Here is a 72,089-nt window from a genome sequence, read left to right as displayed (position 1 = left end):
ATTAATCCTTGTAGGGGATTGGGGAAACCATCTTGAGGATAAGGATTGGGGGCAAGCGAAGGGGTAACACTTTGTGAGGTGTGAGAGTGATGTAAGGTTTCCTAGAAATAGTGGAACTTCTTTTCTCTCTAGTGTATGTAAGCAGAATTTTTTCGAACCACATTAAATTTCTTGTGTGTGTTTTACTTGTGCTTCTTCTTCGTTCGTGTTTGTGTATTAGTATCCCCAACAAGTGGTATCAGATCATGGTTTAGTGGATTGTCACCAAAAGTGTGCGAAGATCCAGGAAGGAGATGAACAGTACTTGGAGAATAAAGAGGGCTTCGTTGGATTCATCAAAGGTACAATTATCTAATAGAAGGATCGTGTAGTTAATTTTTTATATTATTTTATTATTATTATTTCTTATTTATTTATCTTGTGTCCTTGTGATTTTCGATCAGGTACAGATCATGGATTGGAAAAAAAGGGGATGGTTGGTTTTGATCATCGGAACAGTGGCTATAGGCCTTGACATTCTACAGTATTTTGTTTGAAGTTCTTTTATGATTTATTTATTTATTTATTTTAACTTTAAACAAAGGTGATGTTAATCATTATAGTTAATTAGAAAGATAACAAAAAGCGTTTGTAAATTTGAGTGAAACGTGCAGAAAGAGAAAGAAAAAAAATTGATTCGATTGGAGAAGAGACAAAAAGGAAGAAAAAAATAATATTGTTTGTTCTTTTTATTATTAGATCGATATTTACAAGTTGTTTCCATAGGATTTTGTGTAAAAGTGTTTTGTATGGAGTTAGGTGTTCATTAGGTTTTTGGGTGTTCCGGACTCAATGGAAGTGATTAATCAAGAACGCTCCATTGGTATTGATATTGTTGGTTCTTACAAAGATCAACGATCAAGTTCTTTAGGTTGATGACGAAGGGCACAAATCATGTTGGTATTGATCTTGTGGGTTCATACGGGTATCAAGGGTCAGTTTCTTTAGGTTGAATGATCGATACGAAAGGTACAAATCAAATGAATTGTACAAGCTTACAGAGAGTGTGGAAACATGTGGAGCTCTAGTGGGCACTCGGGCAAGGGTATAGGCTGATAGAATTTGCAAGTTGTTCAAGCGTCGGACAAAGGCAAATCTGGGAAGGAAGTGGGTGACTTTCACTTCAAAGTTGGTGATGGGCAAGTATCTCTCAAAGCCGATTGTAGCAATAGGAGAGGTGGAGCCATAACATGTTGTATTGTGGTGATGAGCTATACGGGACACCCTGGATGTGGGGGTGTGCACCATGCTAGTTTTAGTGATGGTGGTTAGGAATTGCATCCCTAAAGGGGATGTGGACTATGACGTAATGTGTGCAAATACACAGAGACAGGTGAATGCAGAGAGACATAATCAATGGTTTTCTTCAAGGTGGTTTGCAGAATTCAACCCAAGGTGGAGATTGTTGGGTTTGGGAGTCTTGTATTATGTGGGTCCATATAATTATAATTGGGTTGTATTTGTAATTGAAACACAATTAATAGTACTAAATTAAAATTGTAATCATATTGAGATTAGGGTTTTATTATTCCCTCTAAATAATCTTTATGGATAGTTTAGACAAATTAATCCCTATAGAGGAGAGTAACTTATCTCGAACAAAATGAAAATTACTTCCACATGTTTAGTATGTGCATGGAAAACAAGATTGGCTGTAAGATATGTGGCTCCCACATTATCAAATCAAACCATTAACTCTGTTAACAAATATTGTAACCAAGTGAGTTCAGTAGCCGCATTAGCTAGGGCTCTATATTCTGCCTCAGTACTAAAGCGAGCTATAGTTTGTTATTTCTTAGAACTCCAAGAGATAAGATTGCAGCCCAAAAATATAGCGTAGCCACCAGGTGATTTTTATCATCAAGGCAACTAACCCAATTAGCATCATAGAAATCCAATAAAGAATTTGGTGATTGACGATGGACAAAAATGCCATTAGAGGAAGTTCCTTTTGAGTAGCATAAGATGCGCTTAACGGTAGTCCATGATCAACGATGGGAGAGTGCATGAATTGACAAACTTTATTGACTGCAAATTGAATATCAAGCCGAATCATATTTGCATATTGAAGAGCACCAACGATGCTCCGATATAGAGTAGGATCCGCCATTAATTTAGCTGTAAACTTACTCATTTGTCAATGGTGGAGGTTGAAGTACAGATAGGCTTGCAATCAGACATATCTTCCCTCTTAAGAAGATCTTGAATATACTAAGTTGAGAGAGACGAAGGCCATCATGAGATCGAATGACAGACATGCCCAAAAATAAGGAAGAGAGCCCAAGTCTTTAGGGCAAAAACAGAGCCAAGATCACTGAGGAATTGGGCCAATAAAGTGTCAAAACTACCAATTAGAATCAAGGTTCAAAATTTTGCCTAGTGTCACCGTATCGATGGCCGGTCACACCACAAAAAAAGTGACACCATGCGAAATATCAGGTGACGTTTTGCAGGGGTTCGACAAAAAATTGACCCTCCAGTTTCGTGGGGGTGTTTGGGGTCATTTTGGCTTGAATTTTGGCGTGTAGCTGACTTGAGGCAAAAGAAACACATTTGGAGTGTTATTTTGACCTAAAACATCACTTAAATTAATGTTCCTAATTGACAAATGTCCGACTGTATGTAGACAAACGCTGCGAAACTAGAAGTCTAAAAATTCATATAAACCAGATCATCTAAAGTCTACAATTCATTATACAAGTATAGAGAGTCATTCAATCATCTTAAATCTCCAACTCTCAATTCCAAGTATTGTGCCTAGGTGGATCCAACTCCTATTGATTGTGCTCTTTCCAGCCCATCCTTGCTCCCAACAAATTTACATATTTATCACATCTCATTTGATATTGATAGTTCTCCAGGTAGTCATCAATTGCAACTTTACAATGGTCATCTTCCGCTTCCAAGAGAACTCCTATGTGAAGGAAGTGAGAATAGGGCTAAGGAAGGTGATGCATGCTTGATGATGCTACTACTGGTGCCCATGACTATGAAGTTATGGACTTCTCAATAGACAATGACCTCGAGAGACCAAGCTCATAGTAATTATCGTTCTGTAATAGGAAGTACTAGAGGGGATACCATACCCATTCCATATTGTCCATGAGAAGGAGGGACACTATAAATATCATTAGGCCCATAAGTAGATGTGGAGCCTACAGACTCATCCAAGCTCATGGACCCCATTGCCCCTATTAAGTTGTTCACCGGATCCGAAGGATTTACATAAGAACCATAGGATAAGTAAGAACCGTAGGATCTGTGCAAGAAGGTGACATCATCATAACCATCTATGTGTTGTTGCTGTTTCTCATGGCCCTTCCCCTTTGGATGGTGGCTCGAATCAAGATATTCACGACCACGATGTTGCTCACCGCCATGATCATAATCCTAGGTGGCATGTGTGAAATGACTCTCCCTAGTGTATCTGAGTGGGGGCTGCTGTGTCTCTGGTAGTGGAACATGCAAACGCTCTTCAAGGCCTCTACCACCACCATCATCATCCCTCGCAGTCTGACTATTAGGAGCGAGTGTGTCATCTGGATCATTATCTTGCCACTCTTGCGTGCCTAGTGCCACCATATAATCCTCATCAATAGTACCAGCTGCCTCTGCATGTGCTTGCCCATCTCGAAAGGCCAAAAACTCATCCATATTAACCCTTGTAGCTTGAGCTAGCAAGGTTTGGCTGTGCAGATACTGCATGGAAACTTTTTGATCAAATTACAGACCCAGATTTGGTTTCATAAAATGTTCTAACCGAGTTTGTTAGGGGTGGGAAATTGATTTAGCACAGTGTTTTTTCGATAGAATGCCTGAAAGAGACTTGGTATGTTGGAATACAATGATTCATGGGTATGCAGTGCATGGCAATGTGGAAGCGGCAAGGCAATTGTTCGAGCAAATTCATGAGAAAGATTTGCTTACTTGGAGCTTGATTATTGTAGCCTATGCCCAGAACAGTCAATCAGTTGAAGCATTGAGGCTGTTTCATAAGATGCAATTGGCACGCATGAAGCCTGATAAGATGACCATGGTTAGCGTCAGTGGCGGACCCAGGATGCAATAGTGGGGGGGGGGCGAAGAATGAAAGCCAGATAACCTTCCCATTTGGGGTCCCACCTCTAAACTATTTCATTAAATTAAATAATAGACCCACATATATTTTGTGGGGCCCACACATATTTGAAAAAAAATTATAAATTATTGATAATGATTTTTTTTTTTGGACAAAATATAGGTAAAATTAAAGCAACAATATAAAAAATATATACATTACTTCAACCCTAAAAAGTTAGATGTAAACCAAAATTTTCTTTGGTAGGAGATGTAAACAAAAGAAAAATTTAAGTAAAAAATGCAAATCAATGGTGGTTAGTTACCTACTAACTATAGACATTTTATTCACAATACAAAATCAAATAACAAAAATTGCAAAAGAAATAAAGAAACATAGAATATAAAATCAAATTAAAAAGAATAACAAAAAAAAAAAAAAAAAAAAGAAAAAGAGAAAAAGAGAAACAGTAAATAAATTGAGAAAGAGAAAGAGACCTAATTGTGGAGTAGATTTTCTTCCAAATTTTCTTAGCCACGCTTATAGAAAGGGAAGAGAATAAATAGGAAAAAAAACAGAAAATAGAAGAGAGAGGAGATAGCAGAATAAATAGGGATTGAAGAGTTAGTTTTTAATTATAAATAACATTTTGATTTTTGAATATCTAATAGGATAAGATTTTTTTTCAAACATTTCCTTTAACCCCACGTTTATAGAAACAGAAAAGAATAAATAGAAAGAAAAGATGAGAGAGAAGAGGGGAGAATAAATAGGAATTGATGAATTAGTTTTTTTTTTATTAGGAATGTCATTTATATCCATCATTTTACTTTTAAAAATTGTTCACAATATTGGGGGGACCACATAGTGACATTTCACAAGTGAGAAGAGAAAAAATCTGAAAAATTAAAGGAATTAAGGGAATATGCATAAAATTTTAAAAAATCCGGGGGCCATGGCCCCGTCTGGCCCCCGGTTAGCGTGTTATCTGCCTGAAGTGAGGTGGGAGCTCTAGGCATGGGCAAGATGGTTCATGAGTATACAGAAAGGAGTTGCATCAAGATTGATGTGAAACTAGGGACTTCTTTGGTGGATATCTATGCAAAGTGCGGCGACATTGACAATTTGCTCAAAGTCTTTAATAAGATGGATGTGAGAGATGTCTTGACTTGGAGTGCAATGATCATAGGACTTGCAAACCACGGACTTGGACAAGCTGCATTGAATTGTTTCTTGAAGATGTTAGAGGAAGGAATAAAACCAATTAATATCACCTTTGTGGGTGTATTGAGTGCGTGTTAGTCATGCTGGTCTTATTAGCAGGGGATGGAACTATTTCACATCCATGAGTGAAGTATATGGTGTGACTCCTAAAGTTGAACATTATGGATACATGATTGATATTTTGGGACGAGCAGGGTATCTTATGGAGGCAATGGATCTCATTAAGAATATGCCCTTTGCACCCGATGCAATTGTTTGGAGAGCTCTTCTTTGTGCCTGTAGGATGCACAAGAATGTGGAACTTGCAGAAGAAGCTGTAGTTAATCTTCTAGAGTTGGAACCCCAGTGCATGGGAATTATGTTCTTTTGTCAATCATATACTCTCAGGCAAAGTGATGGGGGCAAAGATGCAAATATAAGGAGGGTGATGAGAGATAAAATATCCAGAAGACACCTGGGGTCAGTTCCATTGAAGTTGATAACATACTTCGGGAGTTCATTGCAGGTGACAAATCAAACCCAAAATCTGTGGAGATCTATGATCTGTTGAATGGGATGGCTGATCTATTAAATGATGCTAGATGCAAACAAATAACATATTCAAGTTGTGGATGAACAAGCAAAAGAAGAAGCATGAGTGCATCATATGGAGAATCTAACAATTGCTTTTAGGCTTCTATGACTGTTCTGTTTGTATAGTGAACAACCCGGAGTATGTAAAGGATTGTCCTTTGGCTGGTTAGATTGTTGTTTTGAAAGAAATTGCTTCCCTCATTTTGTTGAAGATTCATGTTTGTTATGGGACCAGTGGTGAAGGAAAGGCTAGGACCCAAATGTTCACGATCTTAATCATGGCCAAAAATAAAAAAAGGAATTTGCTGGGTCGAATTGATATTGAGTCAAATGTGTAGAATGCCAAGAAGGATGGTGATGAATGATATTGTATAGACCTGCAGATAACATGTAGTCACCTGTAGAAGTACTTGTTTGATATCTTTTTAATTCCAAACCAATGCGGGACTATGGAAAGAATGGTGCTATAAGGGTGTATGTGGTAGTCTATTTTAAAGAAGAGTGGTTGTTACTGGGCAAATGATCCTCCTAAAGCCTTGATGGTCACTATCCACAGAATCCCTTGCAAACCAACTAAACTCAATGAGATCGATCTCTTTAATATTCCTCCAATGACACATGAAAACCCTATCAACTGGACTACATCCTTGTCCAGAACCCATGCACCTGGCCACCTTAGGGGCCCTAACCAACACAACTTTGCTTAGAAGCTTCTTCTTATTATTAATGTTCTCTATCCATAGGCCAATTTCTTGAATGGAATTAATTGGAATGAAATAACTGCATGAGCTAATTTGTTTTTCTGAGATATCGGCAATTCTTTATAGTAGCCTCTTTGAAACTTCTCAATGACATCTGATACTTGAGCAGAAGTCTTGAAAATGGTCAAGTAAATCAGAAGGTTGGGCAAGGTGGCTTTGACATGCAATCCTCAACCTTGTGCCCAAGATATGTGACAGAATTCACCCAGCTAAATTTCTGCCTCATTGAGCCCTAGAAATTCATTGTCTCGGTTCTTGCTTGACGAAGGATAAGGTAAACTGACAGGTTAATTTCCTTCATGATACTCAGCATTGCAGAAAATTTCATCACTTAATCCTTGCTTAGCTCAAAACTCCTGATCTCGAGCTTTTTTCCATTCTTATCTCTCCTGCACTTCTACCAGTATACTGTTAACTGTGGAAATAGTGACTGCCCTTTCTTTTAGGCAGCCCTTGATGATGCTTTTCTATGTGTAATGTTAACTGTGAAAACAATCACTGCACTTCCTTCTAGGAAAATCTTGATGAGACTTTTCTATCTCTTTTTTCCTCCTGCCCCCCCCCCCCGCCGGGGGGGGGGTGTATTTGGTTTTTTGCCCCCCCCCCCTCTTTTTCTTAAAAACAAGGCGCCGTTTTTTTTTTTTTTTTTTTCCCCCACAAATTTCTTCTCTCGTCTCCACTTAAACTCTGCTTTTTTTTTTTTTTTTTAAATCTTTGTTTTAAATATTTTTTTTTTCTTTTTTTTTGTTTTTTTTTATCCAAGATCGCATAGATCGACTAAAAACACCTTAGTATGATAATGACACAAGATGATGATGAGCATACCTTTCTATGGTTTTATTGGGACGCGCGCGGAATATCTTCTTTATGTCTCCCACTGGAACAAACTTGAGGTGGGGGTTGATTCTATGATCAACTTGATGTTGGATCTTCTCCTCTAGACTCCTCCCTATTCACGGCTTGATGGTATATCCTTTCGACTGCGGATGTGATTGTGATTATGATTAGGGTTTAGAGGAGGGACCTAGCATCCTTTATATGGCAAATCCGTTGATCGTCCATCAAGATCTAACGGTTCCTATTAGCCCACCTGCCGTCCATATAGAGTTCTAGTCTGTATATTACCCTATCGGCCAATAAGAACCAAATCAGTGTAACACAATCAATGAAGCCCACCTTATGTAGAATATTCAATTAATATTCTAACATTCTCCCACTTGGGCTATATTGATTGTGACCATCGTAAAACAAAACATCTCCTTTGTTTTAAGAAAACATTTGAAAAAGATACATTGAAAACATTTTGACCTTTATGTGCACAACTTTATATTGGTCGGGATAATCCTAGAGCTCAATCCCTTCACTAGGCCTTAAGTCCGATCATGGCGTGTCTTGCATCTTTTATGCCACGGGACCATCCATGGTCACAAATACTCTTAACTTTCTGAAAATGGATGCAATATGGTAGTGTGGCAACTAATGACACTTTATAGAAATCCTCATGTGTCATTCTGTTGTCAATCCAAATCTCTCATTTTATGGTTCCCATGAACTGACTCAATGCCACGAGAGAATATACTTTATGGTTCCCACGACCTGTGACTCAATGCCACAAAGAATATACTTTACGGTTCCTACAAACCTGTGACTCAATGCCACGAGCATGTACATTATGGTTCGAACTCGTGACTCAATGCCACAAAAATGAGATTATATGTACATTATGGTTCCCACGAACTGTGTCATCTTTATAACTCGAGTTTTAACTTTATGTGTTACATGACACACCTTAAGGCTAATACATGAATGCCTTAGCTTTTGCTTAAAGTTAACACATACTTTAAGACTTTCATAACATGCAACATGATAATAATGTGAAGATTAATATGTCACCAAAGAACTTTATTGAATTCAAATAAATTATCGGTGCATACAAGAACAAGTCGAGATAGAATACCTTATTACACAATAGAGCAAAGTTCTCAAACTCCCACTAAACAACCGCATCTAGGTTCCTCCTAAACCCATAGTTACCGCATGTCTATCAAGGCGTCGGGCGGGGACCCTTAGTTGGGGATCTATAACCATATTATCTGTACAAATATGCTCTCTTGTGGTGTCACATTCTTTAACCTTTTCTTTAATAGTCAAATACTTAATTTCCATGTGTTTAGACCCTGTGATACCCTTATTGTTGTTAACAAACAACACACGGTTGTTATCACGGTACAACTGGATAGATCTATCCACAATAAAAATGTCAACTGTCTAATGGGTTCCTTAACCAACGGCTTTTTCTTTAGTGGTCAAATACTCGACCATCATGTATTTAGACCCTATGATCACACATTTCTTATTGTTAATAAACAACACAACTGAATTGTGATCATAGTACAACTAGATGGATCTATGCGAAATGTTAAAATAGAACTTCAATTATCGATGAGATTCTTTAGTCAAACAATTTGAGTAACTGCCCATAACATGTAGCAAACTCAACCTTTATGATGAAATAAGTAATTTTACCTTATTTTACACTTTTCACAATATTATCCCTCATGCCATCAAGGAAAACAACTTCAAGTAGACTTCTTATTATTCGGACAATTAGCAAGGTCAAATATATATACCTTAATGCTATAGGTCTGGAACAAGCTTGTAGATTATCTTATCATCAATTGTCCTCTTCAAGTATCTCAAGATAAATACTTTCTTCAATTGTTCTCTCTCGGTATCCTTTATAGGACAAGCTGTAATAAGCTCGGTGTATCTCCCTTGAGAATCAAAACCATTCTCAAGTATGCAATCTAGCATCTTGAACTTCTTTAAATATAAATTATATATGCCCTCTGAGAAAGATCCAATAAATAGCATAAACAATCCCTATGGATCTCAATGCCCAAGACAAAGATGCCTTACCAAGGTCTTTTATATCATAATTCTCAAATAACAATTGCTCGGTCTTTATCGTAGGCCACGTCACTACTAGTGAGCAAAATATTATCAACATAAATAATGAAAGATAAAATTTCTCCCACTACCTTCCATATATATATATTTGATCTACAAGTTTCTCAACAAAATCGAATGAAGTCACAATATTATTAATCTTTAAACACCATAGTTGGAAGCTTACTTAAAACCACAAATTAGACTTCTTGAGTCTACACCAAGATGATTAAAATCATCAACCCAAAATCCTCGGGCTAAATGACATGGACTTCTTTATTAAGGTTTTCAATTAGAAAGGCAATCTTCACATCTATTTGGTATAACTCTAAAAGAGTCCTTAGAAGAGATAGGTGAAAATTTCACTAGTCTACTTCCTCTTTATGAGTAAACTCTTTAGCTGCCATCTGGTTTTAAACCTTACAATCTTTCTTCGTGAATATTTATTAGTCTTATACACCCACTTAAAATAAATGGGTTTAAAGCCTTTGGGCAACTTAACAAGCTTCCCAAACATCATATTGTCTCATCAACTATATCATATATCTCGTTCACCCAATCATAAATCTAATTAAAGACAACTTTTTAGTAACTGGGTCAACCATAATGCCAATGTTATATTCATGTTCATTATATCAAGTGTCTGGAACAAGCTACATTTCTTGGCTATATCAAACTCGAAACTATTTGATTCCATTCTTTGTCTTAACAATGATGGTAAACAAGATCCGAGTAAGAAACAAATTAACAATAAAACTTTTATGTTCCAACTTCTACAATACTTGATTATTCAACCTTAGATTTCAGAACAACTCAACGCTAAATGGTTTAAGTTAGATTTATGAATAATTTGCATGGAAAAGGGGTAAAAAACATATTTGAAGGAACATGATCAGGATATAAGAGGCTTTATCGGCTTCACCTTATAAAAAATAATTCAGACAAAATAGTTTTCATACCATCTTTTTCACTATGTTCACAAATTGTGATTAGCCTTTCGGTTCACAATTTTGCTCGGACTATCAACATAGTGAACATACCAACTATATCCGTCTTCGTTTTGGCGATGGGCCCTTGGCTCCCATCCTCATATCGGCCTAATACTCTCCTCCCCGTCATCTAACAATTTCTTAACTTGGTCTATTCTTGAAGATTTTAGAGATTTAGATTATTCTTTAATTGAATACAAAAACCATATTAAGAGTGGTCATCAACAAATATGATGAAATAATAATTTATCCAAGGTGGAGGAATAAGGACCACTATCTAGACACCATGACTAAATGGGACAAGAGAAAATCAAATCTTCAAACAAAAACCAAAGAATCATAACTTTCATTTTCGCACTTAGTTAACCGGACCTTATACTCAATGCAACTTCTACTTACAACAATCATCTTTATTTATAAGGAGTTTTCCCGTCCCAAATTATTAGTCCCGGACTCTTAGTCTTTACCCTAACATTTTTATGAGTATTGATGCTCATAAGAACAAAGTTTCTTCTCGGAAAAAGGTATTATCTTTATAATTCCAAACTCGGTGAGGATGCAAGGGCATTATGGATAATAGCAGGGTAATAAAAACATTAGGAATCATAGTTTTATCTTAAAAAATAATCATCCCGATGAAATAATCTCTAACTCCCGAGTTTTATCTTAAAAATAATCATCATGAAATAATCCCTAACTCCTCCAAACCATCACACCTTATGATAAAAAACTCTTACAAATATACTTATTTCAACATTAGATGAGACTTAGTATCTTTACGCTCTGCATTCAATAATTTCAAACGGTGCATTCTGGTAAACATTCATCAAGTGTTCCTTGATGGACTTCTTAATGCGTAGAACATAACTACTTTTCACCTCTGCAAATCAACTTTTGTCTTCTATACTCTTATGAGTCATATCCATCGATTCTCGGTACAGAATGTGTGTTAACAACACATCATCTACAATTTCTTGAAGTTTGACTTTTTAGAATCTCAATAACAATCATATTGTTATAGGCGAATGTACTCGAGCCACATATATCATCATAAACACCTTTGGACGTTCATGACATCGGTTGTATACTCCCTCACTTTATTAGTACTTTAATATGTAACTTATTAGTACATCACTAGAAACACACATATATCATCATGAAAACACCTTTGATTCATGATATACATTGTGATACTCATCACTTTATTATCACTTTAATATGTAACTTATAAGTACATCACTAGAACACACATATATTATCATAAAACATTTTTTTTTTCATTCATGACATATAGTTGTGATACTCCATCACTTTATTAGCACTTTAATATGTAACTTATAAGTACATCGCTTTATTATCACAATGTGGGTAACATATAACTGTGCATCACTTTAAAGGTACACTATATCATCATGAAAACACCTTTTGGCATTCATGCTTATTGTATACTCCCTTATCTCCTCCATGAGTATTCCAACCTTCGAAAATTTTACCACCTTTGGGTGTATAAACTTCTTAGATTAATCAACTCCCAACCAAATCTTACATTCTCCCTCTTAATGCTATCACATAATTACCACCTTTGGGCGTATAAAATGCATTAACATCAAGAACATCCCATTACTATATATGGTACATTCCATAAACCCAACCATGAATGCCACTTTGGCGTCACTCCAATCAAGCTCATGAAATTCTCATATTGGGATATACTTTATGTTACCCACAAATAATGCTAATACATTGTTTGGAAGAAATCCAGTTACCGCGCTCAGCATGTATAAAATACATCACACATTTATATAAATTCCAAATTACCAAGGCAATCAGCATTATAAAATACATCATACATTTAAAATTCCGGATTACCAAAGGCAATCAAAGCATGTATAAAATACATCATACATTTAAAATTCCGGATTCCAAGGCATCAATACATTTCATAAAATCCGGTTACGAGTAATCAAACCCTTTATAAGGCATGCATGATATATATTTTACAATTGTATAATATCATATAAAACATGCTTACAATACAAAGCCATTTGATAAAAAAATCCATATTAAAAAATTCACCCAACGGTAATTACATATACAACATAAATATGTCATATCATGTTTCATACATATAAAAATGGAATTTGGTCATGAAATAATTCCATTGTGTCCGAAGGGTCCAAAACATAAATCCCAAAATGCTTTAAGTTCCTTACGGTTTGCCAAATAAAATACTAAATAAATAGCATTCCAATTATCCTCACCAAAACATGATATATAATATTTCACTATATGGGGTAGTTGGGTCTTGAAATGGTTCCATTGCGTTAATGATCCAAATATAAACCCGAGCGCTTTAAAGTTTCTTACGGTTTGGTCATAAACATACTAACATATAGTATTCTATTTTTTTATTTATTTATTCTTTCACCCAAATAAAACTCTATATCAGAATCTTATTACCAACCGCCGCCGAAATAACAATTGAATCAAATCTAAATTAACCATCAATCCATTATCATCTTGACCAGAATCTAAATTAAATCATTCGAAATTGAACCGAAAAATCGAAATCAGAAATCGAATTGAACCGCGGAATCGAAATCAGAAATCGAATCGAAATCATAAATTAAACAGAAATCAGCGAGTTGACTCGCTGAGTCAAAAACGAGTTTGGTCCAAAATGGTTCAAACAATAAATCCGGTTCGCCCAAGTTAATCCATTCGCTTGGACCGATGACTGGTCAACCGGGTCGACCCGTTTGACCTGCGGGTTCAAAATCGGGTCGCCTTGGCGGGTCATGGGTCGGGTTGACCCGACCCGTTGACTCGGTCAAACTGCCACGTCAGCACCGCACAAATTTAAAAAAGATCAAAAAGATGCTGCCGGATTCCGGCGCGATTGCCGGCGCGTCCGAAGTCCGATGGAGACCTATAATATATCAATTTCTTCGTTTTTCGAGATCTCGCGGTGGTAGTTTTAGATTTTCAAAATTCTTTCTAGAAAAAAGTTATTGACAAAAAACCCCACGGTTTTGTTGAAAAAAATCGGAGAACAAATTCACAAGTTTCATAGGTTCCATTCTAGAACCCTAAGTTCATCAGTCAACAATCCTATGGGTTTTTAATCGATTCTATACAGGCTCGATACCACATGTAAGAATATTTTTATCCAAGATCGCATAGATCGACTAAAAACACCTTAGTATGATAATGACACAAGATGATGATGAGCATACCTTTCTATGGTTTTATTGGAGGCGAAGCGCGCGGAATATCTTCTTTATGTCTCCCACTAGGAACAAACTTGAGGTGGAAGTTGATTCATGATCAACTTGATGTTGGATCTTCTCCTCTAGACTCCTCCCTATTCACGGCTTGATGGTATATCCTTTCGACTGCGGATGTGATTGTGATTATGATTAGGGTTTAGAGGAGGGACCTAGCATCCTTTATATAGGCAAATCCGTTAGATCGTCCATCAAGATCTAACGGTTCCTATTAGCCCACACTAGCCAGTCCATATAAGAGTTCTAGTAACTGTATATTACCCATATCAGACCAATAAGAAACCAAATCAAAGTGTAACACAATCAATGAAGCCCACCTTATGTAGAATATTCAATTAATATCTCACACATTATGTTTTGTGGCCTGGTGCTTCTCTGGGTTAGGTGGGGGGGGGTGGGTTTTTCTCTCTATCACAGCGGGGGGGCAGCCAATTTGTACCTTTCTTTGTCCATGGTCTGTCCTTACTTCCTCATTTCAGTTGTTGAAGCGAAGGTCAGATAGCTATTTCTTTGAATTGTCCTGCCTGAATTTGCTGCTCCTTCTAGGTTTGGTGTACATTTACGAGTCATGCTGTAGCAAAAATATAAAGTTCATCTCCAGAGTTTGAGCAAAATTGAATTCTTCCAGAGTCAGTGACAGATCCAACTTTGACAGATACGAACTGCAAAGTTAGATGCTTAAGAGGTTCATGCTAGTTTTGATTCGGAATCCAGTAGAGGAAATTGAATGAAAATAAGTGAAGCTACCGTGATTTATAATACGTTACATATTTCTTCACATTGTTCAAGAACTCGGTTCCTGAGTTCTGCTCGGTAAACCAGAAAACGAATTGGGAGTGAAATCTCTACGAGTTAGTGAATTGATTTTTGGTTGACATGGAAGTCAAGTTTGGATTGGATGCATAGAATTATAGTAAAATTCTTGTTGAGATATTAACTTCTAATGAGGAAACGAGAAAGTTGCATTGGTTCTCCATATGATCACAGCAGGTTACACCCAGGCCACTTCTTCAGTTACCATGAGGGATTCACATCTTCTCCTGCCCTCCACCCTGTTCGTCGACTCATCAATGGGCAATGCCTGAACTGTTCATAATTGCAATAATTGAATGGAGAGGAATCACACTTTTTAGAAACGGATTGATTCCGTTCCAATCGTTTCTAAATAAACTGATTTTGTTTCAGTCTTTTCATCCGATGGTTGTAATCAAACTAATCCACACGTTGCTTGTCTGACGGTTGGATGGACAAGACAGAGGGCAATGCGGGACAAAGAGGATCTAGATTTTCCAATGATGCATGTACAATTTTTTTCCAGAGAAGTTAGGAATTTTCTTATGAATTATAATTTTTTTGGCCAAGTAAAAGGTTTTTTTTTAGGGTTGGGGATTTAAACATGACAGTATTGGTTTCAATATAATCTTTTAAATCAATCAGCAAGGGTATAAGATTTGAAAGCCAATTTGGATTCTTTATCTGGGGATATAATTGAGCCATGACTTCATCATTACACCATATTTCTACAGTTTAACTCGTTGTTGAGTTGCAAAATTGAGTCCTAGTTGTATTTCACGAACTATAGCCTATGCCTTTGTCCTGGTGCATGTATGATTGATCTTTAATTTTCTATCCTTTCAAAAAGGGATACAGTGTTTTACCATAAAAAGGAAAGGGATAAAGGTGTTGACATGGATAGCTAGTAAATTGAGAGGAGTTGATTAGTAATTGGAAACCTCGAAGGACAAAAGTACCCTTGTAAATACCAGTATTGTATATTGGGTTTCATTGTCGGAAGATAAAACCAAGGGTGATATATTGTCATATACGTAATAAAAAGGTATATATCGATCTACTTAGTAATTTTCTTTTTCTTTTTTTTTTTTTTTTGATAAATCTAGTTACTAATTTTCGTATATATAGAATCAAAATCTGAATAGGAACGTTAAGCGACCTCTCTGCCTTCTATATATGCGTGTCCAGCCCCACCCTTTAAGCCAAAACGATTACTGGAATACTAGTGTCTGCTATCTTCTAGTTCTCTAATTGCTTCATCACGAGATCAAAGGAAGAGTAAAAGAAGATGAGTTCCGAAGGTAGAGTAAACCAAGAGGTAGAATTGAAAGTTCCTGAAAGCCCTCCTCGCTGCATAAACGGGTGTGGTTTCTACGGCAATGCAACAACTCATAACCTGTGTTCGAAGTGCTACAAGGACTTCTGTCTACAAAAATCCAAACCCTCCACTGCAACAGCTTCAAAGACTCTGCAACTGCAGCATAAAGAATCACAACAACTGTCTATCCCCTCATTGGCTTCTGGAGGTCCTCTTGAAGATAAGCCTACAGTTGTTGCAGATGCTGTTGATTCATCTCCGGAGGCTAAGAGGAAGAACAGGTGTATGAGTTGCACTAAGAAAGTAGGGTTGTTAGGGTTCAGTTGCAAGTGCGGAAATACTTTTTGCTCAAAGCATAGGTACCCTGAGATGCATGATTGTGACTTCGACTACAAGGCTGAGGGTCAGGAAGCTATTGTTATGGCTAATCCATTGGTGAAGCCTAACAAGATTCAGAGGATATGAGTTTTCTCTAGTTTATTTTTTGTTCAATCTCAGTCTTCTTTACTTGCAGTGGTGGATTTGATTCATCAATTAGAATTAGAAAACCATTGAAAGAGTTTCTTTGAAGTAGGAAACATAGATTTGTAATTTGTACATGGTAATCATAGTGATTTGAATTTATTTGAATTCAAAGGAATTCTTAAATCTGCTTTATGGGATTTCATTGATACATTTGAGAAAATCATGGCCAATGCATGATGGAATATAATATCAGGCGTAACGTAGGTCCTTTTTTTGTCACGGACATTTCAAGCATTTTTGAAGAATAGTACATACTTCTAAGGTCTGGTAATTATAGACTAAAACAATCATCTAAATTATAATAACCTAAAACTTAACTATGAGATAAAATCTACAAGAGCAGAGTCAAGCACATGATCTTCTTGGAAATTCTGGCAGCATCGTAAACACCAGTCTCCTTCAAAGACGTTCTAGGGGGCCTTGTTTTGGGATTGTTGTAAATATGTTTAAAACTTATTAATGTTATTTTATATAAATATATGTTTTAATCGTGTCTTTTATCCATGGTTTTATTTAGTCCCACATCGGGTTGAGAGGATTTGATTATATGGTTTATATATAGTAAGGGCCCATGTATTATTAATTTGGGCGACACGAACTGAGCTTGAATCTTGTTGTGACTCTACCATGATTATATAGATATATATATAATATTAATAAATCTATATGACTTGAGACTTGGGGGGTCGTGGGCTTTGATCCGGAAGGCCCATTTTATCATGGGCCCTATTCTGGAGAGCCCACTGCTAGGTGAATACGTGGAGATGCCATTAGAGAGATACTCTCTTACATGGAGGTCAACTGGATAGATACTTCTTTGAAGGGAGTTGAGCTGAAAGGTACCCTCACAAAGAGAGGTGAGCTTACCCTTTCACCCATTTTGGTATTCATTCTGTATATTTCCTCCTCCTCTTTCTTTCTCTCTCTCCCTGTTGTTGTTCATTACTTGATACACCTTAAGTAACCTTTTTGGAGTGCAACCTTAAAGGTTGAGCTGACTGATCTTGGGGTGAAGACACTGTAGAACCTGTATTGCACAAATCAGGGTGTCTAAATACCTTAAAGAAAGTACCTTTGGTACGTTTCAGCTCTCAAGAAGAATTGTAAGATCAAGTGTATTTGCAGATTCCTCAACAACGCTTCATTAGGGAGTGGAAGGAAAATAGGTGAAGAGAGTGTTTGTTTCACACGTTTCTTGAAAGTAAGATTTAAAGAAAGAATAGGGGTAACTGAACTCTTCCTACCATGCAATGATTTGCTTGTGGCTATTGCTACTCCAGTATGGTAGAACCTGTAAAAAGACTACTGTTAAGCCACAACGGTGAGGCTCTCCAACACAATTTAGCATGGGCACAATGGAATAAAACATGTACTATTGTTTCATTTGCAGCCATCCCTCACCAAATACATGGGGTAACTAAGGCTTTCCTACCATGCAATGCTTTTCTTGTGGCTATTGCTTCATGCCCAGCTATCCATAGGAGATACCTTGGATAATTTGTTTATTTTCTAGATTTCCTTTTAGAGGGAGTGATTTGAGCATGAACCATTATTTCCAGGCCCAACAGAAGATGTTAGCTCTACATGATATGCTGATCTAGGATAAAGACCCCTGTTTTTGTACGGTCCCAAATCCATTTATGCTTAACATAGGAAGAAAGAATAGGGATTTGTTGTATTGCTTGTACCGCTATTGGAGAAAAAGGGATCTCAACAACGGAGTATTCTATGTCAAGGTGCTCCATCAAATTAATTCATGGACCTCAGAGGGCCCTCTAGTCTAGGAGGACTAGACACCCAATTAGATGTTAAACTTGGAACCCAAGGTTCACTGAAAATTTGGGTTTCAAGCCCATTCCCCACCCTAATCAACCCCATTTTTTAACACATCTTTTCCCATACGTAACTCTTCCAAAGAAGGTCCTCTAGGAGATGAAATGTCAAGGAAATCTGCATTGGAAATATTTACTTTACATTGTGGTTACCCATAGAGAATTTGGAGAGTGCATTAACCTCCAAGCTTGCTTGGCTGAAAGAGCCTTATTTAATATGTGAAGGTTTCTAAAATCTAGGCCACCATCTTTTTTTCCTCACGCATCTTGTTCCATCCTAACCAATAAATCCCTCTATTTACCCCCCAGTAACCCACCAAACTTACCTAATTTGCTTTGTTAGGTTATCTTTGACTTCTTTGGGCAGCAAAAACAAATTATACCAAGCGTAAGTGGGTAGTGTTGTGACAATTGCGTTGATTGAAACCTGTTTCTCCCATAATTGAGTGGATGTTTCCTCTCTACCCAGCCAGTCTGTTTTGCATTCGATCTCTCATAGTAGTGTGAAAAAACTTGGGTCTTTGATCTATCAAAATGAGAGGGAAGCCCAAAATAGACACGATGGGATAATACTTCCTCAATATTTAATAGCGAGGAAATATACATGCATGCTTGAGGTGGGGTACGTTCTTTTACTAAACATGAGAAGACTTTGAGTAGTTTTTTTTTTTTTTTTTTTTGGGTAGTAGAAGACTTTGAGTAGTTAATATGCTAACAAGAGACTTGCGTGTACTCTTGAAAGATATTGAGAATCTGGACAGTATTGTTTGACTTTGTTGGTGTGAAGAGCATGAATCATGTACAAATAAAAGATGATTGATTTCAAACCAATTTCTTGAGATTTTTTAATCTTGCATATTGGGATTCCTAAAACTGGGCTCTTTTTTTTTTTTTTTTTTTTTTTTTTGAGCAGGCCTTTTAACATAAGATGAAGAAATATAGACTAAGAGGGCAACCTTGTCTGAAGCCCTTAGAAAGCATTATTTTATTGGTTAGAAGTCCATTATCCTTGATTTGGTACTCTACAATGGATACACATTGCATTATCCACTGAACCCAGTTAGGATGAAACCCCATAAACTTAAGATTTTCCTTGATGAATCTCCACTCCATTTTATCATAAGCCTTGTACAAATCCAGTTTCAATCCATAGACCTAGTTTTTGAATTTGATTTTTTCATGTAATGAATATACTCATGTGCCAAGTAAATGTTACCAAAGATTGATCTATTGCCACAAAAGCACTCTGGGCTTTTGCTAATAATAGAATGAAGAGGTTTCAATATGTTTACTAAGTGCTAGGAACCATGGGAGAGAAGGAGAGAGAGAGAAAGACGTACAAGGAGAGAGAGAGAGAGAAGGCCAGATAATTACGTGGTTGGGTTGAATTCAACCTATGTCAACAGGAGAGTTTCAGACGTTTTCACTATTGTAAAGAGTTGTGTACATGACTTCCTTATATAGAGATAGAGTCCTTGTTCATTAGTGTTCTAGGACTCTTGTAGTTGTGATCTTCTAGATACCTTGAGTTACAGTGTTTGGATTTACATGAAGATAGGTGTTTTAGATTACATAAAATATTGATCAAGGTTTTGTAGCAATTGTAATTTGTATCAAACTCTTCTTTTGGTTGTCGAGAGTCTTTGTGAATACCAATTGTTGAGACCTTCTTGGATGTAGTGGCTAGTGTTTGATCATCTGTGGAACTCTTAGAAGCAACCCTAGCTGCATAAGTTTGAGATGGAGTGGCGGCTAGGGTTTTGGTTGATTTTTCCAGAAATATCCCTAATACGCCCCCGCTAACTCAAGGGAGGTGAAGTGAGCTTGAGGTTGGCTAGCAAGATGCTGAAACGTGAAGTAGATAGCGGCTTGGTGAATATGTCAACCAATTGATCCTTAGTAGATAAGAAATGAACTTGAAGATCTACCAACTTTATCACGAACAAAATGGAAGTCAATCTCCACATGTTTGGTTTTGAGTGTGAAAGACAGGATTTGCAATGAGATGTTTTGCACCAATATTATCACACTAGAAGATAGGAGCAGTACTTAGAAAGATATAAAGAGATTGTAACCAAGTGAGTTTAGCAGCAGCATTAGCAAGAGCTCGATATTTAGACTCCATACTGGAGCGAGCAACATTGAATTGTTTACGAGAACTCCAAGATACAATGTTGGGCCCCAAGAAGACAGTATAACCACTAGTAGACTTACGATCGTCAAGGCATCCAGTCCAATCAGCATCTGAAAAGGTTGTTAGTGTCATATTAGAGGATTTGTTTATAACAATTCCATGAGATATTGTACCCTTTAAGTACTGCAGAATCCTTTTAACAGCAGACCAATAATCAAGAGTTGGACTTTGCATAAACTAAAAGACCTTGTTGACTGCAAACTGTCCGTCAACACAAGTCATAGTAGCATACTGTAGAGCCTCTACAATACTTTTGTACAAGGTAGGATCATCTATCCATTAGTTCCCCCAAAAATTTGCTCAACTGGATAGAAGGAGAAAGAGGATTGGTAACAGGCTTGCAATCACTCATGTTGGCCCTATGAAAAAGGTTAGTAATGTATTGCTGTTGACAAAGATGAAGACCATTAGAGAATGGAGACATAGACATTCCAAGAAAATAATGTAAGGGATCAAGATATTTGACAACAAACACAGAGGCAATGGCAGTCATGAATTTAGAAAGTAACAACTCAGAACTTCCAATAACAATGATGTCATCCACATAAATTAAGATAAAAGTATATCAGAAATACCTTGATAAATGAAAAGAGAAGTGTTAGTTTTAGATCCAACAAAACCAAACTCCAGTAGAAAAGGAACTAAGATGGTCAAACCAAGCACGAGGGGTTTCTTTAAGAGCATAAAGAGATTTGTGAAGGCGACAAACATATTCAGGATGAAGAGAATTAGCAAACCCTGGTGGTTGTTCCATGTAGACTATTTCATTGAGGAAGCCATGGAGAAAGGCATTTTGGTTGTCCAATTGACAAATAGTCCAAGAGTAGGAGACAACAAGAGATAGAACAAGACGGATAGGAGTGGGTTTGACAACAGGGCTAAAAGTTTCATTGTAGTCAAGACCCTCTTGTTGTGAACCCCTTAGCTACCAAGCGGGCTTTGTATATTTCAATAGAACTATCAGCCTTCCTTTTAATTCGAAATACCCACTTGCAACCAATAACATTTGTCTGAAGAGGAGGGACAAGAGACCAAGTGTCATTCTTTAGTAGGGCATTAAATTCTTCATCCATAGTTGTTTGCTAGTGAGGGTATTTGTTGGCAGTAGTGAAAGAGGTAGGCTCAAGTTGGCTGTCATTAGCGATAGATGTAAGGAGGGCTTTAGGTGGAGGGTGGGCTTTGGAGCGAATAACAATGGGGTGAGTATTGAGAGAAGAGGTTGGATGAGGTGGGGAAGGAGAATGAGGTTGAGAGTCATAAGGGAGATCAATGATGATATCCAAAGAAGGAGAAGAGGATAAGGGTGAGGTAGAGGTGTGGGGCCTATGGTCCGAAACATGGTTAGTTGGGGAGGGGAGTCGTTGAGAACAAGGGAAGGAGATTAGGCCAACAGTGGGGTGGTTGTGGTGGGACCGGAGGTGGAGGAGATGGAGGAGGGGAAAGAAACACAGGAGGAGGGGAAAGGTGGTTGAGATTGATGGGTAACCTTAGTGGGTGATTGATGATGATAGGGAAACTATTTTTCATAAAAAATAACATGGTGAGAAATTAAAAGTTTACTTTTATGAGGATTGAAGCAACAATAGCTACAATGACAAGGATAGTACCCAAGAAAGACATGCATGCTAGAGCTAAACTCTAGCTTGTGTTTGTTGTAAGGGCAAAGGTAAAGGTAGCATGCACAACCAAAGACTCTTAAGGAGGCATAATCAGGATGGACTTTAAAGAGTTTGTAGTGATGTGAAACATTACCTAAAACAGGGGTAGGAGTCCTATTGATAAGAAATACAGCAGTTTCAAAAGTATAGTTCTTAAATTTTCTAAGGCAAAAAGAATAGGCTAACAAAGTAAGACCAGTTTTAACAATATGGCAATCATGGAACTCAACAACCTCATTTTTCTCACGGGTGTGAGGACAATGAAGGCGATGATCAATCCCACAAGAATTGAGAAAAGTAGAGACATAAATCTTTTAATTTGTCTTGATTTAGTTCCCAATCAAGCAGGTGGAACAATGATTGGTCATATTTGGTATAACAAATTAAAGCAAAACCCAATTTAAGACATTTTTATGCATGGAGCTATTAGTCCACCTGATAAGTAAAAAATAACAATCAACCGGGTCAAATCACGGTCGGACCAATTCAAGAGTTAAATCCAAAAGTATTGTAAGCATGAAGGAACTTGACAGTTAAGGAAAGAGACGTAATCCAGTCGAGTTCGGGATAGACAATTCTCATATGGAAACCGTAACTAACTCGGATGGAGGAAGGAAAAACCCTACGATCAGATGACTACAGATAAATCCAACGGTTGAAAATAAGAAGTAAACCCCTAAATAAACTAAAGCACAACACAAAGGAAAGATAACTGAATCATTCAATTAAGCTCTACAACTCGTCAGAGCTCTTTGGTGGTGTTCCTACTGACTTAACCATAGGAGGTGGCTTCCCGACGGCAAAGTCACCCCACGTCTAACATTCGTTTTGCAGGAATTTGAAGGCCTCTGACAGTAGGACAATTTTTGGACGCATCACCATCATAAATGAATCAAAATTAAATCTAGAGTTTTTTACATGTCATCAACAATAATTGGGGGGAGGGGTGGGGGGACTCTAGGTACTTCATCATAGTGGCCTAAATTACATTGCACTCACTTGCTAAATTAAAAGTTGCACATAGGTTTCATCCTAAATTTTGTTAAGTGACATGGAAAATGACTACATTGCCCTTAGTAAAGTAAAATGACCTAATTACCCCATTTGAACGCTCCCATATCCAACCCTTAGGTTGGTGAAAGAAGAAATCTTCTATCTCTCACCAAAAATCCCATATTCACTAGAAACCATCACAACCCCGTTTAAAAATCTCTCTGCCCATCGTCCCCTACTGGAAATCTCTGTGATATTTACAAAAAAAAAAAGAGGATTAATGCAAATATGTTCTTGATTAAGCTTCGCCTTTCTCTATTGGCCCTAAGGTACTTCTTTCCAATTATCCTGTTTTAATCCTCTGCACTTATACGAGTTCCAAAAATGGCTCAACATCTTATTGATCCAATCACTTTTAAGGATAGTTATTAGTTCGTTTCCCTTCTAGCCATTTGGAATATATTCCATACTCTGGGACCTTTGTTGGGTTTTCTTTTGAATTTGGCATACAAATTTGAAGCAGGTTGTTTGATGCACACGGGTGTTTGCTGAGATCTATCTCATTCTCCACCTGCATTTCTTGGTTACAAACCCTATATCGATGGGCAGAAGCTAGATCCTCTCTTCATGTCTGTAAGTCTCGGAGTTTTCTATGATTGACTTCACTGGACCTTTTTTCTTCTCTTTTTCTTTGTGAACCCAGGTTTAATTCTCGTTCTGGATGGCTGATTGAGTTGAGTACTGGAACTGAGAGTGTGGTTCAGAACCCAGTCTCTACCTGAAAAATCAGTCATGAGTATTCTGTGATTAGAGAGAGTGAGTGAGAGATGGAAGGGGTGTGGTTATTTCCTGCGAAGGTGGGCAATTTCCGACGAGGTGTAGGTAGATGATGTGTAAAAGGACCTAAAGGTTGAGCATGGGAGGGTTTAAATGGAGTAATTAAATCATCTTATCTCAGTATGGTCATTTGTCACGTCACTTAACAGACAGTGGGATGAAATCCAAATGCCTGCAACTTGTAATTTAGTGAAATTTGCGCAGAATTCCATTACTATTAATGGGTGGCTCTAATATTTTTTATGGGCATAGGCATCCCAAGTAATTTAGTCTTATGGTTCTTCATTATCTGCATATGGCTGCCATGTAATTTAGGTCACTATACTCAGATACCTAGATTTTCACCTCCATTATAGTGGGTGACATATAAAAACTATAATGAAATCTATAGAACAATTGTAAGAAAGTAGTTGCACTCGTAGAGAATTTGAAAGAGAAAAAAAAGAACTTGATGAGTTAGCACTTGGGTAACAATTATTAATTTATATTCAATTTAAGACTAAACTTATGGAGCAACTGAAAATCAAACTTGAAAGACAAAACCTATAAAATCAACCTCAAATCATTTCATTGTAGTGCAGTTCAAAATTCAGTCGTAAATGGTCATTTTTTTGGATCTAAGGTTCCAATACTTTTTATAGCAAAAATTAATGCTGACTTATCGCTTGATCATGTTGCGAAGCTTCCGTTGAGTCTAAGCTTTAGCTGCTAGACTATCCCCTCATTGGGTCAAGTTCCAACATTTTTAACCCTAAAATGATTATGGAGACCATATTTTTGAAGTTGTTAATTACTTGCTAATGTGTTTGAAGAACAAAACGCCATTTTTTAGCAGTATTGACTGGGGAGAACTTTTGCATTACTGCCACTTATTCTGAAAGTTTATTGAAGCCCACTCGTGGGTCTTGTGGAACCTAACTCTTCAACTGAGAATAAAATAAAGAAGAAGAAAATTCCAAACACCCCTTTCCTGAAATGGTAAAGAAAAAACAATAAAGAATAGTAATGAAATTAAACTAATAGACAACACCAGATTAAGTATTAATATTTAGTTTCTGATTTATTTAGAATAAATTAGAGTTGGCAGTACAATTCAAAGAACCTTATCTCACAAAGACCAAATCCTAAGCAAGAGGCATGTGTGTGCGTGTTCATGTGCTGGCTTCTTTCCACTTGCCAATTGTTTTTGTTTTCAGATTTGTAGATCAAACCCAATAAACTAGGTGGGACATGATTTTTCAGTTTTTCATTAAAAAAAGTAATAATAATAAAGGGGGGGGGGAAAAAGAAAACAAACCCGGAGGAATTAGCAAAACAACTGGGTAACAATGGGCCCCCTTACACCCAACTATTAATTGTAATCTACATTAATTCAAAATCAAATCATATAATTATGTTGTTATAGGTCAAGCGATTTTTTCTTTTTTGTTTCGGTAAAGAGAATTTTATCTCCAAGCCAATGAAGGGTTGAAAGTTAATATAGTTACAAGTCTCCGAACCTAAGAACTCTCGAATACCTAAGAACGAACTAAAATCCAAGTTTAAGAGATTCTATAGGATAGTCAAAGAAGATCAAATAATCTCGGTCAGATGCAACATTTATTAACGTGTTGGTAGAGCGGTAAGATTCGCAAAGCGCAAGCTGGCCAGATGGACCTCAGATACCAAAAAAACATATATTAACGTGTTTCATGATCAATAACAACATGTCTTAAAAGACTATTTTTGATTATTTTATTTCCATGACTGCGACTTATTTATTTATCATTATTTTTTTTTTCTTTTTTGTTTAGGAGGAATTGTTTACTTTAACTTTTTTTGGCTAGCACCATTTACTTTCCAATGGACATCACGTGAGTCTTGTGGAACCTGTCTGATCACCAACGTCTTTAAAAATAATATTAATAATAAATTGGATTCTCTTCCATAAAATAAAAAAGGAAAAAAATAAAGAAGTCCAACATGGAATAAAGAAATTAAAATAAATGAACCATAATAAATAAATAAATATAAATGGCTAATTAATATAGAATAATTGACATTTGAGGTTCAATGAACCTCACTTATAAGGTCAAAACTCAAGAAGAAGGATTCCCAAGACATTCTAGAGTGATGCCAATTTTCTACGTGAATTTTTTTTATCAAACATTTTGTAGTTTTTTTTATAATAACTGAATTAGTTAATTTACCTTTCAACCTAGCTTGACCTCGGCAAAGTTTTTTCGATTCTAATCTAACCCGATTAGTAGCTCAGCAAATGAAATTAAAATACGATATTAAATACTCCCTCCCCCATTAAAGGTTTATAGATACCTTGATGAGACTTTCTTTATTAATCCAAAAGCATATTTTCTAAGAACTTTACCAAAAGAAAGAAAAAAAAACTTTTTTTTTTCATATTTTCATATTGTTTTTTCAAAATCTTGATCGGCAGTGCAAGTGAATCAACCTGCAAAAACGTGTTCAACCGAGATGATTGAGTAATAACTCTAACGATCAAGTTAGTGAAACATAAAGCTTAAATGAAGAAAACAGGTGGTAGATCTCAATGCTAGTGGGAACAACTCAAGAATGCATACCTGATAATGACAAGAATGTGGGTTTGTATAGTATTTGGGAAAGGTTACCTAGGTTGTATAATGATGGAGTTTGACTTGTACTCTATAAGTGTTTTTCACTTCTCGGAGGAGTATTACTTACCCATTATGAGTATTGTATGTGTTGAGGTTGTTAAGTCCGAGTAGGACTTCTTGCTTGACTCCCTAATCAGTTAGAGATGTTAATAACGTAACCATTAGGTCTGGACATTATGTATTTGACTATAAGTCTATTCCGAAGACTTCAGGAGGTAGTTGAGCGTAGGTCATGACCAATATGTCTATGTGATGGTCTAACCAACTTTGGTCGATCCATACCGGACATGGTCGGTACAAATTTGTCCAGTCTAATTATGATCAGTCACACCACATACACAAAATAACAATTATTATTCAAAAAAAAAAATTAGCCCCACCCCTTGATGTTATTGTCATCACTTGAATTATCCAATTTATCAATCGGACCCGGCCCCTATTATTAACATCATAGGCATTAGTCTCCGTTAGTTTATAAATTATCCATTTTCAATATTACCCTCACATCCTAAGTTTAAAAGTGCTACCAAGAACAATATCTTCCAAATTGTGTGAGGATTTTGGATTGGAAGAGGAAGAAGTGACAAATGGTAAAGGACGACAAAGAAACTTATTGACTGTTAGGTTCTCCACTGAAGGTTATTATTGTCTTTTCAAAAAGTTTAAATTGCATACTTTAACAATATTTAAGTAAAATTTTCTAATGACAATGAGTGTCATTGATATATTTTCACTCTATATGATCTAATTGATAAATTGGATATCTTGGGTTGGTTAAGTTTTTGATAAAATAACATACTAAAATATTTCTTATAACCCCAATGGAATAACATACTTGGCATTACTGCTGATTCAAATCCACAGTTAATATGTGGTCGAGTGACTCATTTTACTTGTCTAGGATTACTCACCTTCGACTGAATCCAAAATTTCTACTTAGAATCCTTATGACTCGATTTTATGGTTATAAAACTCAGACAGATAAAGAGGAATACTGTTTCAGCCAAAAAAAAAAAAAAAATTAATAATAAATTATATATTTTCTTTATTTTAAATTTTGATTTTGAAAAGCAAAGTAATCCAATCCATGCTTACTATTTAGGTTGTCTAGCTAATTGTTGTTTTATTTTAGATTGCTTAACTGAGAAGGAGAAAAGGTTTATCATACAAATAATTAAGTGGACTAATAGATGGAAAGTTTTAATGGGGACTATTAATTTTGTCGATTTTAAGCTAATTATGGATAGCAATTCAGTTCTATTGGTTAGTCGATCAAGTGGATTATGCTTATTAAGCATATCAATTGTTAATCCTCATTTTTCTTTAATTTGTCATTTTATCTTATAATTAGTTTTATTAATGTTTTAATTACCTTGACTAGAAAAATTAGTTCAACTTGTATTATTAATTTAATTATTTCTATTTTAATAAAAGTCAACGAATAGGTAAGCTACAAGTTTAATTAATATTAGTTTATGAAAAGGAGAATTTTGTCTTTTGTGAATATCTTTAGTAAGTGTCAAGTTTCTACTTCATGTAAAATATCTTTTAGTTCATTAGGGCCTATTTGGTTACATGAATCTTAGAATTATACACGCTTGGTTGTGAAAATCTCTAGATTCATGAAATCTAGCGATTCATTTTTTTACACTAAAAACGTGAATTTGTAGATTTATGGGTAAGGAGTGGAAATCCAGAGATTTCATTGCTATTATATAAAGCTAAATATTTGCACATTCACAAAAATCACGTCGACCAAATAGTTTTTTAGGATGAATCCACAGGTTTCATTTAACAATCAAACAATTAATTTTATGAATTATGACTCAATAGATTGAAATTTCTAGATATTTGAAATCTCCAAGACTCGTGTAAACCAACATACCCTAACTTTGCATGATATAATGGTAAAAGAGGTTTTTATCGAGAAGGAAAAAAGCCTAAAAATGGAATTTTCTTTAGTTGCTAGGGTTTTAGGGTATATATCAAGTCAGTTTTTATTTCATTCACGTTTTTTAAGGAATTAATTTTACGATGAAAACTCAATCCATAAATAGAGTAACTGGATTAGTATATCCATAATGCTAGCTTTCTCCCAATATTAGTACTCTAAACTGTCTAATATGATCTCACCCCTTTTCCACCTCTCTTTTATTTGTGTTTCTAATAATACACCTCCTGACCTCCACCTTAGACAATTTTTTTCTTAAAGTTCTTAAAAGTATTCGTCTTTGCAATCTTAAAATATTAAAATACTTGAATGTAAAATTAAAAAAAGTCATAATTACAGGTATATCTCCTATTTTTCATTCAAACAATTGGATCAAAATTCTCCTACATGACGTAACTTTATGAACCTACGGTTGAAAGGATATAAGGGTATTTTAGTAAAAAATAATAGTTTTTCCTTGGTTTATTTGGAATACCATACCACAAGGGAGACAAATGCAAAATGTCATTTTTTTGAACTAAAATGACTTGAACGAAACCTCAAGGGGTCCAAATGAAAATTACTAAAAATAGAAATAAAAAAAAGAAAAGAGCCCGATAGAAGCTACTGTAAGCTTGTGACTATGAAAAGAGTAGATCCTTCTTGCAATTTCCTTTTCCCTTTTGCAATTCAAGTAACGCCAACTATTTTACTTGTGCTTCATCTGAGGTTAAGATAATTTCTTTTCCATTATTACTTGCTCGCCTTCTTCTAGATTCCAAAGTAGGAGAGATCTTCTCCGCATTGTGATCCTCTGCAAGAGTGGCCTTTCAATGGTTCCCCAAGTGTTGGGATCATTGAAATTAGTGAAAGATCTTGCTGAACCATGCACTGGAAGAGAGAAGAGTCACAATCAGAAGTGATAAGGGAGAAATAAACTAGCTCGAACCAGTTTCGATAAACCTAGGTCGGACCAGGTCGGTTAAACTTAGGTCGGACCAGGTCGGTTAAACCTAGGTTGAATGAGGTCGGTTAAACCCAGGTCGAACCAGGTCGGTTAAACCCAGGTCGAACCAGGTCGGATACACCCAGGTCAAACAGACCAAGTCAAGGTCGGTTATACAAGCGTAAAGGCAGGATAACAAAGTGAATCCTAGTAAATTGATAACCGAAGACAAAGTATTCGACTGGGACTCAATAACTCATATTTGAGTAGGACTCAATCACTAAAGTTTGTATTGCAGTCCAAGTAATGTTTTAGTTCGAGACGAACTCATACGTGAAAAACCTATAAAAAGGTAAGGGAACACAAGAGAAAGGTACGCTGAATAGAATTATCACTATTCGTATCCTTATTGTTCATTACTTTCTTGTCTTCTTTAGTCGGATTCCTAACTAGATCGTCGGAGGTAAAAACTCGACCGCATTCACGGTTCAGCTTCATTCTTGCGAGTTCAAAGCATGTCTCAATTTTAACAAGAATTGCGATGAGTACGAGAACAGAAGGATTGTAGATACCATCAACAAAGGTCAATTGTCATGTTCTGGCAGAGGCAATTTTACTCATGTAAAGTCAAGCTGGGAGAAAAGAATAGGGATAACAGAGTTTATGTTGATTCATCTGGACCCCCTGAGGTTTGGTCCTCGTCATTTTTAGTCCAAAAAAATAGACACTTTGCATCTACCACCCCTGAGGTATTCAATAAGATCAATTAAGGACAAATTGTAATTTTTATGACCAAAATACCCTCACATCTATTCTACAGTAAGATTTGCATATTTTTTCACAATTAAATCCAACGGTGAAAATCAAAAGAGTGGGGGTGTTTATTGGACCCGCTATTATACTGACACCCTTCCATTACCTCCAATTGGTTGTTAGATTTTAGACACCATCTGAAAAAATATACATTTCTAAATCCCTAATTCTTTCTCATATCCTTCATCGTCTCCATCTTCATCCGGGCGTCTCCACAATTTCTGCATTTTTTCCTCTTCAACTTTGGCGACAGCGACAATTTACTGCTACACTACCGGTCACAACCTTGCTCTATTCTTTGGTCTGCGGTGGCATTGGAAGAGTAGCAGAAAGGCTCCTCTCCCCGACGTGAGGCCGCGAGGCTGTGCTGTGTGACCCTGCGCCCTGCAACCACAACGGCAGTCTTGAATGAGAGAGAGAGGGCAAACATTTAAAAAATCAATCTCTCTTTCTCTGCCAATCTTTTTGGTTTTTTATTATGAAATTCTTCTCTATTTATTTAACTCCAAATCAATCTCTCTCTAAGTTTTGATTCTCCAATGGCAAAGAGTAGATATCTTTTCTATTATCAAATTCTTCTCTGTTTCTTGAAAACCTGCGACTCCAATCTTTTTGGTTTTCTATGAAATTCTTATCTGTTTCTTTAACTCCAAATCAATCTCTCTCTAATTTTTTATTCTCCAATGGGAAAGAGTTGATATCTTTTCTATTATGAAATTCTTCTCTGTTTCCTGAGAACTTGCGATTTACTTTGAGGTTAATGGGTCCTCTGTTTCAAAGCGGCGGTGGCAAATGGTGTTTGGATTCGAGGGTCCTCAAGGAAATAAAAAAAATTAGAGGCGGAAAATGCTCTTATGAAGAAATGCAAAAAACTTCTCTCTGGATCCATCTTCAAGATGTGCAGTTACTTTGATTAAGATTTTCAAATTTCTTATTGATCTTGTTAGTTTCTGTTTGCAAGAGATAGCAGTCGAAAATGGCTGGGCCAATACGCGAAGACGACTCTTTTTTTTTTACCAAAAGAAAAAAAAAAGGATGAAGAGGAAAAAAGTGTTCTAAATTCTAATCGATTCAATTGTGGCCGGAGTTGAAGAGGAAGAAAGATAGAGATGGTGGTGACGCTGAGGGTGGAGACGAAGGAGACGAGAGAGAATTGAAAAGTTAAAAATGTGTATTTTTTCAGATGAATTTATGTTCATCCGATTGGAATGATCCACGTTTCACCGTTGGATTGAATTGTGAAGAAAATATAAAAATCTTATTATAGAATAGATGTGAGGGTATTTTGGTCATAAAATCACAAATTGTCCTTAATTGGTCTTATTGAATAGTTCAAGGGAGGCAGATGCAAAGTGTCAATCTTTTTGGACTAAAAATGACATGGACCAAACCTCCAAGCCTCCAGATGAAAATTACCCATAATAAAGATAGCAAAAATAAGAAGAAAAAAAAAAAAAAAACAAGTTTTCAACGTTCAACACAGAGAACTTATGTACATATGAAAGTCGTAATCTCATCAAGTTATTGATGATGGGGTGTTTGATTATTTTTATATAATTAATACAATTTAAAGATAACTTAGAGTTATAGTCAAATACTATTATCTTCTTGTTGTCTTATTATGTTATATCCTGTTCTTTGTGCTGGTTTTGTTGATGTTTGTCATTGGCAATATTTGGTGGGGGGAGAATTTAGTTTTCAATCAGCATGGGATTTCTATCGTAAAAAAGGAGAACAACAGGAATGGACTAAAAGTATTTGGAAGACTTCTTTGCAACCTAGACAACAAGTTTTCTGTTGGAGACTTTTTCATTATAGGCTACCTGTTGATGCCTTGTTGACTCAGAAAAGGATTATGTTAGCCTCTCGTTGTAATCTATGTGGTAAAGCTTCAGAGGACATAGGACATCTCTTTCTTCACTGCTCATTTTTACGTGGATGTGGAGAAGCTTTTGCAGCAAAGTTTGGTTATAGCTGGACAGTAAAAAATTCGATTATAGAGTCATTCAAGGCTTGGAAACACCAAACTTCATAAGCTCTTTTACAGACTCCTTGGATTAATGGATGTTGTTTGCTTTTATACTTTCTTTGGATGGTCCGCAATCAAATTCGGTTTGAAAATTTAAATTTCGGGACAAATAAGGCGGTGAATTTAATTTTTTCAGACTTAGTACAGTTTGGCTTTAAAATGGATGGGAGAAAAGTAACTCCTACCATTTTTTCGGATGCAAGAAGATTGGACCTTCATTTCTCTGTCTTTCGTGCTGCTCCTCCACAAGAAATTTTTTGGTGTCCTCCTGCTGCAGGCTGGGTTAAACTACATATTGATGGGTCTTCTTTAGACAATCTAGGAAGGTCTGGCGGTGGCAGGGGCGGACCCACTAAGGGGCCGAGGGGCCATGGCCCCCGGATTTTTAATTTTTTTTTATTATTTGCTTAGGTTTTTCATTTTTTATATTAATTTCCTTCATTTTTCCAGCTTTTTTCTCTCCTCACATGTGAAACATAATTTTAAAGGTAAAATAATGGGTATAAATGTCATTCTTATTTAAAAAATAAATCCTCAATCCCTATTTATTCTTCCCTCTCTTCCCTCTCACATCTTTTCTTCCTATTTATTCTCATTCTATAAAGGGAAAAAAAATTATTATTAAATATTCAAAATCCCATTTCTAATGGAAACTAACTCTCAATTCCGATTAATTCTCCTCTCTCTTCTCTCTCACATCTTTTCTTCCTATATATTCCCTTCTATAAACGTGGGTTAAGGAAAATTTTTGAAAAACATATATTATTAAATATTCAAAATGTTATTTCTAATGGAAATTAACTCCTCCATCCTTATTTATTCTCTCATATCTCCTCTTTTCTTCCTATTTATTCTCTTCGGTTTCTTTATTTTTATTTATTCTATAAGTGCGAATTAAGGAAAATTTGGAAAAAAATCTTCTGCACAATTAGGTTCTCTTTCTCTTTTTCAATTTATTTATTTTTTCTCTTTTACTTATTTTTTATGTTATTCTTTATTTGATTTTATATTCTTTGTTTTTGTATTTCTTTTGCAATTTTTTTTTTATTTTTTGGTTTGCCAACCCCGATTTATAAACCGGTGGTTCGACCCGCGTCGCACACTTGGCTATGGTGGGTGAGTCTCCTAGCGGGGATTTTTTGCATCCACAAGGATTCGATACCGGAACCTTGCTTAAGCGAACCAAGCTGCTTACCACTTGGACCAACCCCCGTTGGTTTTCTTTTGCAATTTTTATTATTTGATTTTATATTATAAATAAAATGTCTATAATTGTAAGGTAACTAACTACCATTGGTTTGCATCTCTTACTTATTATATTATTTTTTTTTGCAAATTTTTTAGGGTTAAAGTCACGTGTATTTTTTTTTAACTTATGCTTTAATTTACTTATATCTTGTTGAAAAAAAAATATCATTATTGATAATTTATCTATTTTTGTCAAATATATGTAGGCCCCACAAAATATATGTAGGCGTGCTTCCCCAATCTAAACTTTTATTATTCGCCCCCCCCCCACTATTGAATCCTGGTTCCACCATGAAGTTGTTGCGGTGGTTTTCAATTTCAGTATTTTTTTAGATGTTAAAACCAACTTCGAGGTTGAATTGGAAACTTTCATTCACGGATTAGGTTGGGCAAGGCATTTACAAATTACAAAGCTTTGGGTAGAAAGTGATTCAAAAGCTGTGGTGACTTTAATTCAGCATAGAAAATACCTTGGTATATATTTCATGTGTGGAGAGAGTTACAAGAATATTTGTTGACTATAGATTGAAAGATTTCACATTGCTATCGTGAAACTAATACAATGGCATATTTTTTTGGTAAATTCGACAGCTATGACAGGAACTTCTGATATTAACATTCTGTTTGCAAAATAAAATAACTGAAAGCGCACAGCATCATGTAGCTAACGGGTCGATCTCAAGGAGATATGCCACTTAGAATTCAACTTCTTAATAGTAATGCGAAAGTGGAATGATTCAATTTTTGTTAAAACCAACGATCCTATACCATACATCTAATGCAATCGATTGAAATGAAAAACAAAGCAAACATAATTAATGCATAAATAATAGACAAGGAAAAATAATGCGAACAATAAAAATAGAAGGGAATTGATTCGAGTTTCAGCTCTGGATCGAGGGAAGGGGAGTATAATAATAATGACTTTGACCGTGGACCCTTTGCCGTAGCTTACAGTCCACCGATCGGAGGAAAGGATTTTAGAGAAAAAAAGAAATTGTAGAAAGGAAACAACAGAAAGTAAATAACAAAGCAATAAAAGCAAAAAGGAAACCTTAACCAAAGAGAGGCACGACTGTAGGCATCTTTGATTAAGAACCCAAGAACAATAATAAATGTTGAAATTTAAATCCTAAATTAAGAATATGGAGGGGTAGATAGAAGCGGAAATGGAGGGGGGGGGGAGAGAATATTATTGAAGAATCTTACTTACTTGCATCTTCCAAACAAAACTTGAATAAACGATTCGAATCTCAACCAACACTAACAACCAGATCTGGAATAATCTAGATCTGCAATTGCTAGACCCAGAGAGAAAGCGAATCCTCAAACTTGAAACTTGAATATGAACTTGAACTTTAAATTGCATTGATAAAATTACACTTGCATAAAATAAAAATTACACAACTTCAAGGTTCCTAAACATTCAATCTAAAAAGTAGAACCTACAAATTAATCAAAGAACTAGAAAAAACCTAGAGCAAACTAAAGATAATAGAAAGTGCAAGACTAAAGTAAACTAAAGAGAAAATCAAGTCTAAGACTAAAGTAAACTAAAAAGAAAATCAAGTGTAACTAGACCTAAGAGGGAGGTAATATTTATAGAAGAAGGAGAATAATTTACAAACAAGGAAATAAAATAATAATAATAATAATAATAATAATAATAATAATAATAATAATAATAATAATAATAATAATAATAATAATAATAAAAGAGTAAAATAGAAAAATAAAACAAATAAAGAAAGAGCAAAATGTCGTTAGAAATAAAGAGAGAGAGAGAGAGAGAGAATGTGGGTATAAAAAAATAAAATAAAAAATTAGAAATACGTTAGGAGGGAAAGTGGAGAAAAAGAATAAATAATAATAAAAAAAAAACTTAAGATTGAGTTACACGTAGAGAAGGTGGAGAAGAAAGAGAAAGAGTGGAAGAAGGAAAGAAGGAAAAAAAAAACTTTTAGAAAAACGATTTTGAGTTAATTAAGGAAAAAGAATAAAATAAAATAGTGAAAATAATAGAAAGTGGGAAGAGAGAGAAAAAAACTAATTAGAGATATAAATAAAATCTAACAAAATAAAATTTTCTAAAAAATAGAAAATCCTAGTATTTAACTATTTGTGGGCCCCATAAAATTCTCAATTACAATAAAGAAAAATAAAATAAAAATCCTAATTTAATTTTACAAGATATTCTGGAGTTGGCCCATAATCGCATCTTTAGCCCATCATGCTCCAAATCAGGCCCACTTTCACCGAGAATTTGAACGGACCTTTTGACTTGTAAAATCGCATGTTTCATACCCAAAATTCCAGATATTCGCTAAAGTCCTAAAAATTCATATAATCTGCAAAAACAACATAAAACCCAAGGTAGTTCCACTCAAAGTGTGTAAAATGCATGATTTATGCCATAAGATTTCATACATAAATGTGCTCATCACATTCTTTGGTCAGCTTCAATCCTTAATGAACTTGATGTGGATGCCTCTAGACGTCCTAGATTTCGTTTTTTGAGTTAATGGTTTTATAATCTGAGTAGAAACCAATGAGGAATAGTGTATTTGGGGCAACAGTTTTTGCGGAATGTTGGTTCCTTATAAGGTATTAATTGATGTATTTTTAATATTTTTTCTTCGCTTAATATAATGATCATTTTAGCGAAAAAAAATAGTCAAATACAGCTATATTTGTTTTGTTCCTCATTAAATTAGGAATTTGAGTTTAATAGGATTCTCTTGAACAACTCTCTTCAACACTTAAAGTAACCATTAAGCTTAATTTCAGTATGCAAACTCCACAGTCAAGCAAAGGCAAAACAGTAGCTGATCCCATGCCAAAAAACCTTCGTCAGCATAGAGATTCAAATTTTAGAGTAAAAAAAAAGTCGATTCATCATCAGAAGTGACTAAGGTTTACGTATGATTTTAATTTCTTGCAACTTCTTAAGATTCAATAATGGTAGACTTATCTTTTTATATTTCAAATCAACGATAGTAAGCGCACATTTGTAATCGAATAAATTCTAAGATGTATGAACGTAATTGGTTGATAATTTGTAAACATACGAGGTGTATATATAATTTGCTCTTACAATTAAAAGCATTCTTGGTTGCTCCGGTTATTTTTGCATCCACACTATTGGTAAATCAAGTGGTATTATAACTTTTTGGGATTTTAGCATCAATTTCCATATTTATTCTTCCTCATCAAACGTTATAGATATGGCAATTTCTCCTAACATTTCTTTACCCTCAAATTTTAGGTGTACTATGGTTCATGAAGAACCTTGGGTTGAGCATAGAGTTCGTGAGAGAATGAACTTCTTAATGACTAATTATCTGATTGAACTGACCATGGTTCAGACCAAGTACCAACCATGGTTCAACCCAAGGAGTTGGACGGGTTCGAGTAATGAGCAGTTCGACCATGATGTAAGTGAAAAACCAAATCTCAAGACGAGCGATGTTTCACTCTCAGTGAACTTCTTAAAGCTATTAGGATAAGAATTTGAACTTCAGAGTTCCACTTGGTAGAGTCTGGATCAAACTCTTCAATAGGAATTTGAGCGGGACTCTATTACCATACAGGTAAAAGCCTACATAAAGGAGACGAAAAGGGGGAGGAAGGTAAGTTGAAGTGGAGGTTTCAATCCTTAGCTTTGGATTCGTACCATCCTCATTGATCTCTCGCTAACTTGCTCGTCGGAGACGTAACTCGACCTATCTGGGAGAGAACATTTGTGCGGGTCAACATATGAGGTGATCGGGAAGAATTTTATAACAATAATTGGCACCGTCTGTGGGAACCTGATCAAAAAGCCATCATGCATATTAGGTTAGGAAGAATAGTAGGAGACAATTCGTGCGAGGGCAAGTGAGAGATCAATATAGAGGATGTATCTCAAGAAATTGAAGAAGCTCCTCAACATGATGCCTTGCCAGATCCATCTGAGTAGTTTGTTACTGTGGGACAGTTCAACGAATTGCATAAACAAATTCTATATCTCAACAAACTAATTAGGGCAAGCATCTGTCAATAGGTAGTTGCTCCAGGGGTCGGTCAACAGATCAATCCGATAAGTCCAAGCGACGAAAGAGATGATCGAACAACAAGGCAAAAAGAGGTTCGAACATTACAACCCGACCACTCATCACAACCATCTCAATGAAATCATGAGAAAGGAAAAGAAAAGGTAGGAGAAAAAGCTAGACCATCACAAGAGGTAGCGTCTAAGGACCTTCCTCCAGATGGTAATAACGAAGATGGAGGGAGCAATTCTTGTCTAATCGACGACCTATAGAATAACAATGGAGTCCCGACCAAGCATGTCAATTACGTGAACAAACATTTCGAAGAACTTGACGAGAAATTGAAAAAGTTGAAAGACTCGAGAAAGGACACTTTGTATTTTGTTATGAAAGAAGATCCTTTTGTCTTGACAAATTTGGAAGCAAAGATGCCAAAAAAAAGTGTCTTGACCTTCACTATGTTCGATGGTACGAGATGCCCGAGACATCTTATAATGCACTACAAATCTGTCATGTCTTAATATAGACATAGTGAAGCTGCCATGTGTAGGATCTTCCGTACCTCACTTGTTGGATCTGCAACTGAGTGGCTCTTGGGACTCCAAAAAGGTACGATAGAGAATTTTGACCACCTTGGTTGGGTATTTCTATCCCACTTTCAAAGTAGAGTAAGCACGAAGAAAAGAGAGGACACTTTGTTCTACATTAAGAAAGGGCGTACAGAGTCAACTTGAAGTTATCTTCTGAGATTTAACCATGCTCTTGATGAAAAGATAGCTTTCCATGCTCTTTATCAGGGACTTAACCATGAGGGACTTTTAGAGCGCCTTTTGTTGGACATGCCTGAAACATACATAGATCTTCTTGAGCGATGCCATAAACAAGCTGAAATATAAAATACCATAGAGTTTTGGAAGAAGGAGCTGACCACAGAAGCAAAGACAAATAGGTACAGCAAAAACCCGACAACAAATTAGAGCATAAGTAGTTAGTAGAATCAGCCAAACAGCCCGAAGGAGCATACTCCCCTCTTGAATACTAGAAGGTCAGAAATTCTAATGCAAGTCAAAGAACGAGGACTTCTTAAGTGGCTGAGCAAGCTTCAATCCCGACTAGAAGATCGGGACAAGAGCAAGTATTGTGAATTCCACAAAGATCATGGTCATTGGATTGATGATTGTAGAAAATTGAAGGTGGAGATTGAAAAGTTAGTTTCGCAAGGACAATTGAAAAAGTATGTTTGTGCAAAGCAAAGAGCCTCTGTACCATCCAATGGAGGAGCTAAGAAGAGAGTAAGGTCATTCAGCAGAGAGTGACCTTGGAGTCCTAGCAGGAGTCAACCAAGACTCGGAGATGACACAGGAAAGTGATCTTTAATTTATATGGTGCTCGGTGGTCCAACGGAGGAATTTTCTTGACAAACCAAAAGAAAGGCTTGATATGTGGGGAATGTAGAACTAGAAAGACCAGATGTAAAGGTTGTGTCAAAATCGATTACCTTTTCATCTGTGGACATGCAAAGAGTAAAAACTCCCCATGATGATGCTTTGGTGGTAAAAGTCATGGTGGCGGGAACTGAAGTCCACAGATTCTTAATAGATACAGGTTCTTCGGTCAACATTTTATCCTTGGAAGCCTTCAGGAAATTGAAATTAAGTGAGGACATGCTCATACCATGTGGAGCCCAACTGTAAAAATTCATAGGATCCTCAACTCAAGCATAGGGAACAATCAAGTTAGATCTTAGGATCGATGACCATCTACGGGACATAATAGTTCAATCATGGTTTTCCAGGATTTGTTGGCATACAATGTAATCTTGGGACGACCAACTCTCTATTCTCTAGAAGAGGTGGTGTCAACATTACACATGAAGATGAAGTTCCCGACCAAGAATGGCATCGGAGAGTAGTGCCAACCAGAAGTCTAGCCAACAAAGTTACATCAATTACATGATAAATAGGGCAAAGGCTAATTCGACCATGTCTGTCAAAATCAGAGATGATCGAGATGAAGAAGCAATGCAAACTAGTCGAGAAGCTAGAAAGGATTTGTCTCAATTCCAAGCAACCAAGCTAGGGAACATTAATCAGAGTTGAACAAGAAGTAGACTTTAAGACTAGGTTAACTCAATTTCTTGACCAAAATGCGGATGTCTTTACTTGGTCAGCAAACGATATGCCTAGTATTGACAGATGAAAGCCGAAAACAAGCGGTGTATTGATCCTCAAGCCATTCTAATTGTCCAGAAAAGAAGAAACTTCTCTATTGAGAAACATGAGGCAATCCGAACGGAGATTCAAAAGTTGAAGCAATTTGGTTTTATACAATAGATTGACCCTCTGACCTGGCTACTTAATGTAGTGATGTTTAAGAAGGTTAATATCAAATGGCGAATGTGTACAGATTATACTAACCTCAACAAGGCATGTCCCAAGGATTGTTACCCACTTCCAACAATTGATCTTCTTATAGATGCGACTGTAGGACATGAGATGCTTGGCTTCATGGACACCTACTCTAGATATAATCAAATCCTGATGTACAGAGACGATTAGAAGTATACGGCCTTCATGAATGATAGAGATAGTTATTATTATTAAGTGATGCCATTCGATCTAAAAAATGCAAGAGCAACATATCAGAGAGCAGTCAATAAAATCTTTGTCGTTCAGATAGGTAAAAACATGGAAGTGTATGTAGACGACATGCTAGTGAAAAGTACATGGAAGATTGACCACTTGAAGGACTGAGCTGAAGTATTCGATGTGCTTTGAACTTACAGAATGAAGCTTAATCCTGAAAAATGTGATTTTGATGTATCCTCTGGAAAATTCCTGGGCATCATGGTATCTCAAAGAGGGATTGAAGCAAATCCAAAGAAGATTAAAGCAATCCAAGACATGAAGCCTCCAAAAAGTATTAAAGAAGTTTACAGTCTTACTGGTCGATAGTAGCTCTGAACAGGTTTAGTGCTCAGTTAGGAGAAAAATGCTTGCCACTTTGTAAGGATTTAAAAAATACATATGGTCAAAAAATAGAAATATGGAATGAAGAATGCCAAAGAGCCTTCGATGAATTAAAAAAGAAGTTGTCACATCCACCTCTGGTTGGTCGGCCCGACCATCAAGAAAGAGTTACTTCTTTATCTAGCAACATCATAAATCTCAGTGAGCGCAGTGCTTGTCCAAGAAGAGGGGAACATACAAAACTCAATCTATTATATTAGTCATGTATTGATCGATGTGGAAACCAGGTATCTCAAGATAGATAAGCAAGCATTGTCTTTAGTAATTGCCGCACGAAAGCTCCGATTGTACTTTCAATCACATCCAATTGTAGTGCTCTACAATTTTCCCTTAAAGAAGATACTGCACTGACCAGACCTTGCATGGCGACTGGTGACCTGGAAAGTTGAGTTGAGTGAGCACCAAATAGAGTTTCGATCATGTCCGACCATCAAGGATCAAGGCCGGACAGACTTCATCATTAGAACTCCACAAGGTGAACAAAAAGGAAAGGAATCCAGCCTCGAGCCAATTAAAAGATAGATCTTATTTGCGGATGGATCTGGTAATCCACTAGGAAGTCGAGCTGGGATACTTCTTCAAAGCCCCGATAGATTGAAATAAAGTACATGCTTCGTTTCAAATTTAGAGCCTCCAATAATGAAGCGAATATGAAGCATTACTAGCTGGTCTCAGGTTAGCAGTGGCTCTAGGGATCCAAAACCTAGAAAGTAAAAGTTATTCACAATTAATTGTTAAACAGGTAAATGGAACCTATGAGGCAAAAGCAAAAAGGATGGGAAAATATCTTAACTTGGTTGACCAATACGGGCAACACTTTGGAGATTGCTAGTCAGGCAATTACTTAGAGAAGAAAATAACCAAGCAGATGCACTCTCTGGCTTGGCCACGGTGAACCTAGAGATTACAAAACCTATGGTGTATTTGGAAGAACTAACTAGTCCAAGAATCTACGTGGTTGACCACATGCAAATATTTGCCAAACAAGGATGGATGGGATCAATTATTTAGTACTTAGAGCACGACCAGCTTCCAGAGGATCCAAAGGAAGCTTAAGCAATCCAACAAAGGTTAGTTTGGTATATAATTAGAGAAGATCGACTATATAAAAAATCTATAACTTGACAACTTCTACATCTCCTGAAGCAACTAAAGTATTAAGGGAAATTCATGAAGGAATTTGTGGAGCACATATAGGAACATGAGCATTGGCAGACAAAGCCTTGAGGCAGGTTTCTTCTGGTCGACCATGCAAGTAGACGCAAAAGACTTTATTCGAAAATGCAACAAGTGTCAAGCCCATGCTAATGTACCACACAATCCCGCAGCACCACTGACGTCAATCCTATCACTAGTTCCTTTTACGAGATGGGGGATAAACTTGGTAGGGAAACTACCCAAAGCCTCAGGAGGAAGAGAATATATGGTAGTCACATTCCACTATTTCACGAAGTGGGTGGAAGCAGAACCCTTAGCATCAATCAATGCGACCCAAATGAAGCATTTCATCCAACACAATATTATATATAGATACAGAGTATCAAGGATATTGGTTACCAACCACAAAAAGCAGTTCGAAAATGCTACCTTCGAAAGTTTATATAAAGATCAAGGGATCAAACATCGTCTTTCCTCAGTAGCATATCCTCAAAGTAATAGCCAAGTAGAAGTTACTAATATAATTATGCTTGACAGCTTGACGAAAAGGCTCGACAAAATGAAAGGGAAGATGGGTTGATGAACGCCCCAGTGTCCTGTGGCCATATAGGACAACTGCGAGGATGACCACTAGAGAAACACCATTTAGGCTTGCCTATAGAGCAGAAGCCCGAGTACCCATCAAAATCCAAGTTGGATCTCTAAGAGAAGAAGTTGATGACGAAGCTAACATTGAAGGAATGAATAGCAACATCGACCTCACAAACGAGCCAAAAGACAAGGCCCAATCCCACTTAGAAGAAACCAGAGGAGAATTGCCGATTATTATAATGCGAAAGTAAGAATGAGGCAATATCTTCCTGGAGAACTCGTCCTTCGCCGAACAACAGCTTCGGATCCGACCAATCAGAGAAAGCTCACTCCAAATTGGGAAGGACTGTACATAATAATACAACAGGTCACCCTAGGAGCATGTCATCTATGTGACCTGGAGACCGGACAACATATTCCTCGGTCATGGAACTTGAGCAATCTTAGAAGATATTACCAGTAACCTGAGTTATTGCCTTTGTCGAGTAATCACATTTTGAAGACAAGTTATATTTTGCAAATTTTGTTTAGCTACATTAGCAACAATACTGCTTTATTAAGTAGCTTAATTCACTTATTTTCTTGAGAAACCTTTGTATCCGAACACATATGTGATGAGCAGTATCTTCGAACAATTATGTTCCAAACAATATATTCGAACATATATGTTACGAGCAATATATCTGAATAGACATGTTTCAATGAACAAATAAAAACTGATCTTAACAAAAGTTAAAGATTTGATATTTGAAGTTGGCTTGCTCAAGCCAAGAGGAATCATGACTAGCATAAAAACCTGAACACATGATTCAAAACCAATGTTCCAAGTGACTGTGCTCGAGAGAAAGGTAGCTACTCAACCATTTGAAGGCAACGTATACAATATAAGATCAAAAGAAGTATGATTACCAAAGCCAAACAAGGAGACGTGTAAAAAAAAAAAAAAAAAAACAAGAAGAAAGAAAGAAAGATAAGTCACAATGTTCAAAAGCCAACATTGGCCTATACAAAGTCACATTGTTCAAAAGCCAAACATTGGCCTATACAGATTCAGCATGTTTAAATTTAAAAGCCAAAACTGGCTAATAAAGGGAAGACTTGGAATCAATCGGTTGGCTGCTGTTGCTCATTATCAACCTACTTGAGACTAAACTAGTCATCCTTGGGTTGTTCAATCTCTTGGGAAAATTCTACTGCTTGTGATACCTCCTCAGGGGCTGGCTCCCAATAGGAGACAAGAAAATCTTGAACATCCACTTCTTTGGCAGGAGGAAAGACTGGCTTACTAACGGCCTACTCTGGCCGGAGAATCTTCAGATCATAAAAAATGCCCAAGTCTATGAACTTCTCAAACTTCTTTAAGTCTAGACCATGAAACTCTCCTATAATGCTATCATATGTATAACGGTGACCATAGTTAAATCTCGGAGCAACAACTTTAGAAATAAACTCCCCACACTTCTTCGTCTGAACCCACCAACGGATGACCTCATGCTTGAGCTTGTTGGATAGCTCTTCGAAAGTAGTCAAGGATGATTGGGCAACTTGTTCTTGCAGCTGCTCGACCATCTTGTCAGTGTTTATCTTCTCCCTTTGAATAGCTTCAGGTTTTTTTTCCGTGCTCGCCAAAGCAATTTTCTACTCCTCCAACTCTTGGTTAAGGGAGGACACCTAATCTTCAACAGATTTGGCTTGACGTTCCAAGATGGTGACTTTGCCCTGCAGCTTAGACTCTTTTCCGACCAAACAATAGTTGGTTGCTCGAAGGTTCGATAGGTGAACGTCCATATCCTTCACCTTCTCACTTAGTTGATGAACGGCCACATATCTTTACGGGCGGCCTCCAAGGTACCACCCAATGCTTGGGTCAAACCACAAAGTAGCCTAATAAGTGTTGATACTCGGGAAGAAGGACAAAAATCCGTAAAAGCAAATGGATGGATTAAATTACTTGGTCGTGACATCATACGTCCTTAGATGACCAATCCCATTCAGGAATTGTTGGTCGGCTAGAAGAAGCACTACAGACATCCAATCCCAAGCAATGGTCATTCCATTTTGTTGATTATTGACTACAAATGAATCAGGAGTTAGAGACTAGCAAAGATGAAAAATGGAAGAATGTATAGAGGAAGTGCTCGGAGAAGTGCTCGAATATGGTAAAGCTAGACTACAGGAAGAGAGAGAGAGTACGTGTTCCACATCTACCTCCCCAATGAAGTACCAACTGAAGCAGATTTTTTCGTTTATGGTCAGGGTAAGAGGTTGGAGGGAACTTTTTGTGAACTGCTTCTCTTCTGAGCCAACTTGGGGGCTGGAGTCGGCTTGTTTCTTGTTGACCTCGAGTGCTCAGGCTCTGTAGGGCAACAAGTTTCAACCTCCTCTACCTCTTCATTAGTTGCTCAGGCTCATTCCTCAGGATTCAGCAGCACTACATCAAAAAGCCGAGTAAACATCAATTACCGACCAAGGGGACATGTGAAAAAGAAGAAGAAACTTTAGTAAGTAACTCATCAGGAAGAAATCCCCCAGTGAAGCAGGACATTGGAGTATTCCGAGCAATGGCCGTTAACGGCGAACTGGTTCTTATGTTTTGTGGGTAACTGGAGGATGCGCCCCTTGGCTCACTCCTCTGCTTCAAAAAGATCTGGAATGTCATTAGATCCTCTGGCTGGTCCTCGGTTCCAGAAAAATGGGAAGGATGGTTCAGAATGTGGTTGGACAAAGAAGAACTTCGGGCGCCACCCCATTGTGTAGGACGAGAGTGTGCCATTTCCAACAAAGTTCTCATCCCAACCACATTGGAAGAGGTACGCTTGGCTAAATAAAACCAACCATCCTACTCTTGTTTCTTTGCCATAAGAAAGTGAAGAAAAAGGGCCAAGGATGGTCATACTCTAACCTCCCAACCTTGAAAAAAATCCCAAAAGCATATTATGTTACTCCAACTATTCGGTGCTAACATGCCCGGATACATTTGAAAGTGTATCAAAATTTCTCTAAACAAAGCTTGGATGGGAAGACAAAAACTGCTCATAAAAGCATCTTCATAAATAGAAAACTCTCCTAGTAGGGTTGTGTTAGCTCTTTCTTCAGGTGATGGGACACGGAGGAGGTACTTTGAAGGAATTTCATATTTTTTACGAATAAAGTACAGTCTTTCCTCGGTCATGTTGAAGGTTGGAATTCCGGACCTGACGTGGTCGGATCATAATCTATATGATCGTGGGTCGAGTCCTTATTTTGTTATAACTTATACTCCTCGAGAGTCAAGCTATTTTTCCACCATTTTCTCTTAGCTTTAAAAGAGCCCGAGCACTTAAAGCCACATTTTCTTGGTCATTAGGCAAGGGAGGTGGAGGTTGAGATCCTGGCCTAGACTCTTCCTCATCATTTCCAAGTTGATCCCTGCCATATAAGGATATTGACCGATCACTTGTACACTGCTCGGCCTCTCTTAACTAGTCGCTATCAGAATTACTAACAGTCATAGAGATTGAGGGATTTTCCTCTGAGAAATGCTTCCTAGGTTTGGAAACTACGGTTTTCACTCTTTTGACTACAACCATGGTTTCCTAAAGGTATATGGAAAAGAAGGGATAAGCATTTATGAAGAATGACAAAAGAAACACCAACAGAAACACATGGAAGGAAAGGAAAATTTCATGGTAAGTTGCGAGTTTTAACTAAATAAGAAGAAACAAAGCAAAAGAAGATGGAAAACTTACTGATTTCATTTGAAAGGATTCTGAGGATGATGAAGACAAAGCACCAATGCGCAGCACCCTACGGTTGCAGAAGGCTTAAGCTAACGTTGTTCATAGAAATGATATAATAAAATGAGAAGAAGAAGAAAAAGGTATATAAATACCTTTCAACTGATCCTCATCCAACAGATCAGTTGAAACCTCCATCTACGGATGTAGATTCAATAACTTTTGAAATACCACAAGATTCCCATCCAAGGGTAATCATGGTCAATAGATGAATGGCCAGGATCAAACAACTTTTGGAGTTACAAAAAGCAATCATAACTTGATGAGACATGTAATGCCACGCGTCGTGAGTAACGTGAGTTTTAGAAGATGTGGGTTAGTTAACGCATGCAGCAAACGGCTAGCAATAAATGTGCCTTTTCCATATTCGGGACATGGAATGAGCATGATACCCATGATAATCGGCCAACTATACATTGCCTAGGAGAAAAATAGTCCCTTGGATCAAGGTCAGACCCATCGATACCCAGTGACTAGGGGGCTTATGTTAATGATTGATTATCTGATCGAACCGACCACGGTTCAACCCAAGGAGTTGGACGCGTTCGAGTAATGAGCGGTTCGACCATGATGTAAGTAAAAATCCAAATCTTAAGACGAGCAATGTTATCCGAACTTCAGAGTTCCACTTTTTTTTTTTGGGTAGAAAGGGGTCTATATATTAACACGTGACCCACGCAAGACATCAAGATTACAAAGATCAAGAAGCCAAGGATCCAAAATAGGCCAAAGAGTCCAGCACGCAATGGACACAGCCTTACAAGCAAGAGAGTCAACTATTGCATTACACTCCCTTAAAACGCGAAGAAAGGATACATTCTGAAGCCGAGAAGCAAGAGTCACCACATCCCAAACTAGGTTTTGGATGTCCACTGGAATTAGCTCCAAATTGGTCACCAATTTGATTGTTGTTTCTGAATCTGATTCCACCAGGACATTGCAATACCCCTCCTCTAAAGCAAGTAAAATACCCTCTCGCAGAGCCAGAATTTCACCCTCTAGAACTGTGTCAAACTGGGCCGGAATTACCAACCCTTTAATGGGCTTACCCATAGAGTCCCTGTAAATAACACCAAGGCCGCACCCATCCCCGTTTGATGTTGCATCGACATTGACCTTCAGGAAGCCCATTGGAGGGCAAGCCCAGAACACCCGATGTTGAGAAACTTCATCTTCCTGATCCGCGGTCTCCAACCGACATGGATTCTTTAAAGCTCTGGAAAACTCCTCCGCTACACTGATTGCCTTTCTGGCTACTTACTCCGGTGACCAATCAAAGCCGTTGAAGATCAAATCATTCCTTGCTTTCCAAATCCTCCAGTAGATGTACACAATCAGCGATGACAGCTCCTTGTACCACTGTTTCTCAGGTGGCAAAATCGATTTCCAACTCTTGATCACCTCACAGATCAAAGGATTAACTGGAGGAGAGAACATCAGGGGAGAAGCAAACCATACTTGACGGGCAAAATCACAGTCAAGCAAAACATGATCAATCGATTCCACATTTCCACATCTACTACAACATGGATCAAATTGATCTATTCTCTTTGAAATTTCTTCCGCTGAAGGTAATGCTCTAGCACAAGCTCTCCACATCATATTTTTAATTTTTGGTGCAGCATGACATGTCCAAATATTTTTCCAAACCATAGCATCCACCCCAACTCTGCTGGAAACCCTCAATGATGATGGCCGAACCTCTCTTTCCCTTTCCCTGATGTTAATTAGATGGTGATATGTTTGATTTCATCAAAAATTCTCCACTTTTAGCTGGTCCCCAAATCCTTCTATCAGCCCTAGAATTCATGCTTAGTCTTATATTCAGAATAGCCTCAGCGTCCACTTGATCAAAGGTTTCTTTAATCAGATCCTCCCTATCACATCCCCCTAGCCGATACCCTAACTGGCATACCCGGGAGTGTGATCCACAGCCCCGAAGATCAAGTATCGAGGAAATCATCCTCCCACATATACAATAACATAATCATAAACAGGAAATAATCAAGGTTTTAATATTATAAACAAAGATTCAAATCAGGAAATGAATAATCAATATAATCAAAGTGCGGAAATGATACCAGATGTAATCACATAAAAAAGAAGTAGAGTGAGGCGGAAACTCACTCCACAGATACAGCGGAACATAGTACGTAAGTCTAAAAAGAATTACAACTGTTTTTAAAGAAAAACAAGAATAGGAAATCAAAGTGAACTATGAGTTTTCTATCCTATAGATGACATCTTCAAAATAGTGGACTTCATCAATCCAACAGAGATGTTCCAGCTCTACATTACGTCTAATCGTATGTATGCAATGTGATCGCTCGAGGGATCATCAGTGTAATCTTCATTGTTGCCAGCACCTTGCGTGAAGTACGCTTCATCGGTTTGTGCTTCATCATCCCATCCTTAATAGTAGTCAGTACATGTAGAATAATCTAACAAAAAGATTGCACAAAAAGGAGTGAGTTCAAATGAACTCAGCAAGGCAAGTTAACTCATAACAACATAAATAACATGCAGCAGAACATAACAAGATGCAATGCAGTATGAAACAAATAATGTATGTATGCATCTAAACTCTATGTATGCTGGTCTCTATTGGTAGACATGCTCTAAGTCATAGCACCGTACTTCTTTGGGTAGGTCTCAAATCACTCATCATCGGTTGGTAATGGGTCCGGCATCCCTCGGGGCATTCCATGGCTGGGGGTTAAGTCACCGCTCTCTCACATCACCATTGGTCTAAGTACTGGCACATTTTAGGGTTAAGCCTAGCCCAATGCAAGTCATCTACTCAGTCATATCAACTCAGTTCCAGATACATCCATTCCTCGTCCTTGACGATCATTTCCGGTATCCTTCACACTAGAGTCCTAATAGTCCCTGACTATGGACTCATCAACCCTATTGGTTATCCACATATGGTAAACGGGAAGCTCTCATGTCCTCTCACGGGTTGGTTACCAGTCTTGAGCGCCCATGAGCCCAAGTCTATCCATATGCAACCCTCCAATAAATGGCCCCCACAATGTGATTCCAGTCCTCTCATGGGTTGGTTACCGGTCTTGAGCGCCCATGAATCACATTGCTACCACGGGTCGTTCGGTCTCAATACCCTTCCGATTCGGGTCTGATATAACGAGGTCATCCTAGCTAAACATTGCTAGACAGTCCTAGGTATGACAATCAATGATTCGGGAAAGCATCAATGGGCAACCCCGGAAACATCCCATACTATTTCCAATAATGTCCAAGGACAAAAGTGTCAAAAGGACACCTCTCAATCCCAAACCATACCTAATCAAATACATTCTCAGATCAGTCATGTAATATACAATCAACACTTCATCATATAAAAGAGAATATAAAAGCATGATCTAATCATTAAACAATATAGTAATAAGCAATTCATATAAGCTTGAATAATGAACAGAAAACATAAGTGAAGTGCTACTGTACTTACAGTAGTACATCAGAAGTATAAAATACAAGAACAGTAAATAAATTCAGAGTTTCTTAAAGTAGAAACCAGAGAGTATGCAATCTATGTTATTATGAAATAATTGTCCTTACCTTGATTATCGCCGAAGATAATCCAAAGATCAAAGAGAGAGACTCCAAACTTAGCAAATAAACCCCTAACAATCATAGATACAACATTAGGAAAGATACCTAAAAGTCAGAGAGCAAATGAAACAAACTGAGCGAAAAATGAAGCTACTGCCTTCATTGGTCGATTGCTTGGTCTACTGACCCAGTCGACCAACCGAGTCAAGACGGAATTGTAGAAATTAGATTGGTCATAACTTCTTCGTTTGAAGTCGGATTGATCCGAAATTTGAAGGGGAACTTCCTAGAATGTATTAGAACTATATAGGAAGGTAAAATCATCAAGTCAAGGTCAAGAGATGGGTTCTTGATTTGAACCAAGAAGTTAGGGTTTCAATCTTATGGCTCTCATGAACAGGCTAGGGTTACAAGATGAAAGGGAAAATAATTGCTATCAAGAAAATCATTGAAAGAGAGTTTAGATTAACATAAATATAACTTATGTGGTTACCCTCACATGGGAGATTACCAAAGGTTTCCAAAAAGATCAAACAAGGGTCAGGGTTTCAAGAAAAGTTCCGGGTTAGGGTTAAGATCACGATGATGATCATAGATCTCAAGCAATAGAATGAGATCATGGAATAGATGGTTGCAAGAATGCAACATCTTCTTCCTGATCTCAATCAAGAACAAGATTGAAGAAAGAATAATTTAAAATTCAGAAGAGATACTAACCTTGAATTGACAGATCAGAGATGAGAGGCTTCAGATTTGCAGAGGAATCTTTAAAATCACCGGAAAGAGTTTTGGAATGGTCTTCCCACATTCACAAAGTGTTTAGGAGGCATCCGTAACTAAGAACCTCGAAGTAGGGTTAAATAGAGAGTGAAAAACCCTAAAATTGGATTTTCTCGGATTTAACACATAGTTGGTCGACTGCTTGGTCGACCAATCAGGTTATCAAGGTTCAAACAGGGAAATGGAGGCCCAACTCAAGTCCAACCTCATGGGCTTTTGCACACACAACAAGTGACATACCTAGTGTGTAGAAATGCCTTCAAACCAAGTCAGAAATACTCCAAGTCCTTCAACTAATCTCCTATTCAGACAGGTGTAGCTTTCTTTCCAGATCTGCACAGACCTCCAAGTATGGAACACCATCATCAACATCCATGGGTTCAGAGTCAAACACCATGTCTTCTACTGAGATGGCCCATAGTTGGCTTCTTCCTTTACTCCGGGTCTTCGGACCTAAAAACAACCGGGTTTCCGGGTCAAGGTCAGGGTTAGGTTAGGGCTGGATTTCACACTCCCTCCATACTCTAGCCTCCTCATCAATGAGATTAGACACCCATGTGATTCCCCTGTGATCTCTGTTGCAATACCTAATTTTGAAATCCGAATTTGCTAAGATCCACTGATCTTCCCATAATTAAATAGACTTTCCATCTCCAACCATCCATACCAGCCCTGACTTCTAAATTCTCCTACCTTCCAAAATACTTCTCCACGCCCATGAAGGGCTAGACCCTGCTAATAAAGTTAGGAAATCTGAATTGGGAAAATAGATCTGTTTAAGGAACCTTACCCAATATGTATCCGGATTCCTCCATACTTTCCAGAGCTAATTTGCAAAGGAGGGCTAAATTCTGCAGATACGGGTCCCTGAGACCTAAGCCTCCTCTCTCTTTGGATTGACAGAGTCTATCCCATGATATCCAACATATCTTCCTCTTATTATCTTTCTCTCCCCATATAAAGTTGATGGCATCCTTCTTCAGAGTTCCACTTGCTAGAGTTCGGATAAAACTCTTCAATAGGAATCTGAGTGGGTCTCTATTACCATACAGGTAAAAGCCTATCTAGAGTAGATGAAAAAGGGGGAGGAAGGTAAGTTGAAGTGGAGGTTTCAACCCTTAGCTTTGGAATCATACCATCCTAATTGATCTCTCGCTAACTTTCTCGTCAGAGATGTAACTCGACCTATCTGATTGAGCACGTTTGTGTAGGTCAGCATACGAAAGTGATCGGGAAGAATTTTTGCAGCACCAGAACTAATCAATTTGGGAACATTAAATCCAATCCATAGATGGTACTTAGCGATTTTAATAGGATTTGGATGGTTAAGAGAAATTAGGTAGTACTGTAGAGGATAAAATTCAGATGAGGAAATTTAAAGAAGCAATTGATAAATGTCATCTTTTTTAATTGAATTTTATTGGAGCAAAATTCTCCTCGTCCAAAGCGAAGCAGGAAGGTTCTCCAATTAGAGATCTATGATGGTCGGTCTTCTCGAGTGATCAAGTTCTAGCTCTAGGGTCCTCATGGCCAAATCCCTAGGTCTTACATATAGTCCCCAGTCAAGCTAGTGGACCGGTGGTTGTTCATATTTGGTATAACAAAACGAAACCTAATTTAAGACAATTTTTTTTGTATGGAGTAATTATTCCATCTGTTCTGAATAAAATATCCCCTTTCGGTTTATACTGGTCCAACTAGGTAAAACCAAAATCATAAAGATCAACTATCGGTTCACCCGAAAACAACATAAAGAGTAGATCATATCCATTCAATTTGAATCGAGAATCCTACGGTGGTTAGCAATGGAAGAGTCAAGTGAGATAGCTATAAATAGAAGTGAGGCATGCGCAGGTAAGTAGGATATTCAAATTCTCAAAATCTCTCACTTTCTTCCTGCTTTTTCCATTAAAGTTTTGCAGAAGCTCTCATTGAGCTTTGAAGATCATCTCAAACCTATCACTGACTAGACTATCAGAGATGGAACGCCGATCCCACCAATCGGCTTCGTTTCTAACAATCTATTCATTTTACAGGAAGAAGGTGAGATAAAACCAGATCAATTCAGGTCTGATAGTTCGGTGCAAGATTATGGTTTACAGAACTAGACAAAATTCTCACCAACATTTGGCGCCGTCTGTGGGAAAAAGCATTTACAGATCTAGAATAGAGGTCATGGCTCAGTCACCTAAGCGAGAGGAAGCATTACCGGTTGAAATGGTGGAAGCTAGTCAAAGAGAGCCGCAAAGAATCAATCCAAAGAGAAAGACCAAAGAGACGATGTTATTACTGCAAGCTCCAGTAGTGCAAACTCATCAGAAACAAAAAACTACAGAAGAGCGTTCACCACATCTGATTGAAATCAATGACAAAGAAAAACAACTTGTAGAAGCAGCTGTCATGGCTTCTCAACCAAATCTCGGTTCAAACCAAATTGAAGCTCGATTTGAAAGCATTCAGCGTCAGATCATACGTAATCTCATGAGATCATGTATAAGGCAAATCGGAATCTCGAAGGAAAGGCGAATTCCAGTAGCACCAGTCGTTAGATCTCAATCTCTTTCACGAGTAGAGGCGGTCTTTAACCAAAACCCTCGGATGCCAGAGTTGAGACAAAGCCAAAGGAAATCAAGCTTCATAGAAGGTGAAGGAGAAAGTGCTGATCCAAATTACATTCCGTTAGAGCTTGATGATCAATTCTCAAGTAGAAATGATCTAGTGAGCCAAAATAGAAGAAGTAAGATTCTTGGAAGCCGAAGAGATTGTAAAGAGAAGGAGCAGTCAGCGAGTAGTCACTCAGAGGTTCATGGATCTGAAATCAGTAAAAGATTTAAGATTCTGAATTATCAAATCCAGCAGTTGACGAATAAAGGAAATAAAGAGGTTATGGAGGAGAATATGGATCGCAATCCGTTTTCGAGAGAAATAATGGCAGCTCCACTACCTCATAATTTTAAACTTCCAGTGTTTACTATGTATGATGGAAGCCTAAATCCTATGGAACATCTAGCTCAGTTCAATTCTGTCATGATGTTGGTAGGGAATTCAGATGTAATGAAGTGCAGATCATTTCCTCCATCCCTCAAAGGCCCCGCAACAACCTGGTTCTTCAGTCTACAACCAAATTCAGTTGGAAATTTCAAAGACCTGACTAGAATTTTTCTGTCAAGGTTCCAAAGTAGCATGAAGAGTAGTAAGATTGTTGACAATCTGGCAGCGATTTGTCAAAAACTAGGTGAATCAATGCGGAACAATATGAAGCGATTCAATCAAGAGTCGATTCATATTAAAAATCTTAATGAGGCTATTCCCTATGATGCAATGTTTAGAGACCTTACAGATGATCACCTGTTAGAATTTTTTATCATGAACAAGCTAGCGAACATTGCATAATTAACATCACGATGCAATCAGTACGCCAACATGAAGGATATCTTGCAGGCCAGAAAAGAAACTGATGGTGATGGGATTAAAAGAAAGAAAAGTGGAATATTACAGTCAAATCAAAAAGATCGAAGGAGCAGTAGAAATTATCCATGAAATGATTGATAGATTAGCAGGGACATTCCACGCCCATTTCTTGAAAATTATACGCCCTTGAATTCCAGAAGATCAAAAAATTCTAATGCAAATTCAACATCAAAGGTTTGTGAAGTGACCAGCACTGATGATTGCAAAAGTTGAAGAAAGAAATCCAAACAAATATTGCAGATTCCATAGTGATCATGGTCATGGTACAGATGATTGTAGGATTCTGAAAAATGAAATTGAATGGTTGATCAGTCAAGGGCAACTGGATCAATATGTTCAAAGGAGAAATGGAGGAGTTCAAAGAAATGTTGCTGATCAACCTCAAAGATGGAATAAAAGAGGACCAGAAAGAGAAGATCAAGTAAGAAAGGGTTCTCAATCTAATTCTCCAGAGGGAAATCTTGGAGATCAAGAAAATCAAAGGGTTCAACAGAAGCAATCTCCAGTTATGACCATATTAGGAAGTTTGGACCTAACTTCAGTTTCAAAATCCAGAGCTCATGCCAGGTTCGTCAATTTTATTGAATCTTATATTGTTCCAACAATAATTAAAAAGATGAAGGAAATAGTCTTCAAGGAAGAGGAGATGATTGGCATCCAAGAACCACATGATGATACAATTGTAGTTATTATTGAGGTGGCGAACAGAGACATTCACAGAGTCTTAGTAGATACATGATCTTCAGTAGATGTCTTATGAAGCCTTCCTACGTCTAAAACTGGATTCAGTAAAGATAATACCATGTGGGACTAGACTGTTTGGATTTTCTGGAGAATCCACTCCTATAGAAGGAATTGTAGAATTAACAATGACGTTGGGATCTTGTCCACAAATAGTGACTACGGTCACTAAGTTTCTGCTAATCAGGAACTTGTCAGCCTACAATGTGGTTTTGGGAAGACCAACTCTAAACATGCTTGGTGCTGTCGTCTCAACAAAACATTTAAAGATGAAGTTCCCAATAGAAGCATGTGTTGGAGAATGTATAGCTGGATCAAAAGTTTTCAAGACAATGTTATACAACATTCTTGAAGGACTCAAAATCTCAGGGTAAGGCTTTGGCTTTAACTGTTGAAATTACTGATAACAGAGACGAAGAAAAAATTCAAAGAGGAGAACAAGTAGAAAAGCTGGAGAAATTCTCATTAAATCTTGAGAATCCATAAAAGGGGACTATGATTGGACCTAATCAAACTGATCGGGACAAGGAATTGCTGAAAAGGTTTCTTCAGAACAATGTGGATGTATTTGCCTAGTCAGCCCAAGACATGCTAGGGTTGAGAAGGGAAGTTGCGGAAAACTGTCTTTAGATTGATCATACTGTCAAAACAACGGTGAAGGATTTTTTTCATCAGAAAAACATGAAGCGATCAAAGTAGAAGTGGAGAAACTCAGGAAATCAGAATTCATAGAGCAAATCAAATGTCCCAAATGGCTTGCGAATGTAGTGATGATTAAAAAGCATAACGACAAGTGGAGGATGTGTGTAGATTATACTGATCTGAACAAAGCTTGCCCCAAAGACTGTTATCCAGTACCACGCATTGATCAATTGATTGATGCCACTTCAGGTCAACAAATGTTAAGTTTTATGGATGCATATTCTGTTTATAACCAGATTATAATGAAAAAAGAAGATCAATCTCATACAACGTTTATGACTAATCATGAAAGTTATTGTTACAAAGTTATGCCCTTCGGTTTAAAAAATGCTGGAGCAACATATCAAAGGGCAATGCACAAGTTATTTGCTGATCAGATTGGGTGTAATATGGAGGTGTATGTGGATGATCTCCTGGTGAAAAGTCAGTTTAAGGCTGATCATCTTTCTAACTTGGAAGAATGCTTCAATGTACTAAGAAAAAATGGAATGAGACTTAATCATGAAAAATGTGCATTCGGAGTCTCATCAGGGAAGTTTTTAGGGTACATGGTTACCCAAAGAGGAATTGAAGCAAATCCGAAAAAAATCAAAGCAATTCAGATATGCCACCGCCATGCAATATAAAAGAGATTCAAAGTCTAACGGGGAAAATAGTAGCTCTGAGTAGATTCATATCCAAATCTGGTGGCAAGTGTGCTCCATTCTTCAAGGCGCTTCAAAAATATGAATGCTACGAATGAGTTCAGATGGTCTAAGGACTGTCAAACCTCCTTCGAGGAGCTAAAAAGAAGACTGACCAGTCCACCAGTATTAACCAGGCCAGTTTCAGGAGAAACATTGCAAATATACTAATCTTCTTCAAAAGCAGCAATAAGTGCATTATTAATTCGAGAAGAAGGTACGATTCAAAACCCAATTTATTTTGTGAGCCATACATTGTTAGATGCAAAAACTAGATATCCTGAGTTTGAAAAGCAAGCTTTGGCCTTGATAATAGCTGCTAGAAAAGTTAGGCCCTATTTTCAAGCCATTCAGTTGTTGTTTTGACTAACTGGCCATTAAAGAAAATCCTACACAAGCCTGATCTTGCTGGTAGGATGGTTTCTTGGGCCATGGAGCTGACAGAGTTTGATATTGAGTATAAGCCCATAACTATTATAAAAGCACAAATCCTTGCAAACTTTGTTGCTAAGGGTGTCTCGCCACCCATGGATCGAGGAAATCCCAATGAAATTCTTGGCAGATGGAATCTCCATGTTGACGGCTCGAGTCACTCTCAGGGGTCTGGAGCAGGTTTAATTTTACAAAGTCCAGCTGGCTTTGTAATCCAATGTGCCCTTCGTTTCAAATTCCATGCATCAAATAATGAAGCAGAATATGAGGCTCTTAACGCAGGACTTCGTCTAGAAAAATCCTTATGCATGCAGGACCTGGAGGTGAAAAGTGACTCAGAATTGGTAGTTAGTCAGGTGACTGGAGTGTATGAAGCCAAAGACACTAGGATGATTAGTTATCTTAAAAAAGTGATCGAGTGTATAGCTTGGTTCTCAAATTTTCAAATAGTAAGAATTCCAAGGAGTTAGAATATGATGGCAAACTCTTTGGCAAAGCTGGCATCAGCAAAATATGCTTTGTTACCACAAGCTATATATATCGAAGAGTTGAACACTCCAGCATACTCAAAGCCAGAGATAATGGAGGTAAATATTGAAATATTCCTGATGGATCCCATAGTGGAGTATCTCAAAAATGATGTCCTGCCTAATGATAAGGAAAAAGCCAAAACTTTGAGAAGAAGAGCAGCAAAGTATATTCTGAAAAATGGATTACTTTACAAGAGAACAATTTCTGGTCCATTGTTGAAGTGATTGGGTCCATTGGCAGAGGTGCATGAAAGGGATTTGTGGGAGTCATATGGGGGGCAGAGCTTTGACTTACAAAGTTCTAAGATAGGGGTTTTATTGGCCACTGATGCAGTCAGAAGCAATTGATTATGTAAGGAGATGCCATCAGTGTCAAATTCATGCTCCCATTCAAAAGCAACCTGCAGATCAGTTAACTTCCATTTTGAATCCTATTCCATTTGCAATGTGGGGAATGGACATTCTTGGTTCGTTTCCTACTGCATCAAGAGGAAGGAAATATGTAGTGGCAGCAATTGACTATTTTACAAAGTGGGTAGAAGCAGAGGCTCTAGCAACCACAACTACAAGTCAGATGGAGAACTTCTTCGGAAATAAAATCATATTTAGGTTTGGGGTACCTAAAGTCTTATTGACGGATCATGGGACACAATTCAATAACGAGAAGTTCAAGGAGTTTTGTGCTCATTATCATATTGAGTATAAAAATTCCTCTGTTGCTTACCCTCAGTGCAATGGTCAAATCAAGATAACAAATAGAACTCTACTGCAAGGGATCAAGAAAAGGTTGGATGAAGCAAATAGTTCATGGGTGGATGAACTACCTTGCATATTATGGGCATATCGTACTACAACTAGAACTCCAATAGGGGAAACACCTTTAAATTGGCCTATGGATCAGAAGCATTGGCTCCAGTAGAGGTGGTAGTAGGATCTGAGAGATCAATGGAGTTTGACCCAATGACAAATGAAGAAGGATTAAGGGCTAATCTAGACTTTCTGGATGAAGTTCGGGAAAATGCATTATATAGAAACATTGAATATCAAAGTAAGACAACAACATATTATAACGCTCGTGTTAGACCCAGGTTTTTCAGAGTTGGAGATTTGGTTTTAAGAAAGAAGTCAACATCAGATCCAAGGAACTGCGGAAAGTTATCAACAAACTGGGAAGGACCGTATGTGGTGATTAAGGTTGTTAGTTCAAATACGTATTGGCTCAAGGACTTACATGGGAACTGTTTGAGGTGACTGTGGAATGTAGTTCATCTTAGAAAATATTATCAATGGTGAAAGAAAAGATTCATACTTTTTCCAAAAGTCTATTTTCATCAAAGTTCTGTCCTAAAAAGTTTTCTTCGCCATGAAGGAGGTTCTTCACAAGTTATGCCTTCCAAGGCCTGATCACGCTTTGTGAAGCTGATCATGGATCATGCCTTCCGAGGACGATCCAAACTTTCCGTAAGTCAGGCTTTCAGTAAGCCAAGCCTTCCGAGCCTAATCACGCTTTCCGAAGCTGATCATAGATCATGCCTTCTGAGGACGATCCAGACTTTCCATAAGTCAGGCTTTCAGTAAGCCAAGCCTTCCGAGGCCTGATCATGCTTTCTCGAAGCTGATCATAAATCAAGCCTTCCAAGGCCTGATCATGCTTTCTGAAGCTGATCATAAATTAAGCCTTTCGAGGCCTGAGCACGCTTTCCGAAGCTGATCATAAATCAAGCCTTCCGAGGCCTGATCACGCTTTCCGAAGTTGATCATAAATTAAGCCTTTCGAGGCTTGATCACGCTTTCCAAAGTTGATCAAGGATCAAGCCTTCCGAGGATGATCCAGACTTTCTGTAAGTCAGGCTTTCAGTGAGCCAAGCCTTCCGAGGCCTGATCACGCTTTCCGAAGCTGATCGTGGATCAAGCCTTCCGAGGATGATCCAGACTTTCTGTAAGTCAAGCTTTCAGTAAGCCAAGCCTTTCGAGATCTGAAGACTGATCAAAGATATTTAACAAGCTAAGCTATACGAGGATTCTGATCAAACTGCTAAGACACTTATCAGTCATTTTTGGAAGGAAAAGGAGTTTCTATCTGCAATTAAAATCAGAAGGTATTGAATGATTTAAAAGAAGTACCAAAGTCATAAATGATCCAAATACAAAAAGATCAATAAGTCAAAATGTCAGAAGTTTTTTTTTTTTAAAGAGACTAAGCTGGGGATTCTCATCATCACCGTTGACAGAAATATCATTTCCAGAATTGCTAGCTTTGGTAGATTCAGCAGAGCTTGAAGCTGAGTGCTTCAAAGCAAAACCCATACCCTCTCCTTTTTTGCCATTTTTTTGTTTTGTTTGTTATTTTTTCTTTTTTCTTTTTATTTTTTTTTTTTTCTTGTTTTTGTTTGTTTTTTTTTTGTTTTTGTTTTTTTTTTTTTTTTTTTTTTTTTTTTGTTTTTTTTTTTTTTTTTTTTTTGGTTTTTTTTTTTGTTTTTTTTTTTTTTTTTTTTTTTTCTTTTTGTTTTTTTTTTTGTTTTTTTTTTTTGTTTGTTTTTTTTTTGTTTTTTTTTTTTTTTTTTTTTTTTTTTTGGTTTTTTTTTGTTTTTTTTTTTTTTTTTTTTTTTTTTTTTTTGTTTTTTTTTGGTTTTTTTTTTTTTTTTTTTTTGTTTGTTTTTTTTGTTTTTTGTTTGTTTTTTTTTTTGGGTGGTGTTTTTTTTTTTGGTCTTTTTGTTTTTTTTTTTGTTTTTTTTTTGGTTTTTTTTTTTGTTTTTTTTGGTTTTGTTGTGTTTTTTTTTTGGTTTTGGTTTGTTTGTTCGTTTTTTGTTGTTTTTTTTTCTTTGTTGTTTTTTGTTGTTTGTCTTTGGTTTTTTGGTTTTTTTTCGTTTGTTTTTTTTTTTTTTTGTTTTGTTTGTTTTTTTGTTTGTTCGGTTTGTGTTTTTTTTTTTTGTTTTTGTTTGTGGGGGGTGTTTCTGTTGTTTTTTTTTTTCTGGGGGTGGTTTTTTTTTTGGTGCTTCTTGGTTTTTTTTTTGGGGGGGGGGTCCTCTTCTTCTTCTTGTTTTTTTTTTTTTTTTTTTCTGTTTTGTGGTCCTTTTTTTTTTGTTTGGTGTCTTTTTGTTTTTCGGTTGTTCGTTCTTTGTTGGTTTGTTGTTTTTTTTTTTGGGTTTCTTGTTTTTTCTTTTTTTTGCTTTTTTGTTTTTTGGTTCTTTTTTGTTTTTTTTTGTTTTTTCTTTTTGTTTTTGTTTCCTTTTGTCTTGTTTTTGTTTTTTTCTTCTTTTTCTCTTGCCTTTTGTTCTTGGGTCTCTTTCGGCTTTGTCCTTCCTGTTTTTTTTTTTTTTTTTTTTTTTTCTTTTTTTTGTTTTTTTGTTTTTTTGTTTTTTTTTGTTTTGTTGTCTTTTTTTTTTTTTGTTTTTTTTTTTTTTTTTTGTTTTTTGTTTTTTTTTTTTTTTTTTTTTTTTTTTTTTTTCCTTTGTTTTTTTTTTTTTTTTTTTTTTTGTTTTTTTTTTTTTTTTTTTTCTTTTTTTTTTTTTGTTTTTTCCTCCTCTCCTTTTTCTCTTGTTGTTTTTTTTTTGGTTGTGTTTTTCGTTTGCGGTGTTTTTTCTGTTGTTGTTTTGTGTGGTGTTTTTTTCGGTTTTTTTTTGGTTTTCTGTTGGTTTGTTTTTTTGGGTTTTTTTCTTTGGGTTTCTTTTGGTTTTGGCTTTTTTTTCTTTTCTTGTTTTTTTTTGTTTGGTTTTTTTTTTTTTTTTTGTTTTTTGTTTGCGTGGTTCTCGGCACACATCTCACTTGGTCTTTATCAGCATCAACACTGTGGTCTCAATTGATAGTGTGTCCCAATAGGGCTGGGTGGTCTTCTTCCATTTCAACCAAGCAACCGACTCATCTTTTGTTGGGTGAGCAGTTCGTTTAGTGGCTGTGTGGTCTCGTTGACTTTCAAGTGTTTTCTGTTCCAGCACGGAACTAACATCTTTGAGTTTTCTCTCTCTCGTGTCTGCTTTTTCTTCCTTTTTGTTTTGGGTTATTACAATTTTAAGTTCTTCATGTGCTTCATTGCTGCTCCTTGTTCTTGGTGGTCGTACTCACTGGTCCACCTGATCCTTTGATTGCTGTTCTATTTTGTGTTTTTCAATTCACAGGTCTACTGCTCATCGTTGTCTTTTGCTTTCAATCAAATTTATTTTTACCCTCGTATCCTTGTGATAGTTTGAGTTCTGTTGTGTTTGGTCTCTCTTGTGTACTAAGTCTGGTTTACATTCTATACTAGTGCTTGCTGTAACTTCATCTCCAGTCATCAATCAATTGGTTTTTGGGTTTCGTCACCCATGTTGGACCTTACTATTAGATATCACTCCACTGGTTGGGCTAGTGTTTTGGGTTACAATTTTCTGGTGTTGCCTCTGTTTCTATTTGCAGTGGTGTTTTGGCTGTTTGGCTTTTTTTTTGTTATTTAGGTCTAAATTAACCCTAATCACTCATGAACATGTAGATGGACATCCAGTTGATGAGATTGCACAAAAAACAATTGTATGTTTTCCTTCATTTTTTATTTATGTTTAAATCAAAATACGAGTCAGCTAATTTTGTTTCCAAATAAAATCAAGCATAATAAATGTGTATGATATGTATATTTTATATGTTAATTGCAGGAAAAAATCAAGGAAAAGAAAGCAGAAATTGATGCCTCTCAAGGTAATGGCAAGAGAAATAATTGGGACACCGACATCTTTTCTCAAGTGTTAAAGAAAGATAAACGTAGACGCATTCAAGGACTAGGATTGGGAGCTAGGCACCTCTGGACGGGTGACCCCGAACAAGTTACTTTTCGAAAAAAAAGTTAATATGTTAGAAGCTCAAGTCACCAGGATTTTTCGATTGTTAAGCAATCAAATCCAGATTGTCAGATGGAAGATTTCTCAACTGAGGAACAGGTAATGTTACTAAAATTTTATCTATCTCTAAAGCTTATTTTATTCCTAAAATTTTATGATTCTTGTTGTTATTAATTTTGCAAATATTGTATCTCTATGATAGGGGCTTAATCATTTCAATAGTCATGAAGAAAATCACTCTTCTAGGAGCAATGGTGCATCTTCTTCTCATGAAGGTAATTGATACTCTAAGCTATGGGTTTCTTATGAATTTTTGTTACAATTATTAATTGTTATTTATTTATTTTTTTTATATTGATTGCAGGATAATTTATTAAGAAGTTGATTCAACCACTGCGAGGTTGCACATAGCATAAAGTACATAAGCTTGGATCGACTAGTTGATTCTAGTGTTTTTTTTTTAAGTACACTTGAACTTTAGCATAGACCCTTTATCTAGAATTAAGTTTTAATTTGCAGTTATTCTAGTTTGAGTCAGTTGGATGACAAGTAACTTTCCTTTTATTTTTAACTTATGTGTATGGATTTCAGATGACAATGAATTCAGTAAATATATATTTGTTGCGAAGAAATGTATATCTACTAATCCGTGTCTACATATGTTATAGCATCTATATATAAAGAGTTTGTAGTTGTAAATTTTGTAAGACAATCCACACTAATATTGGTACCAATAGATGACTTGTGAATACATTTGTAGAATAAAATATGTAGCTACATCTTTATTGTGGATGAAATACCTACAAATAAATTCCACACCTAAAGCATTGTAGCAGAAATATTCGTAGTTAATATACCAAAGCTATAGATTAGCCACGAAAATGTCAGTCGCTACAATATGTCTACCAAGAAGTGAGATGCAAAAGCATCCGCAGCTAAAAGATCTATAGCCACGGAAACATCTGGGCTACAATATGTGTAGTTAGAAAGTTAGCCGTGGAATATCCACAGTTATAGTTTTCGTAGCTATGGGGTAGCCACGGTAACATATGTAGTTATACTTGCGGCAGCTAGAGGATATATAACCGTGGAATTATCTGTCGTTACAATATGTGTAGGTACAAGTTAGATGCGGAAACATCCATGGTTATATTTTTCGTAGCTATAGAGTAGCCATGGAAACATCCACAGTTATTTTTTCCGCAGCTAGATGATATATAACTAAGAAAATATCCATCACTTCAATATGTATAGCTAGATGTTGGATGTGGAAACATCTGTAACTATTAATCTGTAACTATAGATATAACTACAGAAACACCTGTAACTAAAAACCATAGCTATAGACAACCTTGTACATGCAGTATTTTATGTGTAGCTACTGCGTTTGCGACGGAGCCTGTTGCGACAGATAATAAACCGCATGTAATCCGTAGTTATAGGCTATTACTATGCATTTAAGTACATTTTACTGCGGAAAATTCCGCTGTTATATGCCCTTTTTGTTGTAGACGTCTTCAGAGGAATCTTCTTCATTAGTCTCTTCTGAAGAACTCCCAGATGACGAGTATTTCAAATTATGTGCAGCAAAGAACTTTCTAGTAGGCAGAGAGTAGGAAGCGACCACTTTGAGCTCAAAATTGGGATGTACCTAAAGAACTTTACCCCAAATCTCATCAGTGCAAACTTTGAACACATCCTTGCAAAATTCTAGAAAAGTGGGATTCTCTTTTGCCTGGTTTATGGCATCAGTGACGGCAGCAAAGGCAAGCTGGTAATCATCATTCATTCTTTTCTTCTCAATCTCAAACTGCCTTTCTTTTTTCTGGAACTCCCTTTCCATGGCTGCCTTTTCTTGAGAAATTTCATCCAAACTCAACTTCAATTTATTCTTCTCAATTTCTAATTCAGACTTGTCCTGAGCAAGAGAATTGACAAACTGTTGAAGTTGTTTGCTTTTCCTTTGCAAGTGATAGTTTTCCTTTTCAATTCCTTGGAATTTTACCAAAAATTTATCTTTCTCCTTCTCAACACTTCTGGACCAAGCGAAGGCTCTATCCAATTTACTTTGTAATTCCCTTGTCTCAAGTTCGACAAGCCTGGCTCTTTCTAGAGCATCATTTTTCAACATTTCCATTTGCTGCAGGTCCTCTTTATACTTCATTAGAGAAGATTTTAGACTTGAATTCTTCTTGCAAATCACGACAAAAATCAGAACATGTGGGAAAATCATCATGTAAATCACCAATCTCGTCAGTCAACTCTTTTTATTTCAGTTGAGCAGCTTCTAATTTTCTAGCTGAACGTCTAAAGTTACTTCTGAGATCTTGTACCTTATAGGCCAATTCAATGTTCTTGTTGATAAAATCCTCATTTTCCAGAGACAAAATCTTTTCTCTTTCAATAATCTCTGCAAAAGCATTGAAAGCAGCACCAAAACATCTACAATAGGAGTAAAGAAGTTCAACAAGGTGGAAAGTGAAAAAGAAAGCTTTTCAAAAGAGAAATTCATTTCTTACCCCCAAACATGAGTGTAGAGTCATGAATCACTCATTCTGGCTGTTTCTCTCTTATCCCGAGGTATTCTACCATTGGTATCCCATTCACAAGCAATTTGCCAGTTCCAAATAGAACTATACTCCTCTTTCAGATTCCAAAGGGGAACAAAGGGATCACCGGAGTGGGCAACACTCTAGGTATCTTCCAATTGTCCAAGATCAACATGATGGGGTACATCAATTCCACCAACTTTATGGTGATCCAAGGCAGCATCATTAGAAGCAACCTGATGGTCAACAACTTCAGCTTCAATGTTTTCCTGGTTTCTAGGACTGGGGGAAGATCAACCAGAATATTTGGAATTGGAGGAACAATAACTTGTTCTGGAATTGGTGGAGCTAGAGCAGGGATAGCATTAATATCTAGAACAACAATATCTGGAGTAGGGGCCAAGTGGATTTACATCCAAATTAAGAGGAGCACTGATGGGAGTAACATCAACAGAAGCAACATTTTGAACAAGCATCAGTGGGAGCAACATTCACTTGTAGAATATTTTCTTCAATAGTATTCTCTAGCAGGATATTTTCTTCAGGGATATTCTCCTCAGGAATACTTCCAGGAGGAGGAACAGGGTTAGTCTCATCAAACAATTCATTATCCATTTGAACAATAACATCACCTGCAGCACGAGTGATAATCTCTTCAGCCATTCTGTCCAACTGACTAAGGAAATACTTAGAAAATTCCTCACCTTGAACTGCAGGGTCAGCTATTTTCTCAGAAAGGGATGTGTTATTATCAAGAGGAGGAATGGACATTGAAGGAGTAAAACTTCGTGATCTATGGATTGAGCAGGCTCGACAACTTTCTCTACATCCTCGCCCTTGAGATTGGCTTTTTCTGGAGAAGAAGGGGGTGTGGGAACCTTTTTGCTTTTACCTTTTTTGGTGGAAGTCAACTCCTGACATGAAGAGGGACCCATGGAATGGAGTCTCCTCAAAGTGCTAGACTTTTATGTGTGACCTTCACCAACTGAAACTTTAACAATGTTCATGTCGGAACTTTCTTCATTATCATTTTCTTGATCAGGAACTTCCTGATCAATTGGGCTTTCCTTTTCGGCAATTTCCTTTCTGGACTTTTTCCATGGAATTGCATTGGAACCAGGGTCATCGGATAAATTTTTTGAAGAAGTTTTTATTCTCCTTTTCTCCTTTCTGAACCTACGCTCGGCCTCTCTTTCTTCAAAGACAGCTTTTTGAAGTTCAGAAATATTTAGAGCCCTCCAAACCCCAGTTCCTGAAAGGAAGGCAAAGTCAGAAGAAGAAAGAGATGGATATATATATATATATATATATATTGGCAAAGGAGAGAAACCTGGTAGAAGATTGTGGTGGGCTAGGCTTGGGTCAGTTTTGAGGTCCTTGGCAATGACTAGTTCTCCACTAGGAATCAGACTCCATGTATATTTGTCATATTCATTAAGGTCAGGACGACGGTTCAGAGGAAGAAAATAATCTTGGGTATGCAAACTCCATCGAGAGCAATAGTTTGGAGCTTGAATGGCTTTTTCCCGACGATATTTAGCGATTTTTCAGCGATATTATTTAACTTCATTTTTCGATGTAGCTTTCGGTTCGGTACTCACCGAAACTAGGCGAAATTTGCCAAAATGTTTTACCATGAGCATAGTTTATTATCAACGTATTCAGCATTCATGTTTTTGAGTAATTTCATTTATCGTCGACCATCCTCGAGTGATTTTTCTAGTTTTAGTTAATTGGAGCTAGATCAATGTTGAATAACGCGAACTAGCATGTTCCTTATGTGGGTTTAGCTAATCAATGGGTAGGATAGGGATACTCACCTACCTCACGTAACCACTATTGGAACTCATCAGGCGTGATTCGCATCCTCAGTTAAATTCTCCATAGGAATATGATGATTTTGAATAAGGATGTCAATGCATTTGTGGACTGGAAGATACCCGTGTGTAATTTTGTTCTAGGTTCTTTGATATGCCTTGTGCTACAGCTTTGTTGTAGCATTCACAAACCAAATTCAAGGGAGGGAAAATTGACTTCCCACATTTATAACACTTATAATAGTTCTTTCCATCGTGTGCTCTCCAATTTAGGACCTCTTGTTTAAGTCGTCTGTCCATCGTCTTTTTAGTTCATTAATCACTAATTAATTTTGTCAATCTTGTTTAACTTAATCTTCCTTTCACATTGAGATTTACTGAAAAAATTCTCCGTGGGATTGATACCCGACTTACTATTTACTACCTGATTTACTGAAAAAATTCTTGGCATTGGAAAAATGGACCATAATGGATGAAGAAATGACATGAGGCATAGAAGAGTAACAAAGAACAAGTCTTCTCAATTTGCTGTAGGGATGTTGTAGCATTATGGTAGCATGATTTTCCCAGATTGGACACGTGGCATTATCTAATGAAATCACTAAAAAGGGCTAACTGATTAGACATTCCTCTTGTCACTATGTGAAGGATCTTAGCCATTGATCTAATAAAAGAAGGTTCTAATCCTACAATCCATTTTTACCCTATCACTTTGGGAAATTTTTGGGGGAAATAAAGAGGGTGAGGAGCCACTAAAAGAAAAAAGAGAGAATCAGACAGGGAGAAAAGAAAGCTCGTGCAAGAGGAAGAGCTATTGGAGATAGGGAGCTGGAGCATTGTGGAAGCATTCTCCTAGTTCTCTATTTGGTTTTATATTTCCTACTTTTTATATTCTAGCTAAATTCTTTTAATGGTTGCATTTATTTATCTGTATTAGAACTTTAATATGAGCTAATTTCTTACTTTGTTGGGACGATAAAAGTACCCAAACCTATGATTTGAGTTGTGATTATTCAGTTTTTCACGGTACGAATCTCGCCCAAGTTTGCCGGTTCGCCACGGCCAGATTTCGCCGATCTCCTAATTCAATTTTAATCCCAAATCCCGATTCCCAAACCAATCCTTATAATACCCTATTATCATGACACGCAATCCCAGGGTCCCACCCACTTTTAAACTTCAAAATCCCAACCCATTCCCATCGTCACACTCATTTTTCATAGTGGTGCGTCAGATCTCTTTTCATTTCCAAACTAGTGCGTCAAATCTCTTTTCATTTTTCAAAGTGGTGTGTTAGAGATATTTCTTCTCTTTGCGTGTGGGATAACCGGATATGTTTCAGGCGGTGGTTCCAGCTTCACATCTTCGCTCTTCACTGAGATTTTAGACAAATAAAAATAGGAGAAATCGACGGTGGTTAAGGAAAAGGTTTCTATTTTAGGCAGCGGTTTTGGTGATTCCGGCGCTGATAGACGAGAAGAGGTGAAGAACAAGTGAACAACAGAAGATGGAAGGGCTTCGGGCATATTTTGCATCTTCTTCTTCTTCTTCTTCTTCTTCTTCTTCAATCTTCTCCATCAAAGCAAGGATTTTGCTGGTGACCGAAGGATTTTGACCATGAATCTGAACACGGTTGGCGACATTTCGCAGGTTCACTGTCGATTTTTGACGAGTTTTCGCCGATTCGGCTTTTTCCCGATGATATTTAGCGATTTTCCAGTGACATTATTTAACTTCGTTTTTCGGTGCAGCTTTCGTTTCGTTACTCACCGCATCTAGGCGAAATTTTCCGAAATGTTTTACCATGAGCACAGTTTATTATCAACGTATTCAGCATTCATGTTTTTGAGTAATTTCATTTATCGTTGACCATCCTCGAGTGAATGTTTTGGTTTTAGTTAATTGGAGCTAGATCAATGTTCAATAACGCGAACTAGCATGTTCCTTATGTGGGTCTAGCTAATCAATGGGTAGGGTAGGGATATTCACCTACCTCACGTAACCACTATTGTAACTCAGCAGGCGTGATTCGCATCCTCAGTTAAATTCTCCATAGGAATATGATGATTTTTAATTAGGATGTCAATGCATATGTGGACTGGAAGATACCCGTGTGTAATTTTGTTCTAGGTTCTTTGATATGCCTTGTGCTGCAGCTTTGTTGTAGCATTCACAAACCAAATTCAAGGGAGGGAAAATTGAGTTCCCACATTTATAACACTTATAATAGTTCTTTCCATCGTGTGCTCTCCAATTTAGGACCTCTTGTTTAATTCGTCTGTCCTTCGTCTCTTTAGTTCATTAATCACTAAGTAATTTTTTCAATCTTGTTTAACTTAATCTTCCTTTCACATTGAGATTTACTGAAAAAATTCTCCGTGGGATTGATACCCTACTTACTATTTACTACCTGATTGCAACACGTGCATTTGCGTAGCATTTTCAGACACGAGCAAACAGTTTACGAAGAGCATATCTGAATTTACAACATGCAGCAGTTTTTGTTGGTCTTTTGGTCTTCTTCTAGCTAGTATTGAAGTAAAGGAAGAAACCCATTTTGGCAGTACTTCTATTCATTGTTTTGTAAAATCAAGAGTTACTGCTTTTATTCATTCCATGAAGACCAACATGCAGCGCCTATACTTACAGAAGAATCAGCCCATGGAGAATAACGTACAGTGCTTGAAGTTACATTAATTAAAAGAACGAGAAACAGCTCAGCAAGGGCTGCCGACCTTACAATTGAGTGCACCAGCAGACTGAGTGAGGCTGCTGACAAGGCTGCCGTCCTTTGGTTTAATAAGGTCTCCACTGAGGAGGGCCTGCTTCTGTGCTGGGGAACCTGATTCAACAAAGAAGGCACCATTCTCCATCACATCACCCTGCGATACCCACGCCCAATTCTTCCACTCGCTTTCTGGCGCTAAAGCCCTCTTGGTAACCTCCTTGGTTCTCGATGAGCTTCCAGCAGCAAAACGGTTGCCCTGGCAGAGGAAGGATGGCTTCATGCTGCCCCCAATGGCGTACATCCCCCATTCCGTGTAGTCATTGTTCACCACGTGAGCAAATCCATTTAGGACTTTGGGCAACCTCTGTGTTAATCCTTTCCCAAAATGGTTATATGCTATCGTAACCTGCATCTTGTTGTCAGGAGAGGAGGTGTTTGCATTTAACAACATCACCTGTCAACACGATTGTTCACCAATAAGGAAGCAACAGTCAGTGGGTCGACTAGGAAGGTCGAAGTACTCCTAGTTTTTACGTAGTCAATCCTTTTATAAAATAAGTTAGTTACATTTAGAGAAATTAGCTTTAGCAGGAGACTTATAGCAAATTGACCAGTTATACGTACGTGGTCATGATTGCTGAAGTCGATATTCGAGATGGTGATGGCGGTGGAACCCTCGACGGCATCGATTAGGCCATCTGCAGCTTTGGACATGGTCACGTGGTCGATCCAGATGTCAGAGGAGCCAAAGATGTTGATGGCATCACCGTCGCTGACAGTGCGTTTTCCGTAGTGGTCGACAGAAGCGCGAATCATACCACCTGGAGTTGCAACGATGTCATGCATGTGGAGGTTGGTGATGATGACATTGCGGACGGACTGGAGGGTAAAACCAGCGCCTTTGGTAATGTGGACATTGGCGCCACGGCCATCGATAGTCTTGTCAGGGGCGATAATAAGCTCACCCTTGAGTACGATGTTCATGTCTTTCTCGAAGATTATCCACAGTGGTTCCTTCTGAATGACAGCATGGCGGAGGGTGCCATTCTTTGGGTCGACCATGTCATTGTCGGAGGAGTCAGTGACGACATAGATCTTGCCGTCCTTGCCACCACCAGCCTTCTTGCCGAAGCCCAAAGCGCAGTTGGCGTATGCCTTTCGATCATCGGCCCAGTTAGCCTTGCACCTCCAGCACACATCTATTGGGTTCGTCGCCTGGCATGCTCCTCCAGTCTCCCCCAACCTCCGTTGTCTTGTCCTGCATCATTCATTCATCCATCCAAATCTATCGTAAGTACAGAAGTTATCCATTTCTCAACGTAAAATAGCTCAATTTATACATTATCCATGGAATTTTTTTTTTAATTATAATTTGCGAGCACGGAGAATTTTCAGAAGATTCAAATTTGGGACCTACATGTGCACATGTGAGTTGAGCTGAGCAGCAACTGCCGAAGGATTGGGCTCAAAACTTTCACTGCTGTGCTTTGCAGCCGCCTTGGCTCGTTGTCGCCACACTGCATCGAAGTTGCCTATATCGGCCTTCACCGCATAGTTGAACAAAAACAAGAAGACAACCAAGCCGCTTGTTGTAGCTAGTCCCATTTTCTTTTACTCTTGTCCCGCCCCCCTTTTTTGACCCTCCACTCTGGTGAAATGGGTTTTTTATTTATTTAGTTTTTGTACCCTCCACTCAGGTGAAATGGGTCAAAAATAAAATACAAGACCTTGGGCCAAAAAACAAACAGATCGAAAGCCACCTGAGTTTCTCCAAAGCATCGTGATCTCTATATATATTGCAATTGAGAGCCCAAATATGGGGAAGTACCATATGGGTCGAGAAAGTGAGGCCTTGCGTGCACTTCGCATATAACAGTTAATTTCCTACCGTGATTTGTGTTTTCTTTTCCCATCTCCAATCTCTGTTTTGGCCAGATTGAAGGATTCAAACTCTCTACCACCATATGTAATCACTGCCTTATTATAGCATTATTTACCCCCGAAATAGCCTCATGATATCGTTTTACCTAAATTAAGAGAGTGGGTTATCATGCAAGAACAGTGTCTCATTTCTAGGAGCAGTTTCCTAATTTATACACAGAGAAAAATGGTGATTGCGGGGCCTTCTTCTCCTTTAGACCCATTTGCGGCTAGAATTAGGACCTCATTCCATCCGAAGTCAAAAATTTTGGACCTTCATGCTTATACATGCCTCCATTAGCTCCCGCTTGCATAGGGTCCATGCAAATACATTTAATTTCTCTCTTCCTTGAAATACATATAGTCAGGAGTACATCAAAAACTATATTATATGTTTACAACCATAAGAACCCCTCGAATCTAAGGACCAAGTTTCTTGGTGTAGTTTCCCGATTTATACAAAAGAGCACAGGTGATTGCGTGGCCTTCTTCAGTTCTTCTCCCTTAGATCCATTTGCAGCTAGAATCAGGGCCTCATTCCATACGGAGTCAAAAATTCCAGCCCTTCATGCTTATGCGAGTTATGCATGCCTCCATTAGCTCCTACTTGCATGGGGCGATGCAAATATATTTAATTCTCTCATCCTTGAAATGCCTATAGTCAGGAGAAATCAAAAACTATATTATACATTTACGACCATAAAAACCTCTTGAATCTAAGGACCAACCGTTAGCAACCGAAGAGAACCTTGTTTCTCTAATAATTGACACTAATGCGTGCAATATAAATTGGTTGTACCACCAAGTTAAAACCTTGAATTTAATTGAAACTTACGACATGATATGGGAATTGATCTTTTATATGTTTGATGTTAACAAGGTTAGCATTCAACAACGCTGTCGCTTGCAGTCATTTAGAAATCAGAATGGGTTTGGGTCGACCCAGATTGGATTTGGTTGAGATTGATTGGATCCTCATTTTCAAGCCAGGGACTGCTCCGGGTCTCGCTTCCAGCTTTTAAAACATAAGTTGGTTGAGTTGCTTCTGTTGTAATATAGTTTCAAGTGGTCTTCTCCTAATAGTTTAAGACTTTTAGGTAGAACACTTGATTCATAAACAATGTATTGAAGTAGGCAGGCAAA

The 72,089-nt window shown here is 37.3% G+C and overlaps 4 protein-coding genes across 4 annotated transcripts; 2 read left to right on the top strand and 2 right to left on the bottom strand.

Annotated features, from left to right (window-relative positions):
• The first annotated feature begins 5,113 nt into the window (after positions 1 to 5,113).
• On the top strand, positions 5,114 to 5,870 carry LOC149019085 (pentatricopeptide repeat-containing protein At5g48910-like). Its single transcript, XM_089154048.1, has 2 exons — positions 5,114 to 5,337; positions 5,420 to 5,870. The coding sequence occupies exons 1-2, from the start codon at positions 5,114 to 5,116 to the stop codon at positions 5,868 to 5,870; spliced, it is 675 nt and encodes a 224-aa protein (XP_089010174.1).
• Positions 5,871 to 15,959: 10,089 nt separating this feature from the next.
• Positions 15,960 to 16,454, top strand: LOC149019084 (zinc finger A20 and AN1 domain-containing stress-associated protein 7-like). The gene has a single exon (XM_089154047.1). It carries the CDS (start codon positions 15,960 to 15,962, stop codon positions 16,452 to 16,454), a length of 495 nt encoding a protein of 164 aa, XP_089010173.1.
• A 30,412-nt stretch (positions 16,455 to 46,866) lies between these two features.
• LOC149019083 (uncharacterized) lies at positions 46,867 to 47,811 on the bottom strand. The gene is made up of 2 exons (XM_089154046.1): positions 47,474 to 47,811; positions 46,867 to 47,428 (listed from the first exon to the last, which is right to left on the bottom strand). The coding sequence occupies exons 1-2, from the start codon at positions 47,809 to 47,811 to the stop codon at positions 46,867 to 46,869; spliced, it is 900 nt and encodes a 299-aa protein (XP_089010172.1).
• A 21,025-nt stretch (positions 47,812 to 68,836) lies between these two features.
• Positions 68,837 to 70,655, bottom strand: LOC149019082 (putative pectate lyase P59). The gene is made up of 3 exons (XM_089154471.1): positions 70,444 to 70,655; positions 69,651 to 70,278; positions 68,837 to 69,480 (listed from the first exon to the last, which is right to left on the bottom strand). Exons 1-3 carry the CDS (start codon positions 70,629 to 70,631, stop codon positions 69,016 to 69,018), a joined length of 1,281 nt encoding a protein of 426 aa, XP_089010597.1. The 5' UTR covers positions 70,632 to 70,655; the 3' UTR covers positions 68,837 to 69,015.
• Positions 70,656 to 72,089: the final 1,434 nt, after the last annotated feature.

This window comes from Hakea prostrata, chromosome 4, assembly GCF_041222555.1.
Source record: "Hakea prostrata isolate BN-2017 chromosome 4, UWA_Hpros_2, whole genome shotgun sequence".
NCBI classification, from domain to species: domain Eukaryota; kingdom Viridiplantae; phylum Streptophyta; class Magnoliopsida; order Proteales; family Proteaceae; genus Hakea; species Hakea prostrata.
The sequence above is the reverse complement of the archived record's forward strand: the minus strand, read 5'-3'. Positions and strand labels throughout refer to the sequence as shown.

What these genes read in the sequence shown, in the direction of transcription:
- LOC149019085 (XM_089154048.1), top strand. Translation starts at nt 5,114, where the DNA reads ATGGGCAAGATGGTTCATGAGTATACAGAAAGGAGTTGCATCAAGATT. An exon ending in TTGAATTGTTTCTTGAAGAT is followed by an intron (nt 5,338 to 5,419) that starts GTTAGAGGAAGG and finishes TCTTATTAGCAG; the next exon opens with GGGATGGAACTATTTCACAT.
- LOC149019082 (XM_089154471.1), bottom strand. Translation starts at nt 70,631, where the DNA reads ATGGGACTAGCTACAACAAGCGGCTTGGTTGTCTTCTTGTTTTTGTTC. An exon ending in CTCAACTCACATGTGCACAT is followed by an intron (nt 70,279 to 70,443) that starts GTAGGTCCCAAA and finishes ATGCAGGACAAG; the next exon opens with ACAACGGAGGTTGGGGGAGA. An exon ending in ACTTCAGCAATCATGACCAC is followed by an intron (nt 69,481 to 69,650) that starts GTACGTATAACT and finishes TCGTGTTGACAG; the next exon opens with GTGATGTTGTTAAATGCAAA.
- LOC149019084 (XM_089154047.1), top strand. Translation starts at nt 15,960, where the DNA reads ATGAGTTCCGAAGGTAGAGTAAACCAAGAGGTAGAATTGAAAGTTCCT.
- LOC149019083 (XM_089154046.1), bottom strand. Translation starts at nt 47,811, where the DNA reads ATGTGGAGAGCTTGTGCTAGAGCATTACCTTCAGCGGAAGAAATTTCA. An exon ending in GGCTTTGATTGGTCACCGGA is followed by an intron (nt 47,429 to 47,473) that starts GTAAGTAGCCAG and finishes GGAGTTTTCCAG; the next exon opens with AGCTTTAAAGAATCCATGTC.